Below are 72089 nucleotides of genomic sequence, written 5' to 3' on the forward strand. Positions count from 1 at the left end.
GAGAACCGTAGAGAGAGAGAGAGAGAGAGAGAGAGAGAGAGATTTCTTTAAAAAAAATGATATTTCTCCCAGATTTTTCATTCTTATAAAATAGGATTTCGTCGACGAGTCCTTCACAAATTTCGTTGACGAGACCTTGTATTCATTGACGAAATTCAGGCTACCTCAGAACCTCTCTTGGTATTTTCTCGTCAACGAAACCCTGAAACCCCCCCTTTTTGTTTTTCTCTTCCGAAATGCAATGTCGTCGACGAAGTCTACGCCCTCCTTCTGTTTCTGATTTCCATTTCCCTTTCCTTATTAATTTAAATTTCATTTTAAATTCGGGTCGTTACACAAGGTGCCAGCAAATACCCAAAACGATAACCCTGTTACAGTCCTAGTACTTACACAAGCACTTCACGCAGTATACCGACCACTACGCTCCCTACATAAGGACGCTAGTTTCGGTTACTTGAAGGACCTGAAAACATGTACGTACAATACGGGTGAGACACCTCTTAGTAAGGAAGAATCAGGTTATATTGGTGTGTGGCATATGAGTGTTATCATGACATATAACATACACAGTTCAATACAGTTCCAGTATTTTCTCAAAACAGTTCCAGTATAGTGCTCATCACACACACACACACATGATCAAATAACCCGATGTTGTCACACCCTTTGGCCAGAAGCCGGCCCGCATTACACGGCGTCCCCGACACATGGCGTAGCCCTAGGCTCCCATGGCATCGTACCGGTACAACTGGTGCATCCACACCCTTCGGTGATCAGCCGGAAAATGCGGTATTTCACTCCCTTGAATATAGAGCTAGACACTCTTGCCACTAGCAGGTGGTATTTCACACCCTTGGATATAGAGTCAGACACTCTTTCACAACCTCGAACAATTTGAAACCCCGTTCCTATATCCCATTTCAGAAAAATCACAACTCATGCATGTTCATATAACAATTCATTCCACACTCATTTGGTAATCTCAAAATCATGATTTTCAAAAATACATTTTAAATAAGTCAAGGCAAGGTCATCTCCATAACATATATATATATAACACAATATATCCACAGTTTTCCAACAAAACCAGAGATGCAACCCAATGCCCCCTTTTTCCCAAAACTGTAACATGAAAATCTCATATTTTTACCCGTCAGATTTCTCCAAATAAGTAGTCAAAACACACACAGGACCGTGAACCACAGTTCTATTGAATTTGATTTCGAAAATAACCGATATAAACAGAATCCCCTTAGCTTTCCCCAAAAATCTGAACCCGAACTCTACGGTTCTTAAAAAGCGAACCGAGTTCCCAAAACCTATAAATCACAGTATAAAACATACTTATAATTCCATTCTCTATAAAACTACTAAAACGGAAATGAAAACTGAGCATTACCTCTATTTTGGGTCAAATCCTGAAAACGCTCGAAACGAAGATCCGTTCCACAAATCTCGAAGAGAATCCTTCCCTAATCCTCGTAGTAATGTCAGATCGTCGATTATAACAACGTGCGATGAAGAAATCTATAGAGAGAGAGAGAGAGAGAGAGAGAGAGAGAGAGAGAGAGGATTTTGATATCTTAGCTTCTAAGCAACCCAAATGGATATTTATAGCACCTTTGATGAGTCAATGTAGACAGTTCATCGACGAAGCGGTGGCCTCATCGACGAGCCCAAGATTTTTGGGTTTCCCGAAACCTCTCGGTTTCTCCTCGTCAACGAGCCTCTACATTTCATCGCCGAACAATAGAAGGGCATTCGACAACGAACTCTGGCTTCGTTGACGAAGCTTGCTCAATTTACTGTTTTGCCCTTTCCTTATTTATTTATTTATTCTAGATCTCACAGATCGGGTTCTTACACGTCTTAACTTGAAAATATGTGAATATGACATGGTGGAAATTGTCGAAGAAAAAGATCTTTGGAGGAAAGTATCTGTATTAGAGCATGTGTTTATGGTTTTAACTCGGTTTTCAAGGCTCAAGTAAGAGATGGATCACTAGTGGTAATGGAAATCCCAGGGGCTGAGTTGCTTAGATTTTCACATTAAATTATTCTTGCATTTCAGCTGACCAAAGAGAAAGGTGGCAGCTTGAGAGGCTTCTGGGAGCTTGATCCAACATCATTTCCAATTGTTTTCTTTGGTTTAAATTGATAATTGCAGGATGTAAGAGCTTTACCTCCCCTAGTACTGACCAAGTGTGTATTTGCTTGCATTGCTAGCCATAAGCTTTGGTCTTAGGGCGCTACTTTGGAAAGTAGAATGATTTTGGGGCACCCAAATAGATTTTTGAATCTGTTTGGATACCTGACTACATCCTAGTTTGAATCACGTATCACCTGTCTCTTAAATTGCTCATTCAAAATGTACATGATTTTGGGTAGCATTGGTTTTGTTTTGTATTCATCTTGGCCACTTAGGTGACCTAGAATAGTATTAATGGGGCTGGCATGTTTATCTACCACGGCAAGGTAATTCCTTGGCCATCTCTGTCTCTGTGGCTTCACCTTACCTTTAGGTTTGGATTATCTATAAGCTAAACTATTTGTTTTAATTATTAGTGACAGACTGTTACTAATACAAGATTATTAGTGACGGTTTAATAAATTCGTTGCTAATAGTAGGCTATCACTAATAGTTCTCATAAACCGTCACTACTATAGTTGCTTTTTCTCGGTCAACAAACGCATTATTAGTCACAATTTCACAAAACTTATTACTAATACCAGCATATTAGTGATGGTTTATTGGAACCATCACTAATAAACACTATTAGTGACGGTTTCTCTAAACCGTCACTGATATAGGTAAATAAAAAAAATTATATATTTTTTACGGTTTAGCAAATTTGTCGCTTTGACTTTTATCAGTCAACAAACCTATTATTAGTGACGGTTATATAAACCACTACTAATATAAGACTATTACTGACGGTTTTGGAAGAATCGTTATTAATAATAAATTATTAGTGACAATTTTTAAGAACCGTCACTAATACTATTGACTTGTTCACAGTCAACATGAATTATTTGTAACGACTTAAGGAACCATGACTACTATAATACTATTAGTGACGCTTTGAATTCGTCACTAATACCTCAAAAAACGTCGCTAATATTTTTCTGAGATAGTTTCCGCTCGAAAAATGATTTCCTGCGATAGTTTAAGCGGAAAATTGAGTTTTAGTGACGAAAATATTAGTGACGGCTTGCATTTCATCACTAAAAGTTCTTTATTAGTGATGGTTTTTAAAAATCGTGACTATTTGGACATAACCGTCACTAATACTTTCATCACTAAAAACCAATATATTTTTTTTTTTTTTTGGTAGTGATAGCAGGAAGGATTGGACTACTTGGAAACATTTTCACTAGTTGCCAAGTTAGTCACTATACGAGTTCTATTAGTTATAGCTGCATCCAAGAACTGTCAACAATGCATTTTTGCAATGAGACTTGGAAGAGGAGGTGTACATGTCTCTACCTTCTGGCTTTCATTACAATACAAAGGGATCATCTACTCAGGGGGAGTTTCTGCCTTTTGCTCAAGCTAATTCCACTAGCTCTTAGTTTGTGTACATATTGAATAACTCTTTGTATGGCCTTTAGCAGACATCAAGATAGTGGTTCTTAAAGTTTATCTTGGCTTACTAGCCTATGGATTTATCCAATTTTCAATTGATCACACTTTGTTCACTCGATAGAAAAATAACTCTTTCATTGCATTGTTGATTTATGTAGATGATATCATCATCACCAATAATGAGGCTGATGTTGTAGTTGATTTAAATAGGTATCTTCATTATCAATTTAAGCATAAATACCTTGGACCTTTTGAAATATGTTTTTGGTCTTGAGATTACTCATTCCACAATAGGCATTGCAGTTTCACAAAGGAAGTATGCTCTCGAGATATTGTCTTATTCAGGGTATTTGACATGTAAACCAATCTCATTTCCTATGGACTAGAACTTGAGATTATCCAAAACAGAAGGAAAGTCTCTCTCAGATCCACTTTGTTATAGGAGATTAGTGGGCAAACTTCTCTACTTAACCATTACAAGATCCATTTTATCATTTTCTGTTCAAATATTAAGTCAGTATGTTGCAAATTCCACTGAAGTTCATCTAGAAGCTACTCATCGTGTCTTGAAATACATTAAAAGTAACCTTGGTCAAGAGTTATTCTTCCTATTAGAAAATGATCTACAATTGAAGGCATTTTGTGGTGCAGATTGGGCCGCATGCAAAGACACTAGCAAATCGGACAATCTCTTATTTCATGGAAATTCAAGAAGCAAAATACAATGCCTAGGTCTACACAAAGGCTGAATATCGTGTCATGGCAACAACAACATGTGAAATTACTTGGCTGCAACACTTGCTGAAAGATTTATTTGCACCATAGTGCAAACCAGCTATGTTTTTTTGTGATAATGAGGCTGCTATGCACGTAGCAGCCAACCCAATTTTTCATGAACATACAAAACATATTTACATTGATTGTCACATTGTTAGGGAAAAACTGTTGGCAGACACTATGAAAACATTATATGTTTTTTCAGCTGGTCAACTGACAGATATTTTGACTTAGCATTTTGGCTACAATCTCTTCTCTAATATGGGTGTTATTAACATTTACACTTCATTTTAAGGGGTGTATTAAAATTGTGATATATATTAATGCATAGGAAAAACATGGTGAGGAAAAATATGGAAGCTGAGCTTCAGGAAGAAACCGTCGATCGTTTGATCGACGGTTACATCGATGATTTAGTCCCGATCGACCAAAACGTCAACGGTTACATTGACAATTTAGTCTCGAGAAGAAATCATTGACGTTTAATCTGAAACGGTTGATGATTTTCAATTCGTTAGTTAGTTATTAGTTATCAGTTATTAGTATGTTAGTTATATTAATTAATTATTAGTTATGTTAGTTAGTTATCAATTCATGTATATGTATAGAGTTCTAACTCATGTAAAATATATATAAGAAATATAATACAAGTTTTTTTTTGTTCATTTTTCCTCTCCAAGACTTTATTTTTCTCTTTATTTATTTATTTATTTTTTTGCAATACGTTCGTTTTCGGACGTTCTCAACAACTGGAGTGTCTGAACTATTCCCTCTCTTACTCTCTCCATTTTATGCATCATCGATCGACCATGGACTTCAGTACCCCAGCTCGCCTTCCCAACCCGCCTCTTCGGAATCCTAATTTCAAGCTCCGCTCTCAAGCGCCTACTCTCTTCCACCACCATCACCACCTTAATCTTCTCGTCTCCTCAAGCTTTCGCCTTTCTTCATTGATGATTCGTCGCCGCAACCGGCACTTAACAGCTTGCAATAGAAATTTTTAATGAAAAAGCTGAATTCGCGATCGGAAATGGAAATGGCGATACCATTGCCTTCGCCTCGACGTCCGATGAAGAAGGAGAAGAAGCAGCAGCAATGGAGGTCGTTAATGTTTCAAAAAGAGAAGAGTTTGCGGCAAATGAGAACATATGGAATCAAATTAAAGAGATTGTGATGTTTGCGGGGCCGGCCGCGGCGCTTTGGCTCTGTGGACCTTTAATGAGTCTCATCGACACGGCGGTTGTTGGTCAGGGAAGCTCTATTGAGCTCGCTGCTTTGGGTAATTTTACCTTTCGTGATTTCTTAAAACAATACTATGCTTCATTACTGAGATTGAGAAAATATAGAAAAGGAAAGACAAAAATTTTGAAATGGTGTAATCTTTTTTCCTTTTTTTTCCCCCCTTGTAGTGTCAAAACAGCAAGGCTTCTTTTGGAACTTGAAAAACGAGACTGGGTAAAATAAACCGACAAAGGAATCTATTTTTCTTGTTCGTTTGTCAAAAAAAATTGAGGAAGAAAATAAAAATCATGAATAGCTTTACATGTCATTAATCTTGATTTTTTTATTAAAAAAAATTGCAGTCATATTTGAATACAAAATAGAGAGAAAATGTAGCAAAAAAGCTTATAGCCTTATTTCCTTTTCCTTTCTTTTTCCACACTAACTTCTCATGATCCGAACCAAGCCTGTCGCTTGTGGTGAAATGTGAATGTTTGCGCTAGGACATTACATTCAAAGGGTGAACAGCTACAATTATATATATTTTTTATAACTATGTTGATTAAAGGTTTACAATTGTGGATGGGCAGGGCCAGGAACAGTTCGTTGTGATTATTCGAGTTATGTGTTCATGTTCCTTTCGATCAGTACTTCAAATATGGTTGCCACTTCACTTGCCAGACTGGTTAGTTCATTCTGCTGTTGAGGTGCAGTATTCTTTTTGTTGTCATTCTTTTTTTGGTATAATTGATGTAAATGTGCCATATGAGTTCATGATAGCAAGTGCTTTATTTACCTTCTTTTGTTGTTTGTCACCCCTAATTTCAAGTGCAAAGAAATGGTGCTCTTAATACCGAATTAGGGGTTTCAATCATAAATGACATATTATGGGATCTAATTACGGTGAACTGATTTGGGACTTTTATTGATCGCAGATTTGTTTTTTTGGGGTGCGGTTGCAAGGCGTATATTGCCTTCCCTTAAGTCTATTTCCCAGAATGGTTGGAGATGGAGAGGTCCTAGTTTGGTGGACTCATCACATCTTTAGATTTCCAGTTGCACTGCCATTTTTCATTGGAGAAAGCTTGTCATTGAGAGACAGCAGCTCTGTTTGGATGGGAATCATGTTACTTTTATTAATCTATTCCTTGTGGGAATGTCTGACTATATGGATTGTACATGAATTGAGCAGCACACTATTATTTGGTGGAAGCCATGGCCAGCTGAGTAGTGCAAAGCCTAGATTTTTAGTTTCACTCAGTGAGTGGCTCCAGTTTTTGGTTGGGAAGTGTTTGGTTTTGAGGCCAGATTACACCTTAGCTGGGCTGGCCCATTCTAGTGGATGGCTAGCAAATCAAAGAACTTACTTGTGCCATGGATTTGTGCATGGGTTTTTTAATTCGAGGCTTTTTTAAAAAAGTTGTTAGGTTTAAATGTTTAAAATGATCAAATTGGATTTGTGCATGGGTAATTTTCTAATATATTTAAAAACTAGGGACACCCATGAAATACATTAATCTATAAAAGAAAACCAAGTTTTATCTTTTAAAAACTCCAAATCTGTAACTTTTAAAAGCTCCCAAATCCAAAAGCTTGGTATAACCATCTATAGTTTTTTTCAGCATTTAAAAACTTACTTTCAGCTTTTTTGGGGAGCTTTTAATAGATGTGCCCTTTGCATGGTTGAGGCTGAATCAGTTGACCATACCCTTCTTTGCTGCCCCTGGACTAGAAATCTTTGGAATGTGGCTTTGTCTCTTACCGGACAAAGGTGGGTTGCTGCTAGATGTGTACGAGGGGAACTCTGAGCCTGGAGAGGAATCTGGGCAACAAAGGAAAAGAGAAAGGCTTTGTCTCTCATTCCCCTTGCAATTTTATGCTGTGCCTAAAAAGAGAGGAACAGAAGGGCTTTCTAAAATTCAATCTCAACACTCAGTTCAGCAAAGACAGTGGTTCACTGCGGTCACTAGTTGGCATAGTGGACTTGTGGCAAATGAGTTGAATGTAATTTTTGATTTGTGCGACACCCTACAGGGTGATTGACTTCTTGTACTTTGGATTGGAATCCCCTTGATGCCCTTTAATGCATACCTTTTTAACCGATCAAGAAAAAAAAAAGTTACAAACTCAAAACTTTTAAAGCTAAAAGCTTGCTTTTCTCTTACAGATTATTTTATTCCGTGGGTGTTCTCAGTTTTTTATTTTTTCAAATATTACAAAATCATTTATGCATTTATTTATACATTAATTTCATTTTCTAAAAATACATATCCATTTTTCCATTTAAAACAACGCTTTGCAGCTTTTTTTACCAAACACTCAGGGTAAGCCTTCTCTTTCTAACAGTTCTGTTTTGGGGAAACAAAATTTGCAACAATTTGAATCAACTGCTTCTCATAAGTTCCATCTTAAATGCTCCTTTTCATTTGCTGCACCGAACTTTTACTTTAAAAAAGAGTTCATCCAAGAAAAGGGAACCGACATCATCCTTAATCAGAATGCATCCTGGCAGATTTTATAGCCTGGGTTGCAAGCCTGCAGTGGGTTGGGTCTTAACCTTTTTTGGCTATTTATAGGTTCAATTTTTGGTGACATTGTCTGCCAATCTTCTCCCTGTCTATGAAATTCTGATGTATTCAAACCTTTAATTGCAAAAAGGTTTACGCTCATACACACACAAAAAAACACCCTCAGTGATCTAAAGAGAATAGAAACCTGGCTTGGGAATTCTGACTTTAGGGTTCAAGGTTTCACATAGTAAGATTTTAGATTTTATCCGCATAGTGTCCTGCTTTGTCAAATTTCTAGTGCAGTATAGAGAAGTTTGAGTTTTGGCACAATATGAACTTCTGAAAAATCAGTTTGCTGTGGTCTTATAATCTATGCTCTATTTTGTGCCATATGACAAGTAAGCTGCTGCCTGGTTTTGTGGCAGGATAAGAAAGAAGTGCAACATCAGATATCTATGTTGCTTTTTGTTGGGCTAAGTTGTGGCATGCTGATGCTTATCTTTACGAGACTCCTGGGTGCTTGGGCACTAACTGGTAAGAAATTTAATAGACTGATGATTCTGGAATGCTGCTGTTTATGATTTTCATTATATTTAATAAAATTAGTAACAGAGAAGGCAAAAAAGTAAAGCAGGGACCATCCAATGCCTGATAAATTTTCCAATCTCATTTATTTTTTCAGCTTTTACTGGGTAAAAGAATATGCATATTGTACCTGCAGCAAATGCATATGTTCAGGTTCATTTTCCGTCACATAATCCCCTTTAACGTCCACCCACCCCCAAACATGTTTTTTGAACTTGTGTTTGTTTGTGTGTACGTGTGTGCATATGCATTTTATATCGATTGCTTTGCTTGTAAAATCTCCATGCCATTGCTTGGATAATGTATCATTTGAGATGCAGCATGTGTCAATTCACTTAAAATGGCTGTTGGATTGTATTTTTGTTATGAGATGAAGTTGATACATGAAATTAAATTTCGTTGTGGGTATTTGTTTATGAGATCAATACCTTATAATTTGTGAGGAAGAATATTTTTTTTGTTTAACAATTTGCTTGCGGAATAAGAAAATTGAAACCTTTGCCCGTTCATATCTGGTTTGAAGTAGTGCAAACACTTTGAAAGCTAGATATGGATACAGAAGCTTCAATCTATTGTTTATTTTATTTTTATTTTGACATACGCCTCTACTTTGAGTTTCCTGGACCAATGTTCCTTTTCTATGCATTTTGTATTGTGTTGTAGCATTAATATTGCAAAAAAGCGATTGAGGAGCAATAATGTCTCACATTTAGGGTTTCTTGCAAGCAAACTTGTAATGAGCTGAATTGGGTATCTCAATTAACCAGTGTATGGTTTGCTATCCTTTTTTTTAACTTATTAACTAAAATATTGTGTGAAAAGCACCCCTTGCTGTCAGGGTGGGAAACACATAGTTTTCCTTGTCTTCTAATCAATCAGTTGATAGTCTAAGTGGGGCTGCAGCCAGTTGACCCAGGCCATTTAAGTACCGAGCGAATATGGGGCTAGAATTCTGCTGAATAGGATTGAGTATCTCAATTAACTAGTTTATGGCTTATTATCCCATTTCTTTTAATTATAAATTAATTTTGTGAAAAATACCCCTTATAGTCAGGGTGGGAAACAAAATTTTCCTTGTCTTCTGATCTGACCAATCAGGTGCTAGTGTAAGTGGGGCTGCAGCCAATTGATTTAATCCAATTCAAGTCAAAACATGAGGCTATAATTTGCTGTGATTGGACTGGGATGGGTTAAAATACACCCATCATATTCAGGATGGCAAACATAAAATTTTCCTCGTCTTCTAACCTATCAGCTGCTAGTGTAAGTAGGGCTGCAGGCAGTTGACCCAATCCAGTTCTATCCCTGAGCAAACATGGGTCTATAATTTTGCTGAGCATGATTGGGATGGGTTGAAGAATCCCAATGTGAGCTGAAACCAATCATGAAGAGACTTAGGCATTGGGCAACTGTGATAAACCTGGAGACCTGCATTTTTCGTGTGCATATACATAATTGTAGCCAGTACTTGAATATTGTTATGGTCCAACTTCTATTGGAAAGGAAAGAGGCGAATTGGGGTCCTTGTATTTTAACTTGTTGGCTTGTAGTCCTTTCTGGCAGAAACTCTAAACACAATGTGTTCACTGCAATTAAACTAATCCCATTGCGTAAAATATGATGCAAGAGGCTTGTTTTGCAGTTTGTAAGTCAGGATAGAAATCTAGAATTTGATGTAGGATATCAAGAGAGGAGAGAGAGAATACAGAGAAGAGAAGAAGAAAAAGAGAACAAAGGAGGATAAGCCGGTGCATGTCCACCGGCGGGGGATGGGGGGGTGTGGTGGTGGTGTGGGAGTAGTAGTAGGGAAAGAGAAGAGAAGAAGAAAGAACAAGAAAGGGAAGAAGAAGAGAGGATGAAGGGGAAAGCCTATGCGTGAGCCGTGTGGGAGGAGAGAGATAGGGAAAATCTAATTCAAAAGTTGAAAACTGCATTAAAGACAAAAAATTAACCCAATTTAACTGTAAATTGACCAAAACTTCTAAAATAGACAAAACTTCAAAACTAAAAATCATAATTTTCAATCTATTGTTACAAGCCTACAATATAAGCTCCTAAAAGGCTTCTAAGATGGCTCTTCATCATTATTCTATGCACATTATTTAGTCCATTAATGGTGCGGGTTTAAATGAGATCAAGGATTTGGGATTCTGAGACTGATGAAGGAAGTGAGCGCATTTGACTGATTCTTTACTTTAGGACCTAGGAGGCAACAAAATTTAGATGAACTGGAGATTATGACAATATAATTGAGTTACTGATGCAAAGATGTGAGTTCTTGATTTTCAGAAGTTGTAAAATGAATGGAGGATTGATTAGAATGTAGACAGATATTGGTTAAAAAATTTTGGTAACTCTTATCAAATTTTATGTCATTTTGCTGGAATGGTCCTGTAGGATCTGTACTCTAGATTTCTTTGGTTAGATGTCTCATTGTTCTGTAAAATCAGTATGTTGCATAAGGATCTAAATTTTGGGTAATAGGATGGCTGTATTTTAGAGTTCTTTTATTTCAATTCTCATTATTCTAAAAAAGAAAATTTATTATCCTTGTAGACATTGAATTTGATTTGCACAGCCTACTTCTGCCACTGTTAGTTCAATAGAAACATTGTTTCCCTGCTTGATTTGTTTCAGTGTCTTCTTAATTGAACAGTCTTTTCTCTTGGTAGATTAGAGGTTTAGCATGGCCAGCAGTTCTTGTTATATTAGTGTCTCAGAGTGCAAGGTGCAAATATAACTCTCTTTTCATGTATCATAACTGAATACTGAAGCTATGAGCATTTCTTACTTGATTTAAATTTGTATTTGGATGTTCTCCCTCCGGTTCCCAGCCTTGGCATGAAAGATTCCTGGGGACCCTTGAAGGCCTTAGCAGTTGCGAGTGCTGTGAACGGCATTGGTGATGTGGTCTTGTGTACTTTCTTGGGCTATGGTATTGCAGGTGCGGCATGGGCAACTATGGCGTCGCAGGTACACAGACTGAACATTTTAATATTGTTTTAGCTAGCTTATTTTCTCTCATATATTTTCTTTTTGATATATTCTCAGCATACCCAAATCAAAGCACACTGGCTTTCTTTTATTGTTCCCCATTTACGAGTAAATGTACAGGTTGTTGCAGCTTATATGATGATTGAAGCTCTCAACAAGAATGGATATAATGCTTTCTTGGTCTCTGTTCCATCATCCACTGAACTGCTCCAAATATTCAAACTTGCTGCACCAGTGTTTATAACAATGACGTCCAAGGTTTGTGCTTTTATTTGACTTGGTACTTGTATTGGTCACATGTTATTTTTTCTTTTTTATCTGCATCTGAGATTTATTAATGTTTAGGTTGCTTTTTACTCTCTCATTATATATTTTGCTACTTCTATGGGCACGCAAACTGTTGCTGCTCATCAGGTTAGCTTTATTCATGCTGGTCATTTTCCTCATCATTTGCTTTCTCTTTTCCCATCCGTGAAGGAACCGATAGACATATGGATAACTTAAAAATATATATAGGTCATGATTCAAATATACACCATGTGCACGGTATGGGGTGAGCCTCTGTCCCAAACTGCTCAATCATTTATGCCCAAGTTGATATGTGGGGTTGATCGAAGTTTGCCAAAGGTTAGCAAATTGTGTTATTCATTGATGATTTGATGTTAAAACCAGTGCATGTTCCACATTCTATCATTTGCCACAACACCTATGTGATGTACAGTAACATATGTTTTTTGTTTTGGGTAGATTGGTTTTCAGAAATTTATTTATTTTTTGGATTCCATATATGTATTTCACTTATAACTGTAATTACCAAGTGGAAGTACTTCGCTACAAATATTTCTGCGTATTATGTTTGCTGAATGTGTGCTGATTCTGAATGTTAATTTCAACAGGTTCGAACACTACTGAAGTCACTTCTGATGATTGGAGCTATAGCTGGACTGATGTTGGGAACTATTGGAGCATCCATTCCTTGGTTGTTCCCCAATCTTTTCACCACTGATCAAGCGGTCATTCGTGAGGTTAGTTTAGTTATTTTTGCTTGAGAAATTTCACGTTTTGAACCTTAGTGTTGTTGTACTATTCTTTTATTTTTAGATCTATGGGTAGAAAATGAGGGAGAATGACTCAATGACATGAGTTACATTTGTTGCATGAATAAAGTTTCAGTAATTGTCATACATTATTAAATTGTTAGTTGTTCTTCCATGGCTTTTAGTCTCTGGATGATGATATTTGTCATTATGCATTGGTTGCTTAAATTATTAGTCTTACTTAGGACATATATTGTTCAATTTCTGTGAGGCCGAAGTTTAAAATAAATGATAGTGGATAAAATATATATTTTTATTCTCCCTGCTGACAACAATTAGTAAATATTATCTAACTGTTTGCATATTAAATTCTTTTATCATGTCAATGCAGATGCCCAAGGTGTTGATTCCATACTTCATGGCATTAGTTGTGCAACCCTCTACTCATAGCCTTGAAGGAACATTGTTGGTATGATTTTCCTTTTTTTTTTTTGACATTTTATATTTAATTTTATAGCAATTATTCTTTTTCCTTTTGAGTTTTTTTTCCATGCATGTCTTCTCTTTGTATTTTTGACAAAAAGAAGACTTAAGATTGGAATCTCATAATTAAAAACTGATACAAAAATAATTTCAACGATCTCTCTGAGTGTGTCTTTGTGTGTGTGTGTGTGTGTGTGTGTGTGTGTGTGTGTTCTCCCACATTGCTTCCAAGCAATGTGTGTAAGATCCTGTGTTCCCCACAGAAATCACCAATAGCCATCTGTTGCATGTTACTGTTTCTATCCTTGCTCTTACTCCTACTCTTTGTTAGCACAGATAAGTCACTGAAATCTATGCTGATTGCATATTTACATGCTTTTTGTTTAGTTATCCTATGGTGGTTAGAAGCAATTGTCAGTTTCAGATCTGTTAATTGGAAAATGTTCCTTTGCAAATTGAGTGGGCTTCAATTTCGAAATTTGTCCAAGCTTTTGGTTAAGAACAAACAAGTAGAGAGGTTGATGTATCATGAATGCCAGGTGCTTAAAGTGGCATATGACATTCTATTACCCCTTTTATTTCTTTGCGGTCAATTTTCCTAATCTAAGACTCTTTTAAGTATTATTCAGCTTAGCAGAAAATAAAACCAAGAAATTATTTACTGTCAATAGCTAATTACTTAGAAAATAACTCTTGAAATACATATCCTGTTTATCTTTCAATCATACTCACAACTTTTGTGGAGCTTTCCAAATTTGTGCCTGTTATGCTGCTAAGCTTAAAAAAAGTTATTTTTTAGTTGGGTATGCTAGCTTCAACCTGCTTTGCTTAGCACTACCTGGTTTTATCATCCTCTACAATAAATCTGTATTTTACAAATATTTATTTGTCTGAGCAGGCTGGACGGGATCTTAGATTTCTTAGTTTATCAATGACCACATGCTTTTCTTTGGGTGCTCTTCTATTATTGGTAATGATATCTATTTCTTGCTTAATTTTTGTAGTTATTTTTTCTCATCAATATATTCAGAACAGAACAGTAAAGGAAATATGGTTATTTTGAAATGTTTAGAGTCCAGTATCTAAAACTTTAGTCACTTGCATTAACAATGCTTTGATTTTATCCCCTTGCCAGCTTATGAGCAGTACGGGTTATGGCCTGCCAGGATGCTGGTATTCCCTTATGGGGTTTCAATGGGTAAAATATTCATTTCCTTGATACTCAAATGAGTGACCATATTCTATTCCAGCTTTATTCTCACTGCACAAATTTCTCTCAGGCTCGATTTTTTCTATCGCTATGGCGGCTCATTTCTCCTAATGGCATTCTTTACTCTGAAGAATTAAACCAATATGCACTATGAAGGCTGAGAGCTGCATAGTCTTAGAACTAAAGGCTGGAATAGTTGCTGCCTTGCTGAAGAGAAATTTCATACTTTTGCACCACAAAGCATTCAGGTTATATTTGGTTCCCGAATGGTTTATTCTTAGGAATAGATTAGTTATAATAGGTTAATTACAATTAGTTATTCAAAAAAAATTATGTTGTTACCATAAAGCAAATAACAAAATGAAATATTTTATGAATTCATAACAAGGATTAGACAATGAATAATTACTTCCAAATTTCACCATGTGGAATGTTTATTCCTTATTATATGTTAGATGAAATAATAAGGAATGTATGAGGAATAATTATTGCCTCGATTTCCAAACTTTTCATTGTATTTCATCTTATTCTAAATGGCTATTTTGGAAACCAATGGTAACATCAATGCTCATGACATCTTTGTTCTGTTTTGTTTTTTTCCTCTCCCCCCTGGGCGCTTAGAAGAGTGTTGGTGACGGAAAAAAATAGGCCTTTGGCTGTCCATTTGTTCTGTAGGCCAGAACAAAGTAGGCCTCGATAGTGTTTGTGGCCCGTAGTAGGTGACTTTGGTTGTGCATTTGTTTTGTAGGCCAGAACAAAATAGGCCTTGATAGTGTTTATGTGGCTGGTTTTTGGTGCATCAAAAGTAGGGCAGGATGCAGGCTAAGAGAATTCTTCTGTGAATATGGTATAGAGCTAGCCTGCTGCCTCTCTTCCCCCAGCAGACAGAAGGCTAAGCCACATGATAGGCTTCAATGCCTGGTATAAAAAGGAAAGAGAGGAAAATTTTCCTGGCGACTCTCTTTGCAGAATGCTTCGACCAGTTTACAGCCCCTTGCACACAATGCATCAGCTGACAAGCCCCCTCTTCAGCTCTCAGTTCATCTATTAGGCTGATTCATTTGTCTTGATAGTATTATATTAGGGCTTATATATTGTTCATTTTGACAGGTAATACAGGATGTGCTAATGTTTCCATGTATGATTGAGCATATTTTGTGGATTTTATGATATTCTTCCTGCCAAAATGTCTACATTGTTCTTTCTATTGATGTTAGTCTGTACAGAAACAGAGGGGTTTTTTGTCAAATTTTCCACAAATTATAAGAATGTTTTTTATTCGAACATTGTGGATTTATAAGTATTGTTAATTATTGTGTATGAGATATATGGTAAATGCAAACTCGGCAGGGACACATGAATTGGGGCATGAGTTTCCTCAATTAATGTTTGAAGATGAAAATTACCAAGCTCATTCATTGGCAAATGCTTTGATAATTATGGAAAATGAGTTAATATGTATGTACTTCCTAATGGATCATTTGACGCCATTGCTTGGATGAATATGGAAGAGGGTTGGGTGCACTTACCATTTAACCTGTTTGAGAGAGATCGGAACATGGATATTGGCTTGTTGAAATTGAAAGACAGAGAGTGCATCTTGAGAGACTCGTATTTATGCAAGCAAGTTCAAAAAAGAATGGAGGTCACTAGAATTATAAGTTACCAAATTGAAGTTTAATGATAGATAATTAGAGCACTTATATTTTATTGTTTATGGCACTTGGGCATAATCTATGCTAGGACTTCACTATTAATAAATTTTTATCTAAAAAATAAATCCATAATTTTACATTTAAAGCATTTTATTCTTATGAACAATAGCCTATGTACAATTTATATTGTACCATACAAATACAAGTCATATTTTACCAATTAATCCAATTCTGAAAAATTCACTACTGCTGGCTGCTAGACAAACGTACTCCAATGGAATGGAATAGAGCAAGGCCCGGGTGAACTGGCTAAGCTACCAACTAAACAGCCAAACACCAGGTTGCCTACTTTGCTTGCTCTCTTACACCAAAGTAGCATTGCCAACATTGAGGAATTTTTTTTCCTAACATTGTTTACCTGCTATTGTTTTGGAATTATTTGAAGAAAAAAGGGATCAGTTAATTTTCCGAACCTCTCCTCCCCCCCCCCCCCACCCCCCCTTCTTCTTTTTTTTTCGTTTTTAACGGAAAAGATAGTTCTACTGACAAGCTCTTGATGCAAACTTCAATTTTTTTTTCCTAGAATAAAATTTAAGAGTTTTCCTTAAGATAGGCTAAAACAAGAAGATACAACAAACTGCATAATGTAAATGCAAAGTATGCTCACAACTGCTCATTGTTCAGTGGCCCTCTTCCTATGCTCAGATTTGCAGTACTCTTGATCTCCACTAGGTTCAGTTGCTGCTTTCTTTTTCCCATCAGGCTAAAACTTGTTCAAGGTTTCATCCAATCGCAAGAATTGAATTTACCACCAGAAAGTGTAATTGCCACGTTAAAGCTATCCTTCTGGTGGAAGACCAAAGGAAATTCGCTGCTCTCAAAACTTAAAAGAGAAGGAAATTCCCAAAAATAAAGGGATTTGAAGCCTGCGGAGAAGCCAAGAAGAGGTGGAAATTAAAGCAGCATGGCTGCACTTTTCAAGGGGTTGAAAACCTGCTGCTTCCCCGGCGACCGCGCATAGATGGTTTCCTCTCCTGGTCTTTCTTCTGCAATATATTTCACATGAGAAAGAATTCAATAACAGAGGCAACAAATATTTTTTTGTTGAAACTTTTTTCCCTAATATTACAGTTATTTTACCGGTAACGCGGGTTTTGCTTTTGATTGCCTTCTGACAAAAACTCTACGAGCCTGTTGCTTTTTCTCGTCTGCCCTCAACTTAGTGAGGCTGGGCCTGTAGAGGATCGCCGTACGACCAATCTGACCAACCACTACTGAACCAGTTGCTTCCTCTAATTGCTTCACCACATCAGCCAGCTCCCCTGGACAATTTCCATGTATTTTAAGCTGTTCACAGTTTAAATTGACAAGTTCTATTAGCTCAGCATGCCTAGTTGTCTACATTTCTTTACCAGCACAGAAAGGTTATGGGAACATAAAAATTGGCCCCCAAGGGGGGTGGGGGAGTGAAGCATGCATTGGCAATACAAATGCACAAGCAACAATTGTTGTTTTGGGGGGGGGGGGGGGGGGGGGCGAAGCATGTATTGGCAATACAAATGCACAAGCACAAGGGAGTTTGTGCCCATGGGTGCAAGCACATACACGTGCAGTCAGAGGAGGACAGAGGGAGAGAATATACACCTCAGTTGAAAATTGATTTCATTATGTTCACTTCCTTTCTTCTCTCATGACAACTGAGATGGGTTAGATGTCCAATTATTCTTATTAGTTCACTAAAAGTCTAAGATGGAAAATCATTTTACTTAAAGCCACAATCTGCTGCCTCCGTATATGTGTTCTGTACAAACTCAAGTAAAAAAAACAATGTAGTAGGAGCTAAGTTGCATTCTAAAATGTGGAATCCCAATACTCAGATAAACAAGTAATACAATAAATAAGCAAACAGAACTAAGCACATTTGTTTACTTTAGTTCATGAACTCATTTGTGATTTCTCAAACTACAAAATACAGCTATTCATTTGCAGGGATCAAACAAATCATATTTATATGAACCAATATGTTAAAACACGGCTATTTATTTGCAGGGATCAAACTAATCATATTTATATGAACCAATATGTTGCCTCGCTGCTACACAATAAGCCAAATAAGGAAGCGAAGAACTAACTAACTCCTTAATAGCATTCTAGTCCATCCGACCCATGGATATTCCATATCATTTTTCTCATTCACTAATAAGATCTGCAAAGCGCAGCTCCAGCCTATGCAAAAATTTCATATTTAACAATTCTATCCAAACATAGATAGCCTTTTCGACCGAAGGCAAGAGCAGAATTGGCTGGTTCCTCGTAGGCCCCAACCAAGTCAACTTCAAACTTTCTCCAGTGGAGATCTAGGCTAGTAAATCTCAGCAGCTGAAGGCAGGTTCTAAAACATGTTAAATTGATTTTGATTACAACAGAACTTATAATGTGACCTATCAAGTATAAGAAATGTACATGAATTAAAATAGCAAAAATCCAATTTGCTATGGATTTCTTGAAAGAGTTTAATGCTAATGATTTGCTTCTGAAGAGAAGGCCTAATAAGGCCCCATCTCCAGATACCATAGTAGTTAAAAGCGAGGCGCAAGGCACAGTGAGGCGAAGAGGTTTGTGCCTCAAACCATGTGGGGCGAGGCGACCGGCAAGAGGCGACGCGAGGCGAGGCGAGACGAGGCACAGTGAGGCAAGAGGCGCAGTGAGTCGCGCCTTGTAAAATTTTACTCTTTTAAATGAGAGAAATAGCCACAGCCAGAGCGGTAGCCCTCATTCGACTCAAACGAACAGGAGCCCTAGCCCCTTTCGGCCCTTTGAAGCCCCACAACCCTTCGTGAGTTTGTCTTGCACAGTCAAACCAGCAGGAGCCTTCGCAATCCTTCGAACCAGCAGCGTGAGTTCGTATGTGAGCCTTTGAACCAGCCAGAAGTCTTCGCAACCTCATCTTAGAGCTTCAAACCAAGACTGTGAGTTCGTCTTCAACATTTCGAAGAAGCACGACCCTTCGCGACTTCGTTTCGAACCTGCACGAGCCTTTGCGAGTTCGTCTGCCAGCCTTTGAACCAGCCATGAGTTCGTCACGTCATCTACTACATTTCGAACCAGCAGCGAGCTCGTCTTTGAGTCTTTGAGCCTTTGAACCTTTGTAAGTCTTCTTCTTCTTATTCTTCTTTCTGCTGCGTGCGTGCTGCGTCCTGCTTCCTACTGCCTGCTGCTTCTCTTCTTCTTCTTCTTCTTCTTCTTCTTTCTGCTGCCTGTGTGCTGCATCCTGCTGCCTGCTGCTTCTCTTCTTCTCCTTCTTCTTCTTTTTCAGTTCTTCTTCCTCCTCCTCCTCCTCTTCTCCTTCTTCTTTATGCTGCCTGCTGCCTACTGCCTGCTTTTTATAATATTATATGTAATTACTAATTAAACATTTAGTTTAATGTAAGTTTATAAACTAATATATAAAATTCTTTTGACTGAAATTGAGCTACTATTTTTTAATTTGTTTGGAAATGCATTATATAAGTCTTAAATTTTAAATGAGTTATTGCTTGTATTAAGCTATTAGCTACTAATACAAAATAAGTTATTGTCTAATTTGCCTGAAATATATGAATATATGATACATTGTTTTTTCAGTTAGGATACAAAGTCTAAAATTTTAAATGGATTCTGGATGTGAAAACGCGGCCTCGGCAAAGAAAGATCCTGCATAGAAGTATGCACATTTGGATGATAAAAAAATAGAAATAATTAGACTTACAATTTTTGTGGCAAAGTCACAGGAGGAATATTTCGGGCAAAACAACATATTGTCGGAGGATTTCGAAATGTGAAAGAATGCTCTAAGTGCCCTGCTCATGTAAATGAGGAGATTAAAGAGTATATGTTGAAGAAAGATATGGAAAATGAGGAAAATGAGTTATTGCCCGACTTTGATGATGTAGATCATTATTGCGAAGATGAAGAAGATGAAGTTCAAGAAATTGACACTCGTGGCAAGAGAGTGCTTACTGATGGTGACGGAAGTAAAAGATCATACCAATCCAACTTGAAGAAACCAAAACATAAGGGGCCTATAGAATTTTTTTTTACTCCTGATCCAAAGAAAGTAGTTCAAACTAGGAAAGAATGGAAGATGAAGCAAACATCAATAAATGAAGCTTGCAAGAAAGAATTAAGAAAAAAGATAATAGGAGATTTTTCTAGGTGGATGTATGATACTGGAATACCATTTAATGTTGTACGTCTGAACAACTTTGCAGTGACACTTGAATCGATTGGACAATATGGACTTGGAATAAAGTCACTTAGCTATTATGAAGTGAGAGTTCCTTTCCTAAAGCAGGAAGCTAGTCAAATGAAAGAGTTGTTGAAAGTCCATAAGAAGGAATGGGCAAAATATGGCTGCTCAATTATGTCTGATGGTTGGAGAGATTCGGTCGCTAATAAGGACATAATAAATTTCTTAACGAACTCTCCAAGGGGATCAGTGTTCATCAAGTCTATTGATGCTTCTAATCTTATCAAGAATGCAGATAGAATGTACAAATTACTTGATGAGATAGTAGAGGAAATTGGAGAATCAAATGTTATTCTAGTAACTGACAATGCTTCAAACTATGTTGCAACAAATAAGAACTTATGTCTAGAATTATATTCTATAGTGTATATATTGTTTATTTTAATATTTTAATGACTTCACTCCTTGATTTTTGAACAAGGAGATTGTTGGATGCAAAGAGGCCAAATTTATATTGGACACCGTGTGTTGCGCATTGCCTCGATTTAATTTTGGAGGATATTGGGAAGATGCCTTCAATTCATGCAACTTTGAAAAAGGCAATTTTTTTGAATGGTTATAGCTATAACTGTGTTGGTGTGGTGAACTTGATGAGATAGTTCACTGGAGGAAAAGAGTTGCTAAGGCCTGCAGTTACAAGATTTGCAACTGCCTTCATCACCTTTCGTTCAATCCACCTTCAAAAGAACAATTTGAGGAAGATGTTTACTTCTGAAGATTTGAATAATACTAAATGGGCAAAGGAGGCAACTGGTAAAGTAGCAGCTAGTATTGTTTTGAAACCTACCTTTTGGAGTACCATCGTCTATGCTCTTAAGTTGACAGACCCACCTATCCGTGTACTCCGATTGGTTGATGGCGAAAAGAAACCTGCAATGGGATACATTTATGAAGCAATAAATAGGGCTAAGGAAGCCATAGCTAAGGCTTTCGATGAGAGAGAGGATAAATTCAAGGAGGCATTTGAAATTATTGATACAAGGTGGGGAAGCCAACTCCATCAACCGTTGCATCCAATTGCACACTACTTGAACCTGAAGTTTTTCTATTCAAACCCCATCATTTTGCAAGATGAAGAAATTATGGCGGGTTTGTAAAAATGTATTGCAAGGTTAATGCCAACCCTTTAAATGCAAGATAAAGTTGTACAACCGTACAGGAGTTGCCAAAATACATTAGCACTAGTGGCGTCTTTGGAATTCCTTTGGCAGCGAGACAAAGGAAGATACAAGCACCAGGTAAAGTGATTTTTACTACCTCTTTCTTTTTAAAATTATTTTTTCTATTTACCTAGTAGGTTTTCATTTAAAATTTATTTTATAACAACGCAATGGTGGATGTCATTTGGATTACCAGCTCCAAACTTGCAAAAGTATGCTGTGAGAATTCTTAGCCTCACGCGTAGTGCTACCGGCTATGAAAGAAATTGGAGCATATTTCAACATGTATGTCATTAGTATATCGTGGATTAATTATTAAAGAACAAGAACTACCAGTCTATTGCTTTTTAGAATCATTATTTACCATATTACTTTAAACTTTATGCAGCTTCATAGCAAAAAGAGAAATAAGCTAGCCCAGCAACGCTTGAATGATTTGGTGTTTGTGAAATATAATCGAACTCTAAGGCGTCGATACGAAAAGTGTGACACCATTGATCCCATCCTCCTAAAGGACATTGATGATAGTAATGAGTAGTTGATTGGTAGGATGGATGGCTATTCCGAGGAGGATGATGAACTTGTGTTTGAAGATGATATTTTGACTTGGGATTCCGTTGCTAGAGCTGCTGAACTAAATAACCCCCCCGCATCACACTAGATCAAGAATAAGTGCAAATATGTCATCATCGTCTAGAGGAAGAGCTTCATCTAGCAGTGCAGCCAATGCTAGGGGTCGGACCACACTGTTGGAACTTGTAGATGAGGATGAAATCCAAGTGGATAGTGCAAAGGAGGCAGAAGAGGAAAAAGATGTTGGAGAAGACAATTCTGATGATGAAGAGGAAGATGATGATATCTTCACAGACTTAGTTGATGATGAGTGATGACTCATGATTGAGGAGGATTTTTAGATTTTAGACTTTGAAATCTTTTGTTGTACTCTTTTATTTTGATGTTGAACTATGTTGAATTGTTTATGCTTTTGGGCTTCGTCCTGACAATTTTATTAAATTTTCAATTTTTTTATTGAATGTTTTGGCATTTTAAATTCTAATATTACTAGATATTCATATGTTCATATATCAATTACCCCAAATAGACATTTTACTCCATTTTAATAATTGTGCGCCTCATCTTCGTGAGGCGCGCATGCCTTCGCCTTGCGCCTCAGCTTCAAAGACCCTTTCCCCCTTGGCTCACCTCGCGCCTCTGACTACTATGCCAGATACTTGTGTCCTTCATTTTGAGGAGTGGTGAGACTAGTTCACATCAATTTCTTCATAGCCCACTTTAAAGGCTTTTCATACCATCACATTTCGGGGTTTTAATAAAGGGAAGGATAGGAAAGCTTTGTGGCGATGCACTGTTATGGTTATTATTTAGTGTCTGGTTGGAGAGGAACACTAGAATTTTCAAAGGGGTGGCTACTGCTAATAATTTTCTTTGGAGTAGAGTGGTATATCTTGCATTGCTGCGGGCATTGGCTAACATATTTTTTCGTCATGTTTCTTTGGTATACCTGCAGCGGGATTGGTTGGTTCTGCTTCATTGAGTTGGCTTTCAGTTTATGGTGAACTTTTGTTGTAATTTACTGATATTCATGTAAAGGGGGGATTTTTATTCTCCCTGTTCTATTTTCCATTTTTTCTTCCCTTTCTTTTTTCTGATTTACATTCCTCTCTCTTCAAATAAATTCTTTGTTTATCAAAAACTTGCTATGGAAATCAATTAACCCAAATGGATCCAAACTGACTCAAAGAAATGATAATTTTAAGAAGGAATAAGGTTATCATTTGACCCAAGCAGCTTAAAGTTGACTCATCAGGCTTTGAACTTAGTTTGACAAAGGAAGGTAAGAGTCAATCCTTTCAAGCAAGAGACAACTCAAGTTGATTGAAATGCTTAATCCATGAGTGATCCACAGAATTTGACCAGGCAGAAATTTCTTAAAATATACAATTAAGGGCATCTGCCTCAATTTGCACAATCATCTTCATCAATCAAGTCTAGATGCTTTCTTTGAAGACTATCTATCAATCAAAAATGATTGAAGCATTTAAATTTTAATAAAAAATATTTTTATAAGGATTAAATTTGTTTTGACTTTAAATTGAAGAAATTTTAAATTTGGTTCGCTGAATCTATAATGCCCAGCGGGAACAATCGTGAGATTTCTGGGAATGGGATGCGTGATGGAAATATATATATTTTTGGTTTGGTTCAATTATAAGTTTCCTAAAGAATGCTTATGGAATAGATATTTCTATGTTTGGTTCACCATGGGAATCTTCTCAGGCATTTCAATAAGATTAGAAATACCCTAGACCGTTGTTTATACATGAAGAATAATTATACTTCCATAATTTATTAATGTATTTATTTTTAATATTATATGATTGTGTTATTGTATTATATATATAATAGCGTATATGTGATGATATTTTAATATGATAATATTACATTGTTGCGACATAATACAGCATCGCTTTATATGATTAATACTATAATAATTTTTTTACCAACATAGTGTGGGATAAAAATACATCATAAGATAAAGTTCATTATTACGTCATTTTACAAATATAATAACAAAAGGAATTATTTATTATATTATGACAACATAATATTATATCCTATTTTATTATTTTATAATTTCTATTTTACTATAAAGGAATATATTATGTGATAAGAGTAGGGGGCATTTACATCTGACCCACCAAAATAGTGGGGTTAATTTAGTCCTAAAACAGCCCATGGAGATATAAGGTACCCATGGATGAACAAGGGAATGGGATTACCACGTTTTGCAGGAATCCTCATTTCTAGAGAATGTGAAATTACAATCAGATCACTTTCCATCACTAAAACAAATGTGTCATATTTCCAGAAATTTTGAAAAGACCGTGAACCAAACAGCTCCTTGAGGATATGAATACTTTCCTGATTGGTTGGAGTTTGAAATTAATTGAGATGTTCCTAGATGTAATTTGAATTTGAATAAATAAAACCCATGAGGGTTGAGAAATTAAAACTAAATATTTTCAAGGAATACTTGGTTTAGTAGGAGACTATTTTTGTTGTGGAAATAACATAGGTGGAGGAAGTCTTAAATGTATCTTGAATATAATACCAACTCCAGACTTGCCCAAAGGAAGAATGAGCTTGAAGATTTACTAAAGATCAAGAAGCTGGTTTTTAAAAGACTAACTCCAGTGGCTGTAAAATTTAAAATTCTCCAATGATCAGAATTTGATCATTGGAGAACCAAGACGAACAGAAATGAGAGACAAACACCTAGTTTATATGAGTGATGTTCATAGGAGTGATCTGTAAATAATTCTTAATTGGAAGAAGCAACCAACAAGGAGAAATGAGAGACAAAACAAACCAACTCATTGAGCTAAAATTTTTCTCTACCTGAGTACTGTGAGCTAAAATTTGTACACCTACAACATCTAGTTCTTCAGTGGTTTTATTATCTTCTGGAGAAGGTTACACCAGGACCTGTATAGAGTAGTCGGTTGTAATTTCGTCCAAGTAGTCTTGTAGTTGTATTGGAATAGGCTGCTCTAATTGATGAGAATTTGTATGAATTCTTGGTGAGAGCGACCAGTCAGCCGCGCCATGGACGACAAGTCTGAGTGTGTACAAAAGCTTGGTCTTTTTCCAGAGAAAAACATTGATAGTGGAATACTGAATGTAAGCAGAAGGATTGGCCAAATCACCACATACCTGCACTTGCATCTCTCTTCCCAATGTCCTCTTCATTTTGTTTTCGTTTATCTATCTCGTGTTTAGTGTTAATTTTGACTCCTTGATACATAATTAGTGTTAACCCAGCGTTCCCCTTGGAATGCCATTCAGACAGAGGCATTGACTCTGGCCATCAACAAGTTTTTCCAACTTGAACATCAGAAATCCTTCATCTCAAGGCGTTAGAAGAGACAAAAATCATTCAGCACGAACACTGATTTATGACCAGAACGCCAATAAGAGAGATGGTTAAACAATGAAGCCAAACTTGATGTTCTATTTGGTGTTTCATCAAAGTCTATTTGGTGTTTCATCAAACATAGATTGAACATCTGCACGTGAAGCTCAAAGATTCTGAAACTCAAAATTTTTAACAAGTTTCAAACCCAAGACAACTAAACAATGTTCCTAAAGCGCGTGCAGACAAAGAACAATTAAGACGACTCCATAAATTATCCAGGCAAAAACAGAAACCATAAAACCTAAATCGATCCCAAAAATATACTCCCCGAAGGCTTTGAACTTTACCTTGAGGAGCTCGTTGGCTTCGAGGGTTTCAATGAAGGAAGAGACCACGGAGGCAGTGACGCCGGACTTGCCCACCTGTTGGGTCTTAAGCTTCTTCCCAAGCCCGTGGGCGTAAGACGCAACCTCTTTCTTTTCCTTCACTGTGAGACTTGGAGGAGGCTTCACATTTTCCAATCGGGGGCTTGCGTTCACATTCCCCTCCAATTCCATTTTCCCCAAATGGATTTCACTTTCTGCGCCGCTACCACCGTCGTCGTCGTAGCCATAGTCCTCCTCCTGGTCATAATCATCATACTCATCATCATCGAGAATTTTAGGCTCGGGTTTGGGAACAGAGTGGGTGTGGATGGCAGAGGCGGACAAGCGAGGTGGAAGGGGCTTGTGGGAAGAGCAGAGCGAGGTGGAGAAGCGGCGGGGAAGGGCAGCGGAGCGCAGTGGGGCCTGGAGGCAAAGGGCAACGAGAGTGGCGGCGGTGCTGGCAGTAGAAGCGGCGGAGGAGAAGAGGGGTTTGAGTGAGAGGATAGAGGAGGGAGGTGCGGGTAGCGGTGGTGGACGGAGGAGACGGTGGAAGAGATGACAAGACGGTGATGATGATAACGTTGCTGCCGCCATTTGCCTCCCGTCCTCACGGCCACGCTCCTAATCAAATATCGAATAGATTATTCAGTATTTTTTTTTTAAAAGAATTAGAGAACGAATGCGATCGTGCACGGGCGTTTGGTCTAGTGGTATGATTCTCGCTTCGGGTGCGAGAGGTCGCGAGTTCGATTCTCGCAACGCCCCTATTTTTCTTCATCGCATCAATTATTCAGAAAATTTTATTAAAGATATATATGTACAAGCAGATTACATGTGTTACCATTAGAATAAAGTACTGAAAAGAATGGAGGTTTCAATTATTTATCCTGTCTAATATCTTAAATTGATCAAGTATATTAGAATTAAAGTTGAATTATAGAAAGAAAGGATTTAGAATCTAGTAAGATGAAAATATATAAATACATTTTTGAGAGTATAATTTTTGAATTTTTGTGGTCGAGGAAAATTAAATAAAGTTTGAATCATGCATAACGTTAAATTAAAGTAGATAAAATGAAAAAGTGTTTGAAATTTACAAGTGTATACCATTAAAAAAAAATTCAAATAATTTTTTTAAAATAGTTAAAAATCCAACTAATTAGGTGATCAATAAAGAGGGACTCAAGCTAATTTTACATAGATGCATATACCTTCTTACACCTCCCTAATTTCTCATATATATAATGAATGTATATATATATATATATATATATATATATATATGTGTGTGTGTGTGTGTGTGTAAAAATAATAATAATAATCCTCTTAAATACTTGATTTTATGTTAATTATAGATAAATGTTAATTTCTCATATATATATATATATATATACATGGCCGGCGTCAATGATTCTGATCGAGCGATTGAGTTTATAAGTGATTTCCTACATTAATGTTGGACATGTCTTCTCTTTAAGGTATGTGATATATTTGGGATAGATCAAATTAAATAAAATGAATAGTATTATAATGAAAAAAAATTAATTGGAATAAAAAAAATATATATATATATATATACATATAATCTTATTATAATATATAATAAAGGTTAAAAAGCTTCGTGTTGAAAATTGAAAGGGGATTTCAATTACAGTGACCCCCCCAATTCTCGCCACTCCCTCTCCTCCATCCACCCCACTCTCTCTCTTCGATTTCTCCTCAATATTTAGCCGAATCGACGATCAAACACCACCACAAGATCCTAACTTTGATTCTTTGCAAGTTAATCAAAACAAATTTTATGTTTGGGTTTCCTAAATACCACTCCAGAGTCAAGATAAAGGAAATAACTTATATCATTTATTTTAGAAATTCACTTTGTTAAATCATGATAAGTGATTACTAGAATATTGTATATAATTTTCTTAGTAATTTTATGAGTATGAAAATTATGATTTATTTATTAAATTGTAGTATTTGATTAAATTAGATTTTGGAGAATATTTTGACATTGAGTTAAATTGTAGGGATTTGATTAAATTTTTTTTTTGGAACATTTTGAAATTAAGTTAAACTGCAGCGATTTGATTAAATTAGATTTTAGGGAGTATTTTGACATTAAGTACTGTAAGGATTTGATTAAATTTTATTTTTAGAAATATTTTGAAATTAAGTTAAATTGCAGCGATTTGATTAAATTAGATTTTGAAGAGTATTTTAACATTAAGTTATACTGGAGGGATTTTGATTAAATTAATATTAAAAATATTTTAAAATTAAGTTAAACTGCAGGAATTTGATTAAATTAAATTTTGGAATTAAATTTTGGAGAGTAATTTGACATTAAGCTAAACTATAAGGACTTGATTAAATTAGATTTTTCAAAATATTTTAAAACTAAGCTAAACTATAGAAATTTGATTAAATTAAATTTTAAGGAATATATATTGACATTAAAGTTAAACTATAGGAATTTGATTAAATTAAAATTTTAAAAATATTTAAAATTAAATTAAGTTGTAGGAATTTAATTAAATTATATATTTAAGAATATTTTGAAACTAAATTAAACTATAGGGATTTAATTAAATTAGATTTTAAAAAATATTTTAAAATTAAGTTAAATTGCAAGAATTTGATCAAATCTTGACTTTCAAAAATCTTTTGAAATTAAATTAAACTATAAGGATTTGTTAATATCATATTTTAAAAATATTTTAAATTAAATCAAACAAGACTTTCAATCTTAATACTTTTAAGTTAAGTTTGTCCACTCAATTCAAATACACCCAATGCAATTTAATTATTGCGTGTATTTTTTTCTTGGTCGATCTCTTGATTCACTAAAATTATGTTTTCCTCTTTAATATATAGACTTTTTTATTATAGCTTTCTCTAATATTAGTGATATAATACATTTATCTGTCCACAGTCAAATTGCAAAATAAATAAATAAATGGAAAACAAATACCTATGTTCTATAAATTTCTAATTTAATATTTTACATCTATTTACTACAATGAATGCTATAATTTACTTTTTTAAAAAAAAAAAAAATTGTAACGAAAAAAAGCTCAAATTTTTATTTGAAAATTATTATCTTAACAACCTGAAATTATGAACTGAAGAAAAATTCATGTTAACCAATTTTATAGTGGATGTAAGACTTTATTAATTAATTGTTATTTTTATTATTTCTAAATATTTTTTGTGAAGAAATATTAATTCCATTGATCAGATTAAATTGGAAGCATACACACATTCAGATGTTTAAACAAAAAATGAACTCGGACTTAGATGTTGAATTTGATTTTAGTTAATTTCCATCAACAGAAACTTGAAAAATCGAAAACAACCACCAAATTATTCATTTCAGTAATTAATCGATCAGCTCCATTGCAAATTGTTCATGATGATCATAATCGATCAAGCCACATCAATATAAACATTCCAACCCCACCCCCAACACAAAGCCACCATGACCAAATCACAGCCGTCCATTCCCCGAGGGTGGACCCCACCACCCGCGCCATCAACGGCCAGCTTCGGGTGCTGAGGTCCACCCCACTTCAATTCATCGTCTGCACCCGTGACCATCATCATCATCAAGCATGGTGATCAGTACTAGTGTAGTAACCCTAGCTAGCTACCTAGCTCTGACCTAGCCTAACACCTGTACATATCCATCCACCACCACCACCACTACTACTGCTACAACTACAAACTGAAAACTTCAAGAAATAAACTAACTTGAGCTTCTACAACTAAACCCAATCATTGATATATATATATATATATATATATATATATATATATATATATATAGAGATGTGTCAGTAGATCGATCTAGCTCTTAGCTACTGTTTTCAGTAGCAGTCCTGGGAGGAGTAGGGGAGAGTCTACCGACGGTAGTCATGGTCACCGGCCGCCGTGAACCGTCCCGGGGAGGGGAGAAGCACGCCGGCAGGAAGTCCTCCGAGTCGCACGCAAACCTTGAGCTCTGGAAGTGGTTCACCAGCGCCTCCTTCCCCTGTCCACGTACGTACCAACTCATGCATCATCCATTCCATCCATCACAATGACACAATCCAATCAACCCACTTTCAAATCACAATTTATATATATATATATATATATATATATATACACGTTACCAAATGAGTACGTGTGCATGCGTATTGTCTAATTAATTTGGCAATCAGAAATTAGATTTTATTACAGTTGGAATTAATTATTGAGATAGATTTGGTATCATGCATTTACATATTGATATATATATATATATATATAGTAGATAACCTGAATTTTGGCGCAGGCAATCTGGCGGATCTTGGACGATTGGAAATGCTCCCAGCTCTGATTGTGAGAAGCAACTTGAAACTTCCACACTGCACTGGGGTTTGTGAAGTTTACGAATGCATACCCTTTGTTACAACCTGTTCTGCGCTTGCACGAGTTCACATAATCAGGATACCTTGAATTGATGAATGAAGAAGAAGAATGGGAAAAAAAGACGTACGCAAAATCTATGGGCAGGTACACGAAATCAAAAGCTGAAACATCGTCTTCGGAATTATGGGCATGCATCTTCCGATTCTCCAACATGCAGTGCTCGTCCAGAAACTGTACCAACATCTCACGCCTGATCCATATGCATATGTACACCAAATTACTTTCCAAAGATTAAAAATCATCAAGTGAACAAATGGGTAATCTTCTAATTGCAAGTGTCATAACAAATACATCTCAGCACAGAGAGAGAAGGAGAAAAAGTCTCGACTAAATTTAGTCAGATTCTATTTATTAAACCCTAGTAGAAATAAGGTAAATATAACTATATATCCAGCTGAGAAACCATAGCCCCAGTATGAAGTTTTATTAATTAAACCCTAGCTAGGGTTTCAATATAGACCGCACAATAATGACAACATCGACCGGAGGGACCTCGAATTGAACTAAACCAAAAAATGAGAAGGGTATACATACGTGTATTTGTTGGGTATATTTCTGATCATGGCAGTAGTCTTCCGCCCACCCTTCTCCACAGGCTCCACGCCACTCTCTCTACTCTGCTGTTTCCTTTTCACGTTCACAGTACTCTGCTTCCTAAACGTCGTCGTTCTCCGCCTACCATATTCACTACCGTTCCCAGCCTCACCGTCGCCGCTCTCCTCTCCCCTCCTCCCACCGCCGCCTCGCCTCCAAACGAAATACGAGCGACCCAGCCGAGATGACGTCGTCGGCCGCCCTCTTATTACCAAACCCTCGGGCCGGCGGCGCCGGTGGCCATCACTACTCCTCTCGGAGGTAACCGCTCTCCGTCCCACTTCGCATCGCTCCTCGGTCGCCGGAGGAGCAGGCGTAGAGTGAATCGCCGCCGCCGTCGCCGTTGCCGTTTCCGGCGGGAGTGAGTTTGGAGAATAGAGGAAGGAGTTGTTGAGGAGGTCAGGAAGATGGTAATAGCAGAAGGAAAGTGGGGCGGTGCCAGTGATGAGGGGTTGAGGTTGATGAAGGAAGAAGTTGGGAGGATCTGAGGCAGCCATGGAAGATTGAGGGAAGAAGAGGAAGCTGCTGCTTGGGATGAACTCTGGTGCTTCAGGGTTCAAACCCTTCTTCTTGCCTGCCATGGAAGATTCAGCCGGCACCACTTCTTGAAGCTCCGGTTTCATTGTCCCACGAAACGTGCGTGTACCACAATTTGTATGTTCGCATGTGTTGTCTCGCAGGGGACAAGGGTACTATATGTGGAGAGAGAGAGAGAGAGAGAGAGAGAGAGAGAGAGAGAGATGTGTAATCATCTTTTATGGAGTTTTTTTCCGTTTTATTATTATAATTAAATAAAATATTAAATAATACTTTGATTAGGAAAAATTTTCCCAAACTAATGCTCACGTAATCTCGCAGCCTGATGCTGCGAGATTTAAAGTGATAGGCCGCTAGAAGGACGACACGTGGCGGAACTGAAGCAAATCTCGCAGCTTGGAGCTGCGAAATTTGAAAGGAGTGGCAGTGGGAAGGTGACGCGTGGCACAAATCTCGCAGCACCAAGCTGCGAGATTTGTCTCTGAAATCCAGTAGCGTTGTGACACGTGGATAATCTCGCAAGATAGACTTGCGAGATTTGGGTTCCTGAGTTCGTTGGCCTCTTTTGTTGTCTTACAATCTCATCTCAGTCTCCATTCCGTTGGAACTTAGCAACTGCTCTAATCTCAAAATCCTTAGTCTGCGGTCAAATTATTTAACAGGCCGCATTCCTACCGACCTCTCCGGCCTTTCACATTTGAACGAGCTTGATTTGGGTAGAAACAATTTAACGAGTGAAATCTCAGAAAAAATATTTGGATGTTCGTCCCTGTTATCTCTGTTACTGGACGGAAACGATCTCTCCGGGGGAATACCCGAGTCTTTGTCTAATTTGTCAAGCCTAACAACTATGGATCTCTCCATGAACAACTTGATGGGTAGGATTTCCCCAAAATTTGCACTCATCTCTGCCTTGGTTCACTTCAATGTGTCGTTCAATAACCTCCAAGGTGAAATCCCGGCAAGCCTGGGCTCTCGCTTCAAGAATCCGTCCCTATTCGCAATGAATCAAAACCTATGCAGGAAGCCAAATCTCACATTTTGTTTTGACACCTCTAAATCAATAACATTATCAACATGAATTTTGCCAAAAATTAAAAAGGGAAACGTAAAAATTCCGGTAGTCTGCTTTTTGCTTTTGTTTTTGTATTTTGTTTTCGTGTATTTGGTTTCTCATTCTTGCAGAGGCTCTTAAAATGGCCTGCCGGTTGCCATGTTCAAACCTCTCCCAACTCAACGCCACTGCAACTGTGCTCACAAAACCCTCCACACCCCCTCAATGTGATCTCTCTCTCTCTCTCTCTCTCTCTCTCTCTCTCTCTCTCTCTCTCTCTCTCTCTCTCTCTCTCTTTTCGAACCTTAAATGAATTACTGTATTTGATCTTCTTCTTCACATAAATTTTCAATTGCAGGAGTAGGAGCTCTGGTAGTGGCCATGGCGAAAAAGCCACCTCCTCTACCCCTGCGACACACCTTCTGGTTTGGCTGGAAGCTCGTTATTGCCCTTTCAGTTTTTCTCTGCGTTTTGGCTTTTCTCCAATTGCGCTCTCAGTCCAAACCCTCCCTTACCCTCGCTCACAGATCTCGCTTCTTTCGCCCAAGGAACGTCAAAGGCCCTCCCAAGATTTGCCTTTTGCCGCTCCCTTTGAATCAAGCTGCGAGATTTGCTCCAGTCATGCTACGTGTCACCTCTCCACTAGTTGCTCTCTTTAAATCTCGCAGCACCAAGCTGCGAGATTTGTTTCTCTCTATGCCACGCGTCGTCCTTTCAGTGGCCCATCACTTTAAATCTCGCAGCATCAAGCTGCGAGATTACGTGAGCATTAATTTGGAAAAAATTTTTCCAATTAGAGTATTATTTAAAATTTTATTTATTTATAATAATAAAATCGGAAAAAACTCATCTTTTATGTGCTCTCCAATGGACTAAGTAGATTTAGTTTTTAAAACATGATAAAATACTAGATTATGAATTTTATAGCACATTCAATTTATAAAGGACATTATAAATTAGGAAGGAAAGAAAATTATGAAGAAATTTGTTTTATTATTTTTATACATAAATATTATTTTAAAATATTAATATAATAAAAAATTAAATAAATTTAAATATTAAAACATAATACAGTAGACAAAATTACCCTAACTTTTTACACGAAATTTTAAAAATCCTTGGGGCCTCCTTTAAAATTTTAAAACTTTCACAAACTTTTCATGACATTTGATTTTGAGGTACATACATCCTTCAATATTTTTATATTTTTTTTAATAAAATATAATGAAAAGTTAGTATCTTTTGACAAACTTTACGAAATGTTGATGAAATTTTTGAAACATTAAGAGAGGTTTCTGAATTTTTTTAAATCTCAATATACGTGATTGTCTTTCTGTCAAATTTTAAGAAATATCAGTATGTTATATGCTAAATATTAATATAACAATAACAACAAGCCTTGAGTCTCACGAGATAGAGGCGGTTATATGAATCATTTTCCGTCAATTCATCTGATTTCGAGCATTTTCCCTTATTAAATTTAAGGCTATTAAATCCTTGCTCATTACCTCATTGAAAGTTATTTTAGGCCTATCATCCCTTTTTATGCTAGAAACCACAACTTACTCCTCCTCACATGTGTTCTACTAGATTTACGTTTCAAATGCTCAAATCATCTAAGTTGCCCCTTTCTTATCTTGTTTTCAATTTGTTTTATGCCTAATTATTGCGTATGTGTTCATTTCTTACTAAACCACTTATCCACTTTAACGTAAGCATCTCTGCAATTTTCATTTTCTGTATATGTTGTTTCATAGTTGTCCAACATTATGAACTATAAAGCATAATTGGTCTTGTTCTTATAAAATTTTTATTTTAATTTTAAGGATATTCTACGATCACACAACACATATGACACACTCCTCCATTTTACCCTACTTGTCTTAATTCTATATACAATATTTTCTTTAATTTTCCTTTCACTTTACATAATAGATCCAAGATATCTAAATCTATCAATGTTATTAATCTCTTAATTATCCAATTTAATCTTTTCTCTATTGCTACTCTTGACAATATTACTGAAATTACATTTCATATATTTCAAAAGTTCTAGCTTAGATTTCACTTTACTCATACTATCATCAATCAATATGATATCACCTGCAAATAATACACACAAAACCATCTCATCTCAGATATTTCTAGTAATTTTATTAATTACTAGAATAAATAAAAAATAAATATGAACTCAAAGTAGAAACGAACACCCCCTACACGCCCGTTCTTACGAACAGTACCTAATTAATTTGAAATTATCCCTAAGTTAACCTAATAAGTCTTAAATTACTCCTTTTTATGAATTTATAAATACATATGAAAAATAAACAAATAAATATATACATATATATTCCCTCAGAGCTTAAGGTACGTGAAACTCGAAGGCTCATACCCCCGCATTAAAATCATAGAGATAAAATCGAAAATAATGTACAAAATACACTCCCAAAATTGAAAACTCTCTAGAGTCTCCTCTTACAATCTTAATGCCAGTCACTACTCTATCATACATATGCTTAATGGCGTCCATATACCTATTGCAAACTTGTTTCTTTTCTAATACCCACCAAAATACTTTACTAGGTACTCTATCATATGTTTTTTCTAGATCAATAAAAACCATATGTAAGTCTTTATTTTTATCCCTAAATTTTTTCATAAAACTTCTTAAAAGATACGTAGCTTCTATTGTTGATTTCACAGGCATAAAACCAAATTGATTGTCTAAATTTTTTGTTTATAATCTTATTTTATATTCAATTACCATTTCCCATAATTTATTAGTATGATTCATAATCTTAATTTCACGATAGTTATTATAGTTTTGAATATCACCTTTACTTTTATACAAGTATTAACGTTTACTTTCTTCTTCTTTTTGCATTCTTCTCATATTTTCTTTGTTTTTACAATTTTTTTTAATAGATTAGTTAACTAAATAATTTCTTTATCCCCTAAACATTTTCAAACTTCAATTGGTTTTGTATTTGGTCCTATATATTTTTTACTTTTTATATTTTTTTTAATGTCATCTTAACTTCAAGGACTCTAATTTTACAAATAAATATTTTATTTTTAATTTTCTCTTCATTTATCACCTCTAAGTTCAATCTTTTATTTTGGTTTTTATTAAACAACTTATCAAAGTATCTCCACTACCTCTCTTTTATGTCTTCTTCTCTAAATAAGACATTGTCACTTCATCCTTTATACATTTTACATCACCCAAATTTTTGTATTTTCTTTCTCTAACTCTAACAAGTCTATAAATGTTTTTTTTTTTCTTTCTTTTATATCTAAATCAGTATATAAAGTATTGTAAGTTTTATATTTAACTTCATTGAGAGTTTCTTTTTTGTTTACATTTTTTTCTCTCTTCTTTATATTTTTCAAGGTTTTATATATTTTTACAATTTTGGCATTTTTTTTATCAATCTCTTTTTGTCTTAAAATTTTTTAAAAAATTTTTTTAATCCCACCACCAACTTTCTTTACTATCAAAGTATCTTTATTTAAACTAGCCTAAAACCCTTTTTACTATCCTTATGATAGATGATGACATTTTACTTTAAATATTATTTGCATCAACCATATCCCTTACTATCCAATTACACTATTTTGTTTACTTTATCTTTGAATTTTACTATATTATCTCCTTTCAAGTTTTACCATCTCGTACTTTTCTATTGATTTAGACTACTTTGTCTCTTCCATTTTTTGATATGAATATCTACTACTAAGACTTTATGTTGTCTAGTCAAACTTTCACCTATAATAACTTTACAATCCTTACAAGATAGACGGTCCTCGTTTTTAGTTTAGAAAAAAATTATTTGACTTTTATTGAATCAACTTTTAAAAGTTTTTAATTGTTATTCTCTTTTTCTAAACAAGTATTCAATACAAGTAAATCATAAGATTAAATCATTGACCTTATTTTTATTTCCAAATTCATGACCTCTGTGTATCTTCTCATATCCTATATCATCCTTACCAATGTAACATTAAAATCAACTCATAAGAATGTCTTTTCAAACTTTTATAGTTTTATCTTTTGTTTCTCCATTGATTGTCTTGTAATCACGATATTTTTCCGTCAAAAGTGAGAGTTCATCAATAAATAAATAAAGGTGTCGCTCTTGTTTTTTTTATAAAAAAAAAAAGTGTCTTATTAAAATTATTTTTTCAAATTTTATGCTGAGTCTATTTGGGGAGCAATATGCTAAGTATTAATGATATGTAAAATTAATTTTTATTTTTATTAATTTGATATATTTAAAGTTTTTTTTATACTTTTCTTTTTTAAATATTTTCCAAATTTGGCTTAATTATTAGATTTTTGCAAATGAACCAATTACAAACAGTAAAACAAATCAACTTAATTAAAAGAATATATTCTTAAAACTATTAAACCTGAAATTAATTAAAAAAATGTCTCTCTAAATTTCTTTTTCACAACTTAATTGTCACGTTTCTCGGCGACAAACAAAAATTCATACTATATGTATAAGTGCTTTAGAGAGGAGGCGCGTGGAAAGAGGGGTGGCGCGTGGATAAGAGAGGGTGAGTGGGGTAAAATAATATGATTAATTGGGTTTGGAAGTTCATGATTAGAGATGGACAGGAGGAGTAAATGCATGGATGTGATGCGGTAGCAGTCGCAGTGGCAGCCCTGCTTCTCTGCTTCCACTTCTACTTCACTGTGTCTGCGGGTGTGATGGCCGAATGTTTTCCTTCTCTCTCTCTCTCTCGCTCTGCGTTTTGTCTACTCTGCGTGTCAGAAACCTAATTTGGTTGCATCTCTACCGTTCAATCATTCCCACCTGGATTTGAGATCCGCATATCCGACGGCTGGTATTAAACTCCGGCTAGCCCCCCCCCCCCCCCCCCGGTCGATCTTTCCCATGCCACGTCTTATTAATTACGCTCCATCATCATCATCATATCCTCTCCTGATTTTCCCTTTTTTTCTTCCTTAAAAGAATATATATAATTAATTAATTATGTATGATGAGAAACCATCAATACAAAAGAAGGAAAATATTTTTTTTTACTTTTTCTATCAATTAATTTTAAAAAATATTTATACATAGAAGAATTTTTAAAGAAATTCCTTTTTTTTTTCCTTTCAAATTTAATAATTTTTAAAATAAAAAACCAAAATTTGAAAAGAAAAAGTTTTTAAATTTAAATTTAACTAAATTTAGATAAAATATATATAATTATATTAAATTTTAGTTCAAATCTATATTTAATATAAAAAATGTATACTTCCAAATGAGTGTGATTAAAATAGAAATATTTTGATATTATAATCTTTATAATAAGTTCAAAAAAGAAACTACTAATTTTTTTCTTACATTTTGTTTCAACCTAACAAACTTTCTATAGTATTTTTTATTGGTTAAATATGAATTTTTAAAAGTCAAAATGTCCATTTAATTGTGTAAAACAATTGCTATTTTTTATTTTAGGTTTTTTAATATATATATATATTTAGATTTCATTTTACAAAAAGTAAACAACAATAAAATATTTTGAGTCTTTTAATGGTATGGTTTTATTTTTATGTCTTACTTTTAAAATAGTCGCACGAATACCAATTTATTTTTTTAATTTTTCAAATTTAGAAAACTTCAAAAAAATATTTTTTATTATTTTTCTAAATTTTTAAATTTAACTTTGACTATGGGAGCATGAAGTTAGGACCTTCCTCAAAATCCATGATTTTAAATAATCTTAAGTAACTTTTAAAAATTGAAAAATAAATTGTCTTTTTTATCATTATTTTGAAATTTAGAAATAAAAATAAAGCTTTTTTACACATTAAAATAAATTTTCTACTTTTTAATATTAATCTAAAAAAAGTAAAAATAATTTAATTTTTAATTATTTAAAAATAGAAAAAAAATTGCAATTAAATAGGCCATAATTTTTTGAGTACCAACACTCATTTCTATTCCAATAGATTATGTTCAAAAGCAAATTAAACTTAGGAAGATCTAATAATTATCTAGGGATTCTAGTGACATAGACATCTATAATTGCACTTTATAAGGTGATAATTTAACATGAGAAAAATAGTTTGTCAATAATCCACTATAATTGCAATATATTTTGTTTGAAAAATGAAATGTGATAATAAAAAAATGAAATAAAATTTGTATGAAAATATATAAGAAGATCAATTAAGAAATTTTGCATTCCTCATTGATTTTTATTTCATTCATGCATAGTAAATGTGCAATATAATTGCTCGTTATGAGAGAAAATAGAGCAAACTCACATGATCTCCCCGTGATGTCCCTATTTAAGGAATCCATTGACTTTGAGGTCTATTTGGAACAAAAAAAATTGTTATAGAAAGAAAAGGAAAGAAAAATGACAATGAATGAGTTTCATTTTCTATCTATATCAAATGCTACTAAAAAATGAAAGTTTGTTCTAATATAATAAGAGATTTAAAAATATACATACATTAATGATGCATAAACAAAATTTTTATTCATTGCTTTAATATATATTTATTTCTTTCTTAACTTTCTTTGATTCAAACATGAAATTTCCAAAAGCTCTTATGCCCTATTTGGAACTTGAAAAATGTGAGGAAAATGACAAAAAAATATGGAGAAATCCACCTTTTCATATTTGATTATCAAGAAAAATTAGAAATAAAAAATTTTTAAAAATTATACCAATTCAATTAATGAATTTTTCATTTTATGCATCATTAACATTTGAGTTTTCTTAATTTTTACTTATATTAGAATAACTTTTCATTTTAAAATTTTTTTAATATAGAGCAAATATAATGAAAAATAAATTTTTTTTCTTTATTTCCTTCCCTTTCCTTTCCTCCATCAAAATCCTTCCTTCAAAAGAACCCTTACCATTCCATGTAGTTGGGAGCTATTGAGCTTCGTAGAGGCTTTGGTTTTCTAAGCATTTTTCTCTTCTAACATAATTGCATGTGATTAATTCAACTATTAAGGTTCAATTAGGACCAATTAAGACTGCATATGGGAATCAATAGACAACCTAAATATATACCATCATCCACCTTGCTTCAAGTCATCAGGGGTTTAGCTCCCGTCAAAGATGAGAATTTCATTTGTGAGTTTATCCCACATTGAAAAAATAGAGTAGATGATGGGTACTTATATGTCTAGTTAGGTCCAAAACCTAACAAGCTTAAACTTTTAAATCAAGTTGGTACTCACTCATGTGTATCAAGCCTACCTATGGACTCCTCCATCAGTGTTGACGGTTTGTAACTCTAGGCGAGCGACATCATAAAAAATCAAGGCAAGAAGTTAATTCTTCTAATGTGCTAATCGTTGGAGGACCAAGTGTGTGACTGAGACCGATAAGGATCTTCTAGGCTTGAAAGATGGATCTGAATAGGGTCAAGACGTGAAAAATAAGATTGGTTCAAAGCACATGGAATGAAATTCAAGGCACGTAAGGCGCAGTAGTAAAACCCACTTGAACAATTGATGGAGAATTTATTTGAAAAAATAGAGTAGATGATAGGTGCTAATATACATGGTTAGGCCCAAAGCCCAACAAGCTTAAGCTTTTGGGTCAAGTTGGTGCTCACCCATGTATATCAAACCTACCTATGGGCGCCTTCGGTACTAACAGTCAAGACTCCAATCCCTAGCCTATCAGAGCTTCAGCCCTCAAACCTGAGCTTTCGAGCCACCCCCTCAGCCTGAAATTACATATACACACATCAACCAAATCAATTGCATACATTTATACTTACATAATTATATATATATAATTGTTCATATTTATTAAAGAATATACTTAGAATATTTTTGAATAATCCTAATTACATAATTACATAATTTAATTTCAAAAAATAGTGTACAATCATACAAATCTATATAATTACAAACACATTTAAACTTAACCAATTATACAAGTACATGCATACATGTATATTAATTAATTTAAAAATCGAACCAAATTAAATTATGTATGTAATTAATTATGTGATTACATAAATACTCAAACAGAATAGTTAATGGTTTGTAAAAACGTTATGCACATATAAATTCAAATTATAACATTAGGTACATAATCATAGTATAAATTAGAAATTTAAATGGCCTGGTGAATAAGTAGGCACACTCATTCTATTTAATTTTTATATCTAAATAAGTCACTCAGACTTTTATAATTATATGAGTGTACACTAACTCATTTACTAATAATAGATATAAATGGATTAATGGGTATGAGTTGTAATTGTCTGAGCTAATCGATTGAAGTAGTTAAGCTGCTGCGCAGCTTGTGTAATGATAGAATTAACAAAAGTACGGAGGGCGGGGGCAGAGTTAAATGGAGAAGAAAGTGTTCAAAAGTTGCTACATGCCATGGAAAGCAATTCTTGCATGAGATAATCCAAGGAAATAACGTGTGGTGTTGGCCGATAGGTGCTCAAGTCATATTTCGATGCATTGTGTATAAGGTGGTTAAGGTCGAGTAATGCTAAACAACACGAAACGCATGCCATCACTGGTCCAAGTGTCAATAATTGAGTATATGAAGTAAAACCCACACCACATCATGCATTCAGCTGCGGACACATGGGTTCATGTTATGTCACTTAGACATTTTTCCTTAAAGATCAAGTGCGTTCTCCATGATGTGTGTTTGGGAATGTTTGAGGTTTTCAAAGGCAAAGGCAGCAGCATTCGAATATCAAAAATGTGATTATGCTTACTCATTTCTCGGTAAGCATTGACACTTCTTAGAACCTGAAATGTCAACGTCTAACACATGAAAAAATCTGACTATGCTTACTCTTCTGATCTTCTTGTATGAAGCCATTGGAGGTTGAGGAATTTTACACCAATCTTCCATGGCTGGATTGACTTTTCTGTTTCTACATATATGGTTTGGTACCTGTGATGCCCTGTGGATTATACTTCACATGACTAGTAAAAAACCAAAAAAAAGAAAAAAAGAACGTGTGATCTTGTTTCGTTACTACATATTTTAACCCCTTGGTGCCCTGTTTATACATGCTTCACAAAGAAAGCAAAACGGTTATCGTGTTTCGTTACTTACAGATGCACCATGCCATCAGTTCACTCTGCATAGAGCTGGTGCAGCATCCTCCTTCTACTACTGGAAATGCTGCTGGGCACCCCTCAAAGCCAATAGAGCAGCTCCATAAGCAGCTTCTGTTTGGCTTGCCTGACACACAGGCAAACCAAGTACCCTCTCTCGTATCTTCATCCATTTCTCATTTTTTGCACCACCTCCAGCCGTAAACACTTCCTCAACTTGGGTTGCCCCTAGATCATTTAGCAAGCCATAAGCCTTTGCCTGAGGACATTCAAATGGAAATTTATGTGTCACGAGGCTAAATCGGATGGCATCTACTTTTATTTTTCCCCCCTTCCCCAATCTGTAAAGATTAAATGAGAGATGAAATTTCACCACCTCTATTCGGGCAATGGATTCTAGAATACCATGCAAGTACTCGACATCACTCCCTGGGCGTGGAACTAACCTGCAAAATTAAGTGGCACATGGTCAACTATTTGTGTGAGTGCACATTCGCATCTCTTAGCAGGGAAGGAAGGCTTGAAGTTTATACCATAGAACAGCAAAACACAAAACAACAGCAGGTCCACGCCCTATGGCACAGTATTAAAACCTGGACTGGACCTTCAACCAGAACTGATCAACAGGCCACCCCAGCAACCACCTCAGAATTGGTTCTGGAGTGAACCAGAATTGAACCAGCCCGCACAAATGAAACCAGACTAACCTGGCCGGAACCAGGGTGGCAGGCGGATCAACTCATCTCTCTACCAAAAAAACAAAAAAGAAGTGAAGTGATTCTGTTGGCAAGGGAACTAGAACCTGAAACCTTAAAGAGCATGAGAGTAAGACTTACCACCGCACCAACCATTACTGGTAGTTTCCTCATGCTGTAAATAATAGGCTTACAGAAAAAGTAATTTACATATGCACACCAACTAAAGAAATTTTTAATTGAATAGAAATCTTCTTTTACCTTTTAATATTTTGTTTGAATAACAATAATAATAAGTTTCAAGAACAATTTCTAAAAATAGAAAAATAAACAGAACTTATTTAGATTGTTGCTAGTTATTATATCCTGTAATCAACTGATAGGTGATTGTGGCATGCTCTGTGGAGTTGCAGGTTAATGATTTAATGGTCCAAAGTAGCATTCTTCGTGATGATTCTGAGCACCTCAACAATGACCAACCACTCAAATCATATCTTTTTTGGTGCGAGGCAGTACATACTCCAGTACCCATCCTAAACCTCTTCTCACTCTTTCCCAAGATTTAAACATGAAACCACCCCAACATGCAGTTCCCATGATCAAATTGTTGGATTGCCCCATAGAGGACACCAGAACCTCGCATCTTGAGCAGTCATAATATCACCGGTTCTTTATAGTTAAGGAATCTCTCCCGAGAAGATTGTGCTCAAATAAAGAAATTAAAACTTGTAATTAAAGATGCAACTTCTGAACAATTTAGCATATGCATCACATACTAAGATTCATTTGACCAAGAAATTTTATAAGACTACAGCTCTCAGATTTAACAGGTTTATAATCACTCGTGATTCTTGCAAAAAAATATTAAAAATACAGAAAAAGATAAAAATACCTTGGCTTCATTTTTGGATCTGCCACTGGAAATCTCTCACCAACTGCTTGCAAAGGGTAGTAGTCCAGAGGAGAGGCTTCTATGGGATTAATCTGTTCACTCAGTGTCTCCAATTGTTCATCTGTAAATATTTGTCTAAGAACAGCTCCACCAGTGTTTGAAGCACCCCCAACAAGCCACTTATCATCAAGGCGATGGCTATATACCCCAAATCGTGCATCCTCAATCCTGCTTGTGCTGAGCAATTTAATAGCAAGGGTAGAACCCAAAGATGTGACCTAATTACAAACATAGTAAATGTAATCACAGGAATTTCTACTCCAATGAGGGGAAAATGACAAGCAAGGGAAAAATGAAAATAGTATGTTGCATATCTGAATTAAAGGGCAATGCATGTGGAGGTCAGAGATAAAGACACAGATCCGCAATTTCCTCACTTTCTCTCTCTCTTGATTCTCAGAGTTCGTTCATGGTATCAGAGCACTTCATAACAAAGACACAACACATCAACCAGCTATACAGTAAACACAATAAGAATCTTTCAAACATCAAATCACTCCCAGAGACATGAACAACCAGTGAGATTGGTCAACAGAAGATAAAGTCAAGGGAAATTGTTTGGCTTCAAACCCTTGAAGTTCAGCACAGAGAAACCACCAGGACTGGGAGGATTTGCATGTCTCTCCTAAACATAGGAAGCTCTAGTTGTTTGTAGTTCTATGAGTTCTACATGATGACTCCTATAGTTGCTGGAAGAAAAAAGAAGAAAAAGAAGGAAAAGAAAACTAAATATGCAAATAGCAATGTTGTTGCTGGGAGAATATATTAGCTGTAAATGTCGATCACATAGTTGATGTAGCAATAATTCTAAGTTGAAGCCCATATCTTATCAGTTATCAGTTTCACAATAAGGAATTGGAAAAATCAAGGGTCTGTTTAATGGTGGAAAACAGCTACCATTTCCCATTTTCAGCTTCCAACTGATTACAAAATTGCCACCATTTTTTCTAGTTTTCTCACATTTGTATGGTAAAATTTGAAAACAACTTCTCATTGTTTTTCCATGTTTTCTATATAAATGTTGGAAAATTGAAACACAAGGAAGCTTTTTTTTTTTTTTGGTCTTCCTTAAAAAACTGAACATGGAAAATGACAATATTCAAGTTAGGTTAAATTAGAATTAAGGGTTTAGCATTTTTTTAACAAAAAGAATGCCCAGTACTCCTGATGCATGCAATATGGCCAGTTGAAAAATAAAACTGGAGGAGAAGGGAGAACAAAGCTCACCGCTTTTCCAGGTAGTGTAGCACGGGCAGCCAAAAAGGCTGCTATACTGTCAGTGGTCCCTGTGCAAACAACACAATCCTTTGAATAACCTGCCAGGACATTTTTTTTAAGATATCAAGAGCCTTCAACACTTTTAAATCGAAATAATTCAAAAGAGTTAAAGGAATCAAGGTGCAGCTTCAGGTATTAAGGACTTACACAGCAGCCAGAGTAAAATTTTATTAGGTGTCTTGGGTGAATCAAACCAAAACTACTAAGAGCGTAATAACTAACTCTATGCATTCTAACGCAGTGTCACCATTGATTCACCTTCAATTCCATAAAATTCTGTTTGGAGTTAGGATGGAAAAAATATTAAAATATCATTCTCTCTCAACATTATTACATTCTAGTTAGAATAAAAAAATGTTCACTTACTGCTTAATACTTGGAAAAACACACAGTTTCCAAATATAAGTACATTTTACAATTGCTTGGAATTTCTGTTGATTGCCCAAAGAAAATCTTGAATGAAGGCTACCAGTCGGAAGAGGTACTAGAATGCATGTGACAGGCAATGTGAGCAAAGCAATGGCCATATTATTGTTGAACCATTCACAAAATAAATAAATATATAAATAAAAACAAAAACAAAAGACTTGCAAACATATACGTTAACATAAAAATATGGCCCATATGCAACAGAATAGAATGAACAACAGAAATTCCAGGGCCTACATATTTCGTCTGGTATCAACATGAGAAATTTTTAGTAACCTTGACGAATTGTGTAAAATAACATCATGTTAAATTTTCTTGCTGGACCAACTTTTCTGGACTACTGCAAAGCAGACATACCAAATTGCATTGAAATTTCCTCTTTTATGAAACCAGTTGAACTTCCTGGAACTTTAACAGAAGGTAAAACTCGTGAATAGGGCTGAGAGATCAGCCACGGTGGATAGGAGTCAAGCTCAGGATCATAGCCAACCTGCTGTATTAATAGACTCAATACTGTTTTCCTTGCACGAATTAACAATTTGGAAAGAGGGAGAGGACAACAACCAATAGCCAAAGAGTGAACAAAATCAATAATACCTTCAAAGCATTGTTGTAGTCAGAGACCCCTAGCTTTCCATGAAGAAGCCACAACAACCAATCTGCTTGATGCAACAATAATGCAGACCCTTTATTTGAATGATCAGAATTCCACCATGAGATGAGCTTGCACAGGGTAGAGGAACCAGAGCAAACAGTGTGGTTTGCAGGAGCAATGGAGTTTACAACTGCTAAAGCCTCAGGACAGCTATCGTTGTAAAGGAAAGGTCTACATAAGGGTTCTCCTGTGTTGCTGCAGTAAAATATTTGGAAGCCAAGCTCCAATGAAGCAATGACATGAAGAATGAGGAAAGCTAATAAATAGGCAACAAAGCTCTAAAGCGGATACCTATCTAGAATGATAGTTGTTGCAGAAGTCCCATCTATAGAAATGGAAGCAACAAATGGGCGGAGATTAACAGGGACATCTTCAAGTAGTGAGAAAAGTGTCATTCTCCATGAGCATATCCAATCCATTTTTTCTTCGTTCTTTCAACACAACAGAAAAGTGCTTCTGAGTTTATCTTAAAGGCAGAATAGGCAGGGGAGGAGCTACATGCCCACTCACTCCTCCCCTACCCCCAAAAAAATAAATAAATAATAAACAAATAATTTCTATTTGCAAGTGATGGATGAACTAAAATTTAAAATGATGGTCTCAAAACAATAGTTATTATGCTAACGCACCCCCCTCCCAATCCCCCAACTCCCATGCCCCAAAAAATACAAATAATAAGAAGGGTTAAATTTCTAGTTCTGCCTAAGGAATTGTGCTGTATTGACTCAAAGAAGGATTAGTTGTCTCAATCAAGTTCTATTACATTCTCTTGAGAAACCTAAAATATAATTCAGCATATAAGAAAATGGGTCATCTTAAGAACTCCAATTTCACATGTGTAGTATTTAATTCTACACAAATATAATGCTGCATCCCCTAAGCCATGAAAAAAAATTCGTGGTTAACAATGTACTGAGTCCAACTTTATCAAAATTCTAAAAACCGGTTTATTAATCAAAGATTCTCCTAAATTCTCAAAAACTACAGGACCTGCAAATACAGCATAGGCAGATAGGCCTTCATGGGCAAAGTTTGTTCAGTAAGTCTACTTGGTATTTCAATAAAAGCAGTCTTTCCTTCACATTCCATAAAATTCACAGGTTCATCTACAATCACAAGTCATAACTTCAAACGTTCCCTGAAATTCACAGGTTCATCTGCTTCTCGGATGTGGATAACCAAAAAGCTTCTCAATTGATTAAGGCCCTGTAGGATTGGGCATTCCAAGGAGCTATTTCATTTTTAAAAGCCTAGAGGCAATTAAAATACCTTTGATTAAATTCCTTGTTTTTGAAGCCTAAAGATAAGATATACTAAATTCAGCAGATCTTTAAAGAGTACTTACAGTAATCAAAATCCTTTCCCAAATAACACTGAAATAACACTAATCCTGGCTCATTAAGTGTATCCCTCCCGACCAACTTTTCAATAATGGACTTTATTATTGTTTGGCAAAATGAGATTTACAAATTCCAAATAAAGTAACTGAACAAAATATTTATATTTCTGATCCCTCGTAGCATAGTCCAATGGCAAGGGTGAGCTCTGAGGGAAGCATCAACCCAGTTATCCTACATTTGATTCCTCAGAGATTAAACCTACATTTAAGCAGACATTTGCTGCAGGGAGTTATTATGGTAGATTTGCCACGATCTTTTCTGCCTTCATCACTACAAGTGCGCCTTTGATAACCTTCAAGATCCCATTTTCAATAAGGGTCTTGCAGCCGAGGTCATCCAACTGTCCAAGAGACAGTAAATTTTTCTTCAAGCCCTTCACATGTCATATCCTTTGAATAGTGCGAATCATACCGTCGTACATCTTCAGTTTGATATTATTGACACCAGCGATCTCTAAGACATGATCATTACCCATGAACACAGATCTGCCTATAACAAGTTCATATGAGTGGAACCAGTCTCGGTGAGAGGTTATGTGTCAGGTTGCTCCTGAATCCATGATCCATACATCATTGAGTTTCTTACCACCTTTAGAGATAGTTTCCACTTCGTTGTACAAGATTTCGCCATCACTAGATGTACTCGCAACGCATCCTTAAGAAGTGTTCTCCTCGGAAGTTTTCCCTGCATTCTTCTTCTTATGGCAACAATCCTTCGAGATGTGCCCCCTTTCTCCACAATTGTAGCATTTAAAATTCTTCTTACTCCTTGACTTTGATCTACCATGATTGTGACTCCCACTAGAGCCACATTCTGTTGATCTTCCTCTTGTCATCGGTAGTGCCTCAACTTATTGAGAACGAGACGATCTGTCTTCCTTATTTTTGCGTCTGGATTCCCCTTCCAGAACAGCCGCCGCAACATCATTGAAGACTAGATTATCTGACTAAATATTATTTGTTATGTTGATGAGTTGATCATACGAATCTGGCAGACTTTGAAGTAGAAGCTCCGCTCGATCAATTGGCCTAACATTTTTAGTTGGGAAAAAAATGTATTAAGATTGTTGATGTGATTCGTAACCGATGTGGATTCACTCATTCAAAGAGTGTAAAGTCGCCTCTTTAAGAAGATCTTATTGTGAAGTGACTTAACCTCATAGAGTTTTGTCAGCGCATCCCAAATTTCTTTTGCTAACTTCTTCTCCGCTATGCTTGATAACACCGAATCTGCCAAGGCTAGATGAAGATTGGCCACAACATTGTCATCCATCTCGTTCCATTTTTCGCTAGTTATCCCTGTTGGTCTGTCTCCAATTGCCGCTAAGCAATTGTCCTTTCTCAGGACCGCCTTCATCTTCAATTTCCAAAGGGAGAAATTACCCCCATTGAACTTTTTAATTTCGTACTTTACTGCCATTGTAGTAGTCGTTTCCGAAAGTGCTGTTATTTTCTTTATTTTGCAGTTCATTTTCTGCAAATATCACATCTCTATTGACTACGACCTTGCGGGCAGTGGGATCCCACGCTCATCAATGTACAGCCGAGGTGCTCCATTACAAAAAAAAATGCTTCTAATTCTGAGTTTTGTAAATTTTGACATTTAAAAGCCTTTCCAATTCTATCAGTTCACAAATACTCTATCCACAGTCCAAACGCACCCTCAAGGAATATGTATAGATCAATATGAGGAAGTTTCACAATAAGGGCACCTATCAGGTACCTACAGCAATACAATTTGAATAGAGCATTTGATTATCAACAACTCGACAAGCAGCAAAGTTTAAACCATTCAACTTTTTTAATCAACATCCATTCCCATTTATAATAACAATCCAAAGTTTGAAGCGGAAAAGAGAAACATAAATCCTCACAATAAACAGCGGATAAGCCCTCTTTCCTTCAGCGTGTATCATGCCTCGCTTGTCAATAAGAGCATACCTAGCCCCAGATGTGCCAAAGTCCATACCAAGATAAAGCCGTTCCCCCGCTTTGAGTTCAACTCCAGGATTATCCCTACTGCTTCCAAAACTCATTATTCTCGCTCTCGATTTCTCAAATAGCAAAACCCTTGAAAGCGAATTCCTTAAACCGCGCTGCCCTGATAAAAAAAGAGGGATGTGCGAATTACTATTTTTCCAAACGATTAAGACCTATTGTTCTGTATTCCAGTGCCTCGACTCAAATCAATCATTTCAGAACTGAAGAATTTTGAGAAGCTACAAGAAATGCAGCAACGCAAGAGATGAAAAATGCACAATTAACATCGGGCGAGCATGGATATCCAACAGAAACGGCATTTTCCTCAATGAGAGAGACAGATACCAGTTGTGGGAGACGATGGCCATGGGCAAAGGGAGGAGCATGGGGAGTGGTAGACTGCAGCAACCATCTCTGATCTCTCTGCTGCTGGCGCGCGCCCTCTCGCTCGCTCGCTCGCCCGCCCACCCCCCCGCCCGCCTGGATAAGGGGAGGATATGACAGAGCACACTAAAACCACGTCGTTTAGAAGATCCAGCCGATGCCCCGCCACCTGCGCAGCTCATTTTTTGGCCTGCCCATCCGAACCCCGGAAGTTGGGCCGAGTTTGTGGAGATTGGTATTTTAACCCACTTAGTTGAACTTGGAGCAGCCCATTGGGCCTGACTTCACAATGGGCCATCCACTATCCTAATTGTAAAATTCTCCAACAAAGTTTGGCATTATTGGACTGTCCTTTTTTTCCCTAAAAAAAATATTGACATTTAACATGATATACTTTTGTTGGACGGACTTCAAGATTTCCTAAGCCACGTCCCAAAGTTAAAAAATATTAAGAAAAAAAAATATCATTAAATTCACATTTTTATATTTAATGGTTAAAAAAGTGAGAAAAATAAAATATAAATATATCGAACCCATGAAAAAAAATTAATTTTATACATTATTAATATTTAATTTTTATTCATTTCTAATTATATTAAGACAAATTTTTATTTTTAATTTTATTTAACATAAAAAAATAGTATAATAAAAAGTGAGTTTTCTCTCTTTTTTTCTATTCCTTTCCTTTTTTCCATACATACTTTTACTTCATGATTGGAGAGACCTTGAATTTAGATAAGATATTATATAAAATTATATTCAAATTTATCTAAAGTCACTCAAATTCAAATCTAAAGTTTGAAATTCATGCATGCTCCCAAACAGAACATTATCTTATGTTTAGAGAATCATTGGATTTTGAGTTACATTGGATTTGAATAAGATGTATTATAAAACTGTATTAAAATAAATTTGTCTACTCATATTCAATGTCTGAAGTATGGCCTTCCAAACACTACTTTAATAACTCATGTAATTGAAATGAATTATGTGTTGAAATTTTATAATAGACAATAAATAGTGGCAATGAAGGATAGCAATAAAACATATTTTTATTCTTACAATATATACTATAGATTATTATTGAAAGAAGAAAAAAATTATGGGAGATAAGTTATTATCGAATGTACTTTAGAAAAAGTTCGGGCCTCCTATAAATAAATAAATAAAAATAAAAAATATATATTTCCACAAAAATTGTATAAATTAACCCATTACTCAGCAATGGAGAGTAAAGAATTGAAGAAGAAATTATTAAGGTCTGTTTGGTTGGATTGAAAATATTTTTAATCCTTTCCATCAACCACCTTCAACCAACGCAGCATGATTTAACTCTTTTTTTTTTTTTAAGTTTTCTTAATTTGGACCAGTTCAAACACTTCTTTGTTCACATGACATGTTTTAGAAGCTTTGAAAAATAAGAAAGTCAAAACAATTCCTTTTGTTGCAAAGAAAAATTAGGTGGGGAGCTTTTGTGCAAACCTACATGTTGAAACATTTTAGGTGGGAAGGACCGCACAGCAATGCCACATGATGACGTGGAATAATGCTCCTTTAGACTTGTTTAATTTGATTTCTTTTTAATTAAATGAAATATTATTAAATATTAATTAAAAGTCAAAAATACATTATGCTAATTATTAGTCGAGCTTTAGCATGCTGGCTCGACTTGGCAGAGCTGGAGCTCTACTCAAGCTCGAACTCGGGCTCGACTCAATTCAAGTTCAGAAAGTTGAACTCAAGTTCGACTCGAGATTAGAAATATTGGTTCAGGCTCGAGCTCGAGTTCGGGCTCCCAAGTAAGGTTTGGGCGCAGAGAGAGAGAGAGAGAGAGAGAGAGAGGAACCCACATAGGATGGAACTGTGCCCTGCAGGTTGCATGTGATATATCCAATTGTAAAGCACCAAGCTGCAAGAGGAATTGAATTGAAGGTGACAGCTGCTAAGTATATAGCAAAGCTGTGTAGGATTGGGACCTCCCACCCACGCCCCACCGTAACCATTCATCCAATCATCCCTCCATTGTCTCCACTTCCCATCTCCTACGCTAGCTTTCTAGGACACCACCCCCCCCCCCCCCCCCCAAAGAGCCCTACGTAAAGGCTGCTGCACATGTGCAATCAACTCTCTCTCTCTCTCTCTCTCTCTCTCTCTCTTCACGTTCTTGTATATAAGTCACCTTAAAATTGACTACTGAAAAAAGGAAAAGGTGAAAAACCTAATTCAGGGTCCCATGCATGCATTATGCCTACAGTCTGGTTCATACTCATGAGCACTTTCTATTGCGAACACTGATGTATGAAAGAGTACAAGCAAAGAATATATATATATATTGATGGATATGGTAGAAAAAGGTTGTAAATCTGCATCAGTGTTGGGTGGGTGTGGATAAGTCTTTAATGTGGTTGGAGGGTTAATTAACTTAATTGCATTGCCTTCAAATAAATAAAAATAATAAATAAAAGAGTAATGCATGCATGGAGTCCTTGATGCATGTAGTTTTTTTTATTGTGACTTGTATTTTGCAATTCCATCAAAATTATTAGATTAATTAAGACCTTTTTTTCCATGTTAGAGGTTTAGTCATTAGTATAGTGTAATATATTTCCAATTGATAAGGATAACTTGTGACTTTGATGACCTCAAGATCATGAGTTCGATTCTTCCTTTAGAATTTATCCTGGTAAATTACCAAGAGTGCGTCAATGGGAGGGTGATTTTCACCCCCGAGTTTGGTGTCACGTCATAGTGCCCAAAATGGTTCGATGTGACTGGAGTTCCCAGATTATCAATATATATATATATATATATATATATATATATATATATATATACATCTCCTTTAGAAAAAAAAATATTAGCATGCGATCAATTGATAAAATTTGTTTTAAAGAAACATATCAATTCAATAATTGAATTAACCATACGTCTAATTAATTTAGAGATGTTATTTGTTATTGATAAATTAAATTAGTATTTTGTACTTGATTTGTTTTTTTTTACTTGTCAAAAGTTTTGATTATTGGGCATTTAGAATGCCAACTACCATTTCATGTGTAATGTTGTTCCCATTGTACATTTTTCTAAATTAAAATTTGAAATTGTGAAAGTCACATTCTTAATTGTTGGGATGCCCTTAACAAGTCAAATTCCCTTTTTATAATATGATTTATAGACACTTGTGTGATTTGTTTGTGTGCTTCTTTCATTTTATTGTCACATATTTCACGAAAAAATAATGAGTCAATCCAATTTTTTCTTCCCTAATAACCCCAAAAATAATATGTGTGTAAGTGTAAAAATAAAAAATTTTAATTTATATTATATTAAATTAATTAATTATGTTGCTACCAAAAATGTCGATCTGACCTCTGGCGAGCTTTCCGATCCCAATTACCTGAAATGACGAAAATAAACGTGACTTGGAGGACCCGGGGTGTACTTCAGGGGATCTCTTTGATGTCTAAGTAAGGGAGTGATTTAGAGAGGTTGTAAGCAAAACAATGAAATTTGGTTAAAATGAGATACCTTAGCCTCTCCGTAGTACCCCTTTTATACTGGTCAGGTTTGACCCTGATAGATTTGTCATTTATATCGCTTGGCATGGATCACTCTGATCATTATAGTGTGGGTGTGGATCACTCTAGTCAATATATGGCCAGCATCAATGGCTCTAATCGAGCGATTGACTTTGTAGGTGATTTCCTCCATTAATGCTGGACACATGCCTTTTCTTTGGGGTAGGTGATATATTTCGGGTATATCAGTTGCCCCCCCCTTTAGTTTTGAAGTTTTGAACCATGTTCCTAAAGTTTAAAAGTTGTTCCTATTAGGCTTTTGTGGAGCCTAGTTATGTTTAATCCAGGTGATGAACTGATCCAAAGTAATGATGCGTGGTTTCTTAATGGGAGATTTCTTACTCAGGCTTAGTCCATAGAGCGAAGGCTTGGGCCGATGGGAAAAAATTTTTTAACACCCTCTTTAGCTACTTCTTTATCTACTGTTTGCTGAGCCGGATTTGGGGTGTCCTCAACTTACCCGAGCTGCTATTGTGGTGCTCCTGGCTTTGTGTCACAGTCCGCCTCTTTTCACACCGTTGTGAAGGGGCCGTGCGGCCCTAGTTAAAGCACTCTTGCTTAACTAGCCAACCTATCGTTTACCAACATTCATCCATAAAGCACTTTCATTAACATTCAATCAGATAGCAGCAGAAATAATAATCAATTCATGAAAGCCGTGGTAACCAAGCAGTAAACATTGAAGCAAACGTAATTCATTAACAAATCCTCAGTTGACAAGTTGTACTTAGTGAGGGAGGCAAGTAGGCTAAGCACGTTGACAATTGCTAGTGAGTTTTACAATGATTGATGAACACTCACCCTTCCCTAAAGAGCTTTCTGGGCTATTCTCACTCTGGCACTAGGAAACATCAAAGTGACCGAGGAATCATACTGCCTTATTTGGCTTACAATGAAATAAATACTGGAAAATAACCCTACACTAGTATTTACATGATGGAAACCCATCCCAAACACACGAGGCAAGCGGTCACAGGCAAGCATAATGCCTTGAACAAGCTTAACTCGTGACATTCTCCCCCACTTATGCAGTCGACGTCCTCGTAGACTTTTGGCGATAGGTACACTTCAAATTTGTCCATGAACAATTGAATATCTTCCGCTGAAATCCAGCTGATTTCTTTGTCATCAAGGCATTTCCACTTCACTAGGAACTTCTGCCGCTTCTTCCTTGAGGATATGAACTTTTCATCTGCAAGGATCTCTTCAACATCATGTCTGTCAGGTTGCACTGTCTTCAACTCTGCGCTGTTTGACTGACTTCTGCTCAGGTTGTTGGTGTTGGCGTTGAATGGCTTGAGGCAGCTGACATGAAACTGCGATCTTCTCTCCTAATCTGCCCACTTCTTCATCTGCTTAGAAGCTTTCTCCAGATAGGCTTGGGCAAACTTTGCATTTTTTCTCCCTTCACTGGTGAAGATGTACGCCCTAGGACTCTTTCGTCTATACGGCTCACCCACTGTGTGAGGTAATAGCGGCAGCTGGCCTGTAACAAGCTCAAAAGGGCTCTTGTTGGTTATTGAGCGCCTTTGGGCTTTGCCACATAATGGAGCCACATCAAGTAGTTGCACGCCATTCTTCTGGTTTTCGTTAACACAATGGCACGAGTACTCATCTAGTAGCTCTCTGAATCTCTTCATCTATCCATCTGTCTGTCGATGATAACTCGAAGAGATGTCAAGATGTGACTTGAATATCCTGAAAAACTCTGTTAAGAAGTTGGCAGTGAACATTAAATCTTGGTCACAAATAATAACTTGGGGAACACCCCAATGTTTTACAACAGTCACAAGGAACAATTGTGTCGTCCCCTCTGCCGAACAGTACTTTGGTGCGGCCATGAAAGTACCATACTTCTTCCACTCCCCCTTGTCTTGTTGGCAAGTGAGACAAGTTTTGGTATGATCAACCACACCATCCCGCGTGTGTGGCCAATAATACCTCCCCAGTAGTCCTGTCCTTGAAGTCATTCTCCGCGAATACCCCTCAACGAACTTCCTGTAGTATCCAGTAAGGCCAAGAAAGGAACGCAACTCCTTCACTGTCGTGGGGATCTTCCGTTTCTTGAATCATCCTTACCTTCTCCATACCCCTCCGGATACGACCTTGTTCAACGACTTAACCAAGGAATTTGTTGCTCCGCCGAAGGAAAGAGAAATTCTCCTTCTTCAAATCTAGACTGTTTCCCCTCAGCCTGTCAAACACCTTCCGTAGATGCTCTTCATGTTTCCTCTGAAACGACACCGATGCTCCCAACGGTGTTTTGGAAGGGCGAACACATCCCGCTTCCACTTCATCAAGCTGTTTCCCCAACTCTACTATCTCTCAGAGCGCAATCCAACATGACCTTTTAGCAGGTGGTTTCACTCCTGATAACAACTTGATCACTTGCTCCACAATCCGTCGTGAAGGCAAATTTTGAGGTAGCTTATCCGGCAACACCTCCTTGTCCTCATCCAACACCGCTTGGATGGTTGTAGGCTACAACTCTTGGCCTACTTCTTTGTCTACCACCACCGTGGCTAGACGTGTCTGCTCACCCTGACCCAATCCTTCATTGAGTTGTATGGCTGAAAGGGACTTCCCGTTGTCTCCTTTTGTTGCAACGACTTGCACCATGCACGAGTGATCTCCCATCAGACACAGGGAACCAGTCAAAGGCAGCACTGCCCTCGTCCCCATTAGGAACTTCATTCCTAGAATGACCGGATAGTCATCCAATGGCACCGCTGTGAAATTCGCATGACCTTCCCACTTTCCAAGCTTTATAGCCACTTGCTTGGCTACTCCCAGAGTACGCTGGGCTACAGAGTTAACTACTTTCATGCGTCCTGTATCCTTCTCTAAGAATAAGTTGAGTCTCCCTGCTTCCAATTGCGAAACAAAATTATGAGTAGCCCCCGTATCCACCATAGCGCGAGTACTCTTCCCATTTATCCTCAAGTCCACAAACATTAACCCTTTTGCTCGTGTAACTTTCGGTGTCTTTTTCTGCTTTTCCAATGCGTTCACCAACCGCACTGAACCCACCCTCGGGGCATCATCCTCTTCCCCATCGTCTTCCACTACCTGTTCTGCAATGGAAGCCTGTAAAGCATTGAGTGATGCTTTGTGAGGGCACTCAAAAACTCTATGAGGACCTCGACACAAGAAACACTCAAGTTTACCTTTTCCCTTTCCATTGGGTGTGTTGAACCCTTGAGACGACGAAGCTTCCTGTGAGGTTGATAATTTAGAGTAGGCTCCCCCACTCTTGGGTTTGCCATTCCTGAAAGACTTTCCACTGTTTCCCTCTCCGCCAAACCGTTTGGATGAAGCGGTCTCATCACCAGTGTAGTCTGTCAAGCGTTCTGCAGCAGCTTGTGCGGTAGGCAAGTCTTGAACTCTTTGTCTACGAAGTTCAATCCTTGCCCACTATTTCATCCCCTCAAGAAAATAGAACAACTTGTCCTTCTCCAACATATCCCAAATATCCAACATTAAAGCAGAAAATTGTTTCACATATTCGCTGATCGACCCCGTATGCTTGAGATCTCTCAGTTTTCTCCTTGCATTATACTCAACATTTTCATGAAAGAATTGGGGCTTGAGCTCTCTTTTCAAGTCTGCCCAACTATCAATTACACAGTTTCCATTCTCAATGTCATTGTATTTAGCACGCCACCACAGTTTGGCGTCACCTACCAAGTACATGGTTGCAGTATCCACTTTCACCTGTTTTGAGGGTATCCTCACAACGCGAAAATATTGTTCCATATCAAACAAGAAGTTCTCTAACTCCTTAGCATCACGGGCATCCCCATATGTCATGGGTTCAGGTACCTTGGTCTTACTAACTCCTGGAGTGTTGGAGTTCCCCATAGCAAGAACGATCAAATTCACCTTTGCATCCAGATCAGCCATCCAGGCCTGCAAAGTTTCCACAGTGTGGTGAAAGTCCTCTGACATTTCACTCGTCAAACTTGCTTGATGTTGCTGTGATCCCATCACCTCATCAACAAGTCCCCTCAGTTGGGCCATCTCGTTGGCCATATTGTTGGTTGTCTCTTCAACCTGTGCTTCCAGTGCACTAAGTCTTTTAGCATTGTTTGGTGCCATGGTCAATTACCAAAGCTTCCAAAATCCCACAACGAAGGTAACTGAATTCTCGTAGCAACTGAGCCTTGGGCCCTCACCAAGTGTCACCGACTTGGCTCTGATACCAAATGTCACGATCCGCCTCTTTTCACACCATTGTGAAGGGGCCGTGCGGCGCTAGCTAAAGCACCCTTGCTTAACTAGCTAGCCTATCGTTTACCAACATTCATCTATGAAGCGCTTTCATTAACATTCAATCATATAGCAGCAGAAATAATAATCAATTCATGAAAGTCGTGGTAACCAAGTAATAAACATTGAAGCAAACGTAATTCATTAACAAATCCTCCGTTGACAAGTTGTACTTAGCGAGGGAGGCAAGTAGGCTAAGCACGTTGACAATTGCTAGTAAGTTTTACAATGATTGATGAACACTCACCCTCCCCTAAAGAGCTTTCTGGGCTATTCTCACTCTGGCACTAGGAAACATCAAAGTGATCGAGGAGTCATACTGCCTTATTTGGCCTACAATGAAATAAATACTATAAAATAACCCTACACTAGTATTTACATTATGGAAACCCATCCCAAACACACGAGGCAAGCGGTCACAGGCAAGCATAATGCCCTGAACAAGCTTAGCTCGTGACACTTTGCCAAGTTGAACTGGAGGGGGAGTCGGCTAGTCCGAGCAGAGGTGGAGGCATACACAGTTTTGCCGAGGCAAATTTGGGTGTGGCTTGCCGAGCCAAATGTATTAACATGCTCGCTCATCCGCACCAATGCTTCAGTGTGCGAGTTGTGCCAAGCTGGGTTTTTTGGCTCACTCAAGCCGATGATTTTGAGCAGGTCTTCGTCGAGCATTTGGCGCCGAGCAGGTCTCCATAAGGCATTTGTATCGAGTATGTAATGACCTGCTTAATTAACTGATTTTTTTTTCTCCATATTATAATATTCTACATGCTCTAATACCATACTGAGGAAAAACCCATTCATAAACCTAAGCAGCAAAAAGCGGAAATCATACAAACATAACCATAACCATTATATACAATACCACATAATACTAGAGTACTACGTGTTTCCAAAATATGTACATGTATTTGTTTCCCAAAAATACCCTCATCTAGCTAGGGTTTACAAAAACGTTCCCAAAATGATACTCACTCTTTGACAGGGCACTACAGTCGCCCCTCTATTTGCGAGCCTGGTCTACTCGCCTACCTGGATCACCTGAAAAATATTTCAACACTAGGATGAGTCAACGCTCGGTAAGAAGAAATATGCTATTACTAGTGTGTGACAAATGAGCTACTATATATGTATATCATGAAATCTATTTCATATAAACATGAATAACTGAGTACAGCAGTACAGCACAAATAATAAAGTACACCACCCCTTTTCCCTATTGCTTGACATATCAGTATTATGGTTATAATTCAAAATACTTCTAATGTATATAAGTAGGATCCTTGTTTCTGTAAATCAATACGTAAATAATAGTAACTAAAACTGTTCCCTGTGACTATCTGTGTCATGACATGCCCCCTCATGATAAGGTTGTGCGGCCCGTAGGCTGGATTTACCCTGGCTGGCCAACCAAGAATAAATCAATGAACTCCGTCAGTCAACCTGCCCATCTCAACCCATATCTAGATGGGGAGCCTAACCTCTTCAAGGGCCTAGGTGGTCGACTTTACCACGTATATCTGAATCGGTGGTTGCACTCGTAAAGTAACATAGTATCTGTAGCAACAGTACCATGCTCTGTAGCTACAAGTCCAACAGGGTCTGATATCATATAATACTTTTCTATACATATCTATCTAATTTACCATGATTCTGAAGTAATCATATTAACCATGATGCTACATAACGTACTGAAATCTGAATAATCATAACATCGAACTGCATATTTGTAATACTGGAATTCGTATAATCATGGTACTGAAATCCGTAAAATCATGGTACTGAAGTTCACATAATCATAGTACTTAAATTTGTAAAATCATGGTACTAAAATTCATAAAAATCATGAAATTACAATTCGTAAAACATATCCCCGTACTACATACATATTCACAAGCCACACCATACTTTAATACATAATTTTCGTAAATAATTATACTGTATAATATTTAGAAACTTTCTAGTATAGCATATTTCCCTTACCTTAACTTTGAAAAGCCCTTACTGTACTCTAACCCGATACCTGCAGGACCTCCTTTACAACACCTTGAAAATTATATTTTCCAGAACTAAACATCAGTATTTTTCTACCTACATCATTTCCTATAACTACCAGGAAATCAAAAACTGGGTAAAAGTCCTTACCCTGAATTTGAATGAAATCCAAATTCGCTTTCCTGACGATCCGCTCCGGCAGATTCGTGGAGAACTCTGCCAGGAGTATCGTGGTAGCTTCGGATGGTCAATCCGGCAACTGGTGGGGCCGAAATCGAAGAGAGAAGGGAGAGGGAGACGTAGAGAGAGAGAGCTCGGTCAAAAATGGTAAAAAATCCTGGGTTTCCACTATTTATAGGGCTAGGTTCGTCGACGAGCCCTTCACAAAATTCGTCGACGAGACCCTGTGTTCATCGACGAAATTCAGAGCAGTCCGAACCATCTCTTGATATTTTCTCGTTGACGAAACCTTGTGTTCATCGACGAAGCTGGGCAATTTCCTAAATTTATGATTATTTAATATTATCTCCAAAATGCAATGTCGTCGACAAAGTCTATGGCCTCCTTCTGTTTGTGTTTCTATTTTCTCTCCCTCTTTAATACTTAAAATGCCATTATTCTTCGAGTCACTACAGAGTAGCTCATCTTGGGGCATTCATGTCGAGCAGCTCTTCGTGGGGCATTCGTGCTGAGCCGCTGAGATGCTCTTCATGGGGCATTCTAGCTGAGCTGAAGAGCCACTCCTCATGAGAATTCTACTGAGTTGTCGAGCTACTCCTCATGGACATTCTTGCTGAGCTGCCGAGCTGCTCTTCATGGTGATTCTTGCCGAGCTAGCGAGCTGCTCTTCATTTGGAATTCTTGCTGAGCTGCTCTTCATGAGCATTCTTGCCGAGCTGCTCTACATAGGCATTCTTTCTGAGCCGCTCTTCACGTGCATTATTGACGAGTTGCTCTTCATGGGCATTCTTGCTGAGCTGCTTTTCATAGGCATTCTTTCCGAGTTACTTTACGTGGGCATTCTTACCAAACAACTCTACATAGGCATTCTTGCCGAGCTATCCCTCATGAGGAATTCTTCCGAGCTACTGAACTGCTCTTCTGGTGGCATTTTTTCCGAACTGCCGAGCTGCTCTTCTAGTGGTATTTTTTTTGAGCTATCCCTCGTGGGGAATTCTTCCGAGCTACCGAGCTGCTCTTCTAGTGGCGTTTTTGCCGAGTTGCCCTTAGTGGGGGCATTCTTGCCAAACTACCCTTCGTTGAGAATTCTTACCGAACAGCTCGTTTAGCCTCATGAGTATTGCTCATCAATTAGGCCAATTTTGCCTGATGAGCTATGGTCATTTGTTAGGCAGCCTTCTGATCTCACGAGTGTTGCTTGTCGGTTGAGCCGATTTTGTAGTAACTGAGAAAAATAAAATTTAAAATAATAATAATAATAATAAAATAATAAAATAAAATAAATTAATTAAATTAACAAGTAAAATTAATAGTATGATAAGGAATATATATATATAAAGTGGTACAAGCTTCTCTAAGAAGCTTTGCTTTAATTAGTAATTATTATTATATTAATATATATATATATATATATATATATAATGGCACAAGCTTCTCCAAGAAGCTTGCTTTAATTTTGAACAATTCTCTCTCTCTCTCCTCTCTCTCTCTCTCTCTCTCCTACGACTCTCTCTCTCTCTCTTTGATTCCGGACCAGTTTTACTCCGGATTGACAAATCGAAGCCACCACGACGCTCCTGACGAAGTTCTCTGCAAATCTGCCGGAGCAAATCGTTAGAGAAAGCAATTTGAAAATCATCCCTAAGTTGAGGTAAGAATTTTTAAGCCAAATTTGAAGTTTTGACAGTTGAGAAAAGTGATATATGCGTCGAAATATTAAAATTTAATACTGGGAGTTTTTGTTTTTAGGGTTATTGATTGGGAACGTTGAGAATCATCTTATAGTTGAGGTAAGACTTTTAAAACTGAATTTGACTTAGTGGTAGTTATAGAAAATGTTGTACGTATGAAAATATTGAACTTTAATTCTGCGAGTTTTCATTTTCAAGGTGTTGAGTTGAGAACCCTACAGGTGCAGGGAAAATTTTCTTAGGAGCATTTCAAGAATCAAGTAAGGGGATAAACTAAACTAGTTTTGTTTTGAGAAAATGTATGTATATGTATATATTTAGCACCTGATTTGCGGAAAATGTATGTATATTATATATATATATGTTTTATATTTGCAAAATACTGTGAAAATGATCGTATGATTGAATATGTGAAAATTCGTTTGTGTGGCATGAGTATAAAATGTATGAAAAACTGTTTTATGGGAATGTGATTATGGCACGATTTTTTATGATGGGAAAACAAGCGTACGGGCCAAGATATTTTTATATGTATATATGATTTGCCGGCATACAGACCGAGCTATGTGATTTGCCAACGTACGGGCTGTGCTATGTGATTTGCTGGCGTACGGGCCGAGTTATGTGATTTGCCAGCGTATGAGTTGTGCTATGTGATTTGCAGGCATACAGGGCGAGCTATGATAAAATGTGTAATTCCGGCGTACGGGCCGATGATTTTCATGAAATATGTATATGTGAAAAATGATATGATTGATTTGATAATTATTGATATGAGATATCCATGTATCACGATTTTAGTATATGTATATGATATCAGAACCTGGTTAGCTTGATTTAGAATAACACTTGCATGGTACCATTGCTATGTATCCATGGTCCTCGTGATCATGATTTCTGTGTTAACGCCGCTGTACGGAGTGGTGTGAGATTGGATGGTCTATGTGGTTATTTTCAATAAGTGTGTTGTTATTGCCCCTGGTGTACGGACCAGTCTGGGTAGACCCATCGGACCTACAGACTACTGTTTGACTTGGCAGTGGTCGGTCAACCATTGTCAGGTCCTGCCTTCGGGCCACACAACCCAGTCATATGGAGGCAATACGTGACAACAGTCAGCTAACCTACCAGGAATGTTTTTATGTTATTATTATTATATGAGATGAAATATGATTATGAAAAATGCAGTATGTTCTGCCATATTTTGATGGTATATGTATGTTTTCCTATATTTGATAAATAGTACTGAACATGTTATGTATGATATATGTTGAACACAAAATACTCATGTTGCCACACACTAGTATTAGTTTATTTCCCTTACTGAGAGGTGTCTCACCCCTAAATTTCATAAACTTTTCAAGAACCTCATATAGGAGAGTGGGAAAAGTCTCGCTGAACTAATGTTGTGTATCTGCCCTTTTGAAGGATAAGTTTTGTAGGGATAGTTAGATTTTTGGGGAAATATTCTTAGGTCTTATTTTTGAGATGTATATATGGAAATACGGTGGTTGTAGTGGCTCTGGTACTTGTTGTAAAATGATGGATGTTTTGTGTTTACAATATTGTGAATATATATATTTCCTGTTGCTTAGGCTTCCGATTGTGTTCTGATGTATCTCCGGTACCCACGGGTCCAAGTGGATTATGATTGGTCGAGCTGGGTTTTGAGATATATGATATTGATTTTATTTATAAAAAAAAATTGTAGAAATTGAGCAGGTCGTGACAGATTTTGCCTAATGAGTTGTGCTCATTTGTTGGACAGTCTTCTGGCCTCATGAGCGTTGCTCGTCAGTTGGGCCAATTTTGCCTAACGAGATGTCCTTATTTGTTAGGCAATCTTTTGACCTCACGAGCGTTGTTCGTCAATTCGACTGACTTTTCTTAATGAGTTGTGCTCATTTTTTGGGCAGTCTTTTGGCCTGACGAGCTTTTCTCTTTAAGTGGTTCGATTTACTTTAACCTAATGAGCTGTACTCATCTTTTGTGCTGAAATAGAGTAGGGTGACAGAGAATGCACTTATAGATATGTACGCAAAGTTTGATAATTTAATAAAAACACACAAAATGTTTGAAGATATGACTGACAGATGTGCAACTTTATGAAATAATCTCCTTTCTATGCATACTAGATTGGTTCAGAGCCCCCTAGGACATTGGTTCACGAGGCGTTTAGGAGAGTGTAGAATTAGAACTTACTTGTATGTCCTAACCCCCTAGGGCTGCTCTGCAGCTTGCTGCTCTCTTACTTCTTCCCTGTTTTGGAGGCCTCCTATGTATCCTTCGAGCTTTTTCTTTACAAATCAAATTTGTCTCTCCTTGTGTCCATTACTTCTTCCAGATTGATATACTTCTGTGTGTGTGCTATTAATTCTCCCATGTCGACTGGAGGCCTTTTTCCCAGGGAGTACAAGAAGTCCCTAGGTTGGAGGGCCGTGGTTAGGGCTGTCAATATCACCCCATGATCCAAGTTGCGAATCTCTAAGGTAGTAGCGACAAAGCGATGCATGAATTTTTTCAACGTTTCCCTTTCTCCTTGGACCAGGTTCAACAAATGAGTTGAGGTCTTTGCGATCCTACGGCGACTAATGAAGTGTCCGGCAAATTGTTATTCCATCTAAGATAAGGATTTGATAGATCTAGGTTTTAGGGTTCAATACCTGTTAACTCTATGTTGACATCATAAAGTCACTTTTGAAAAACAAATAAAAATTCAAAGTTAGGTAATGTCACGCCCCGAACCCACAAATGGGCCCCAGGTGTGAATTTAGTAACCTAACATGTCTCTGTATCAATTAAAACATACATGATACTACACCGAATGAGGGTACAACCCCGTGGGGTACACGTACACCCTATACACATTCACATACATATTCATACACATCAAATACGTAACGAAAATATTCTTCCTAATACATACAACGTACCATACCAGATTCTATACATGATTAGAGTTTATGCTCCAAAATACAGTTCATACCCCAAGTGTCTACAAAACCCAACAATGACAACCCGGTTACAAAATTCGTACTTACATAAGTACTCTATGTAGTTAACTGAAACTCACGCTCCCGAACGCTAAGATGCTAGTTTCGGCTACTCAAAGGACCTGAAAAATATTTGTATATTCAAGGTGAGACACCTATCAGTAAAGAAGAAAACAGGTTATATCAGTGTGTGGCATACAAGTGTTATTTCGACATAAAACATAACACAGTACAATTTTAGTATTTTCACAATCCAGTTCCAGTACATACAATACCAAACATACGGTCAGTATTGTCACAATCAAGCACCTCATACCCTACAATAACTGAAGCCTGGCAGCGATATTGTGCTAATACGATGTCCACTCACACCCATCGATGACCAGTCAGAACAAACAGGCGATATTTCACACCCTCAGATATAAAGCCAGACACTCTCGCTCATAGTATTTAGTTGAGACATAGTGTTTGCCCATGATAATTAGTCGAGACGTCGCAAATTTCACAAAACCTGAAACAATTTTGAAACTCATGTTCCTATACCCACGAGCGTACGGTAATTAGCCGCCACTAGTAGTTTTACAAAACCTGGAACATTTTACATACAACAATTCATTCCACACTTATTTGAGTATACAACAATCATATCGTTTTCAATTCGAGAATACAGTTTAATACAAATACAGGTACAGTCATCCCATTACTACAATTTTATACAACATACGATTTTCCAACAGAAATAGAGATGATACCCGAAACTCTTAATTTTTTCCAAAATTGTAACTCGAAAATTCCGCATTTTCACCCGATAGATTTTCTCAAATAAGTAGCCAAAACATACATACAATCGTAAACTACATGTTTACCTATTTCGATTTCAAAAATAACTTATATAAACAAAATGCCCTTACCTTTTTTCCCGAATACCAAAATAAGAACTTCATGGCTCAAAAACTACGAACCGAGTTCCCAAAACCTAAACATCCAATAACTATACTTCATTATAATTCTTACTATTACATATATACCAAAATCAAAAGGAAATTGGACCATTACCTCGATTTTGGGTCAAAACCAGAAAAATCCTAGAAATGAATTTTCGATCCGCTATAAACGTAGAAATTTTCCTCCTGATCCACATGGTAACGTCGAATCGTTGATTCCAGCAACAGACGGCCTGAAATCCTAGAGAGAGAAAGAGGAAGGATTCGAGTCTATAAAGAGAGATAGAGAGAGAGAGAGAGAGAGAGAGAGAGAGAGAGAGTTTTGAGGTTTCTTAGCAATGAAGCAACAAAATATCATATTTATAGACCCTTGACTCGGTCCAATTCGTCGGCGAGGCTCTGAATTTCGGCGACGAAGAGTATAAGGGTCTTTGTCGACGAGAACAATGACGAAGCCTACTAAATTTACCTTTTTACCATTTTGTTATTTATTAAATCTGAAATTCTTGGGTTGGGTTCTTATAGGTAAATATTAAAATGGAAATGTTATTCTCACATATATTCCAACATAAAAATATTTAGGGACACTTACTCAAGATAAGAGATATGGTTAAAACTAAAGTTATATAGATAACAAATGTTAAAAAAGAAAAAAAGATTCTTACCTTTGAATAATACCAACGAAACTTAAAAGATTCTGTTATACCATTAGAGACTTGATCGTGCTGATAACGTACTGTAAATAAATAAAAAGAGAAATATATAAAAGATTAAAGTAAATAAATTTGGAGTTATAGAAATTCAGTTATCTAGTTCTTTAAGAACTAGATGTTACTAATTATCTTTTTATAAATTCATTTTGGTTGTAAAATGTCACGCCCCGAACCCGGAAATGGGACCTGAGGATGAAAATATCATCTAACCTGTCCCTGTATCATACAAATCATCACAGATATAGTACAAAGGATGAGGGTTCGACCCCGTGGGGTTCCCAGGCATCATAAACATATCCAATCATAATTATATACGCAGCGAAAAAAGTCATTCTATATCAACATATGCAGTATCATACCAGAGTCTATACAAGAGCTGAACATGGCTCTAACAAAACGTACAAACTGGGTGCCCAAATACAACTCAAAATGGCAACCCAACAAAACTACAGTCCTAGCACTTACCCAAGCGCTAACGCAGTACACCGGCCACTACGCTCCCTACACAAGGACGCTAGTTCCGGTTACCCGAAGGACCTGTAAAAATGTACGTACAGTAGAGGTGAGACACCTCTCGGTAAGGAAGAACAACGGTTATATCAGTGTGTGGCATTTGAGTGTTATTATGATACAACATACACACAGTCAAACGCATTCCAATACTAATTTACACAGTGCATACAAGCACACATATGGCGGCCATTTATACTCAGCCCCATCACAATACATACACATGATTAGTAATCCTCAGTGTTGTCACACTCTTCGGCTCGAAGCCGGCCTGCGACATACGGCGTTAGCCCGTAGCCAACCCACGAACACGGCGCCATTGGTACATGGTTAGTCCCCGACTCCCATGGCATTGTACCGGCGCTAAACTAGTGGATCTACACCCTTCGGCTTGATCTACCGGAATAGGCTCACGCCCTCGAGTATAGAGCCGGACACTCTTGCCTACATGGCAGGAGATAACACGCCATCGAATATAGAGTCAGACACTCTCAGTACCTAGAACAATTTTGGAACCGCGTTCCTACTAACATTTCAATATATCACACACACATGCATGCTCATATAACCAAATAAACCACACTCATTTGGTAATCTAAATTATGATTTTCCAAACAAATACAGTTTAAACAAAGTCAAGGCACGACCATCCTAATATCACAGTATAAATTACACATATACTCGATTTTCAACAAAATCCGGAATTCAGCCCGTCGCCCCCTTTTTCCCAAAACTGTAATAATGAAAACCCATAATTTTCCCCATTAGATCCCCCCCAAATGATTAGCCAAAACACACACAAGACCGTGGACCATAGTTCCACCAAGTCCTATTTCAAAAATAACCAATATAAACATAGTTCCCCTTACCTTAACCTCGTAAGCAAATCCCGAGCTCCAAGGTCCCTAAACAACGAACTGAGTTCCAAAACTTACAAATCACGGTACAAAATATGTTCACACGACAGTTACCTACAAATCTATCAGATCAGAATTGAAAATCGAGCCTTACCTCGATTTTACGCCGAAACCCGAAAATCTCCAAAACGAGATTCCAATCCGTAGAAGTTGTAGAGAATCCTTCCACGATCCTCATGGTAGCTTCTGTTTTCCGATTCCGTCAATGATCAGCGAAGAATTCTAGAGAGAAGGAGTAGGGAGAGGTTTGGAGAGAGAGAGATATTTGAGATTTCTTAATGAGGAAGCACAGGAAATTTCCTTTTATAGCCCTTTGACCCGACAATTTCTAATTTTGCCTCTCTCTTAATATTTAAACCCATTTTTCATATTTTGGGTTCTTACATAAAACATATCCTCATATAGGCAAAGATTATATTTGCATCATAAATGTCAATTCCATAATGAACCATTATGTGGGCATATCAAAAGTTATAATTTATTTTCAATACGTCGTCCACATGTATAATATATGCGTTTTATAATAAGTTAAAATTATTTAAATTAAATAAAAACTTCTTTATGTGTGAATTAATTAATAAATAATTAAATTGTATAAGGGCCAAAATAAAAGCAATGCATATATGGCTGGATTGACTTGCAAGGGGACAAAAGATCAAAATTTGTAAATAAATAGAAATCAACGTGCGTATCAGGCCAGAGATTTTTGAAAGAACCACTTTCGTAGTTTTCTGTGCTCCTCCCAAATCTTTTTTGGTCTCGCATTTTATTGATTAGGGTAGAATCTTTTTGCTTGCACGACAAGAGTTGGAATTTTATATTTCGTCATTAATTTCATGCACTTAGTTTTAAAATTTCTCTAATTTGGTTATGTAAAGATTTACTAGCCTGATATCTTATCACTCGTCTCATTTCGATTTATCTAAAATAATCGAATATGTTACAACCTTCAATTTGATGCTTGTATTTCATTATCTATTATTTTTCATAAATTATCTATCACACATGTATACACATAATTTATAGAGCCAACCGATTCAAACCAATATATTTACGATTTTTTATTTTATATATTGACAACTTATTAATAATAGGTTAATTGAATTATAGACTGAATTCAAGTATAATTCTCTTCCTTAAAAATATCATATAATCATCTTTCTATTTCTTAGGTCAGATCCATTTTTATTTTTAAGCGGTCTTTGATATTGAGAGAAAAATTTATTTTCATTTTCACTTCCTTGATCACCAAGTATGAGAAATTGATTTTTTTTTTTGTTTTCCTTTCTTTCCGTTCATATTTTTCAAGTTCCAAACGAGGCTTTAGTGAATTATGTAATTTGTTGTTCTCCTTATCGGGGATTAGTTATAAATATAATCATATATATATATATATATATTATTTTTAAAAATTTTAGTTTCCTAAAAAACGATTTAAAAAATTAACTCAGGGTGTGAAATCACCCAACGTTAATAAATAAATAAATAAATAAATATATGAAATTTGCTAGCCATCTGAACAAAGTAGTAATTAAAGGGCCACATGATGGGCAGAAAGGGAAAGTGAAAAAGCCGCGGTGACGGGGGGCGACACGTGGGAGCCGCGACCGGTGGCGGACAGGGAAGGACAGTCCCGCGTGTTACGAAAACAGAGCACGTGAGAATAGATGACGCTTTTCATGGACACAATTATTGGTGACTTGGAAATTGCAACGCAGGCATTGACCACCCGAGAATTCGATTTCCCACAAAAATGCCAAAACTTCAATTATTAGTTTATTATGCAATTTTTTTTTCCCGAAAGAGAAAAGTTTCCCATTTTGTCTTCTTCTTTTTCTCCGAGCAAACGCTTTTTTCAGGGATAGTTTGATTATTTTCATATTTTTGCACAGATTTTGAGGGGTAGTTTGGTATTTTTGACAGTTTTAGTTCTTATTTTACTAAAAGATAAAAATAATCACAAGTTCAATTAAGCTTTTAATTTGATATACCATTGAAAATATTGTCAAACAACCCGGCACTTTCATATTATTATTATTATTATTTTTATGTTCGTGATTTCTTTTTCATATTTTTTTTTAATAAAATGATATTAAATAGTCCCTAAAGATTTTATAATAACTAATTAATATGAAATTATTAGTAAATTTGTTCCACGTGTTGGTGTGCCCTATTCCCTAAATTATAAATATATTGAAATAATTTTCTTTTTTTGTGTTCGATATTAATTAACGCATTTCTTTAGGTGACAGAAAATTACATAGGAGGGGTCTCCCCCCGATCTCTACCTGTTCGTATACTTGCTTCATAATTATAAACGTATTAGAAATAAGTCTCTTTTAAAATATATGATATTAATAAATATATGACCAATTTGTCAAATGTTTAATATCTAGAATACAGGTACACTGAGAGAGGGCGAGGTCCCCTATGTAATTTCTCCAAATTAATATGCAACCCTCTTCAAAGCATGATTCAATGATTTGAATAAAAAACATTAGGTGCACCAAACCAATAAAAAGTCATGTGGAGGCTCCTTGTTAGAAGTTTGAATACCAAATCAAGAGAGCTCCCTCCATGTGGCAAGTAGGATTGGTTTGATTTATACTTACTATAACTAGCAATTTCTCATTTAAATTAGTTACAAGAGGATGAGAAAATATGCTAGCCAAAATAGTTTAAAATTATTCATTTTCGGTAAACGGATCAAAGATTTTTGACAGGAAATGAAAAGAAAAGGAAAGGAAATGAAAATGAAACTCATTTTCTATTATATTTTTCTTTTTATTTCAAATACTATTAAAAAAGAAGGTGTTATAATATGATTAAAAATTAAGTAAAATTAAACATGGCTGGTGTATAAAATCAATTTTTGTTAATTGCTTTGATATACTTTAAAATTTCTTTTTTACTTTCCTCGATAACTAAACATGATAAATTGGATTCTTCCATATTTTCCTTTCCTTTCCCTTATATTTTCCAAGTTCGAAACGGGGCTTTTGGAATTTGGATTTCAAATCTTAGATTTTGATTTATATATATTTTAATCAAATGTAGAACAAAATTGTGATGAGTTAGTCAAAATTTACGCATTTTTAAATTCAAAATCCAATTTTCATATTTTTAAATATAAAAATATTTTTCTAACAAAAAGTATTTATCTAAAAAATACTTATCTAAAAAAATTGAATTACTTATTATAAGAAATATTTTTAAAAAAAACACTTAAAAAAAAAAGTGGGTTAGGTTGCACATTGCATTCCCTTCTGTCCTTTATTGAAATAAACAACAAAATTAGGTTATGTAATGCAACTCTCTTCCCTTCTTTTATCTAAATAGTATTTAAATATTTTAAAAAAATTCTCCTCGTGTTCTCACAAACAAGTATGTCTCTCCTCAAAAACAAAATAAGCATGATTAAATAATTACTGACAGTAAAATTAATTATCTTCTTTTTAAATATTTTTCTTCAGGAGTTGGTTGTCCAACTCCATATTTTACAATTAATTAAGCCTTATTTAAAGGAAAATTAGTTAACAAGCTGGAGAAGCATTTCTTTTGGGGTGTGACGTGTACTTGGAAAGTTAACTATTAAAAATTGGTAGCCGTTGGAACAGTGCTTTGAACAGCGTGGCACTGACGAATGCTGGAAAAGGACGCTTAATATATATACTTGTTTAATATTAAGCGCATGCAATGTAATATGCCAAAACACGCGATAGTTTTATATATGCAAATATTTAGATTTAAATTTTCGATTTTAGATTTAAATTTAAATGAATTTTAATATCATTTTATATTATATTTTATTTAAATTTAATATAAATTAAAGGTCTTTCCAATCATAGAGTGAAGTTCTATTTCTTTTGAAATTTTTATTTGAGAAAAATAAATATAATTTCTTATTTTATTTTTTATATAAATAATATTGAAATATAATTTATTTTTAATATGATTAAAAATTGAAAAACTAGATATTAATGATTTGTAAAATCTAAATTTTATCCATTAATCTCTGTGTGTGTATATTATTTTATTTTATTTTTTTCTTCATCAATGTTTTCTAAGTTCGAAACGAATAGTAAAACCTCAATGTTATTATTTAGGGTATAGGCTTGTCTTCCCTTCATTTTTTTATTATATAGTATTTTGGAAATTACTTAAACCACCTATGACTGAATCAAGGCAATCTTATGGGTGAAAATAAAAAATAAAAAATTAGGGACTGTTTGTTTGTGGAAGATAATTTTATACATTATTATAATTTAAAAAAACTGAAGACACATTGTTTTCAAGTTTTTAAATATTCGTAAAGGAAAATTAAAAAAATACATTTCTTTTACTTAGGGTTGTGATTTTAGCCGATATTTTTTGGCTAGTTAAAATTTATTATTCTTTACAACGTAAAATCGGTTGAAAGGATCTCTGTCGAAGACAATTTCGTCAAACTTTGAAAGGTTACGTCCAAACTATTGAAAACAATATTTTTTCTTTAATTTGGAAAGCAAATCTTTTTTTAAAAAAATAGATATTATATCAACAAAAATATTATTTAAATTTGTCTCTAGTTTTAACCATAACATGGTTTTGGACCACGAGATTTATGGTCCCTTATTATCACTCGTTTATTTTTATTTTTATGATTGAGTAAAAAAATAATGTTACCCAAAAAAAAAAGAATGTTATCTAACACACGCATACACGTGCATATATAATTAGAAAATACCTCGGGTATGTCCATGTCCGATTTCATTTCCTTCAACTAAAAATTAAATTAAGGATACGCATGACAAAGTTGTATTTGAAACCATTGGAAGGAATTGATTCTTTTAAATGGTTAGAAATACGTTTTTAAAAGGGAAAAAAATGAAAAGGCCAATAAAAATAATAAAAAATTTTGTCGTTAAGGTACGTGTTTTCTTTAGTAATTTTGACGCGTGATTTATGATCACCTAAAGCAAAATGATAGCAAGAAATCAAGGTAAATCTTCATACTAGG

The 72089-nt window shown here is 36.0% G+C and overlaps 4 protein-coding genes and 1 non-coding gene across 15 annotated transcripts; 2 read left to right on the top strand and 3 right to left on the bottom strand.

The window, feature by feature from the left end:
* The first annotated feature begins 5286 nt into the window (after positions 1-5286).
* LOC131156451 (protein DETOXIFICATION 46, chloroplastic) lies at positions 5287-15684 on the top strand. Its single transcript, XM_058110150.1, is given in 15 exon segments — positions 5287-5642; positions 6175-6269; positions 8520-8628; positions 8777-8832; positions 11352-11407; positions 11514-11652; positions 11794-11931; positions 12019-12087; positions 12190-12300; positions 12570-12698; positions 13102-13179; positions 14092-14163; positions 14329-14391; positions 14474-14651; positions 15152-15684. Coding segments are annotated over 14 exon segments (1401 nt in total). The 5' UTR covers positions 5287-5458; the 3' UTR covers positions 14576-14651; positions 15152-15684.
* Positions 15685-16611: 927 nt separating this feature from the next.
* LOC131156452 (uncharacterized) lies at positions 16612-26451 on the bottom strand. 2 transcript variants are annotated; one of them, XM_058110152.1, is made up of 3 exons: positions 25791-26451; positions 17199-17405; positions 16612-17104 (listed from the first exon to the last, which is right to left on the bottom strand). In XM_058110152.1, the coding sequence occupies exons 1-3, from the start codon at positions 26400-26402 to the stop codon at positions 17036-17038; spliced, it is 888 nt and encodes a 295-aa protein (XP_057966135.1). In that variant the 5' UTR covers positions 26403-26451; the 3' UTR covers positions 16612-17035. The 2 variants fall into 2 exon arrangements, with proteins under 2 accessions (XP_057966135.1, XP_057966134.1); XM_058110151.1 differs by lacking the exons at positions 16612-17104; positions 17199-17405 and adding an exon at positions 18283-19434 and having other exon boundaries at positions 25791-26421.
* Positions 26452-26501: 50 nt separating this feature from the next.
* On the top strand, positions 26502-26573 carry TRNAP-CGG (transfer RNA proline (anticodon CGG)). Its single transcript has one exon. It is a non-coding gene; the product is annotated as a tRNA-Pro (tRNA).
* A 2661-nt stretch (positions 26574-29234) lies between these two features.
* On the bottom strand, positions 29235-31477 carry LOC131155827 (protein terminal ear1 homolog). The gene is made up of 5 exons (XM_058109271.1): positions 30795-31477; positions 30328-30450; positions 30108-30249; positions 29670-29838; positions 29235-29389 (listed from the first exon to the last, which is right to left on the bottom strand). The coding sequence occupies exons 1-5, from the start codon at positions 31475-31477 to the stop codon at positions 29235-29237; spliced, it is 1272 nt and encodes a 423-aa protein (XP_057965254.1).
* An 8394-nt stretch (positions 31478-39871) lies between these two features.
* LOC131156453 (D-ribulose kinase) lies at positions 39872-49506 on the bottom strand. Of its 10 annotated transcripts, none has more exons than XR_009137003.1 (11): positions 49262-49384; positions 48811-49037; positions 45829-45968; positions 45480-45732; positions 45240-45372; positions 44403-44491; positions 43116-43393; positions 41905-41974; positions 41527-41787; positions 41260-41371; positions 39872-40159 (listed from the first exon to the last, which is right to left on the bottom strand). XR_009137003.1 is itself a non-coding variant. In XM_058110153.1 (9 exons), the coding sequence occupies exons 1-9, from the start codon at positions 49326-49328 to the stop codon at positions 41584-41586; spliced, it is 1464 nt and encodes a 487-aa protein (XP_057966136.1). In that variant the 5' UTR covers positions 49329-49506; the 3' UTR covers positions 41048-41583. The 10 variants fall into 10 exon arrangements, 2 of the variants coding, with proteins under 2 accessions (XP_057966136.1, XP_057966137.1); XR_009137001.1 differs by having other exon boundaries at positions 41260-41361; positions 45240-45375; XR_009137002.1 differs by having other exon boundaries at positions 45240-45375.
* Positions 49507-72089: the final 22583 nt, after the last annotated feature.

This window comes from Malania oleifera, chromosome 5 (genome assembly GCF_029873635.1).
Source record: "Malania oleifera isolate guangnan ecotype guangnan chromosome 5, ASM2987363v1, whole genome shotgun sequence".
Taxonomy (NCBI): Eukaryota; Viridiplantae; Streptophyta; class Magnoliopsida; order Santalales; family Ximeniaceae; genus Malania; species Malania oleifera.

Bases quoted from the DNA above. Each gene is read 5' to 3' on its own strand.
- LOC131156452 (XM_058110151.1), bottom strand. From the start codon at position 26,402: ATGGCGGCAGCAACGTTATCATCATCACCGTCTTGTCATCTCTTCCAC. The intron at 19,435-25,790 runs GTAAAGTTCAAA...TATAAAAAGCAG, and splicing joins AAGCCAACGAGCTCCTCAAG to GCAGTAGGCAGCAGGCAGCA.
- LOC131155827 (XM_058109271.1), bottom strand. From the start codon at position 31,477: ATGAAACCGGAGCTTCAAGAAGTGGTGCCGGCTGAATCTTCCATGGCA. The intron at 30,250-30,327 runs GTACGTCTTTTT...GTGCAAGCGCAG, and splicing joins TACCTGCCCATAGATTTTGC to AACAGGTTGTAACAAAGGGT. The intron at 29,839-30,107 runs GTTATCTACTAT...GTACGTGGACAG, and splicing joins TTGCCTGCGCCAAAATTCAG to GGGAAGGAGGCGCTGGTGAA.
- LOC131156453 (XM_058110153.1), bottom strand. From the start codon at position 49,328: ATGGTTGCTGCAGTCTACCACTCCCCATGCTCCTCCCTTTGCCCATGG. The intron at 49,038-49,261 runs GTATCTGTCTCT...TTTTTTTATCAG, and splicing joins GCCATCGTCTCCCACAACTG to GGCAGCGCGGTTTAAGGAAT. The intron at 44,492-45,239 runs GTATGTCTGCTT...ATGTCCTGGCAG, and splicing joins GGAAATTTCAATGCAATTTG to GTTATTCAAAGGATTGTGTT.